Source organism: Electrona antarctica, assembly GCF_951216825.1.
Source record: "Electrona antarctica genome assembly, chromosome: 19".
In the NCBI taxonomy this organism is placed as follows: Eukaryota; Metazoa; Chordata; class Actinopteri; order Myctophiformes; family Myctophidae; genus Electrona; species Electrona antarctica.
In genome coordinates, this window is record NC_136800.1 from 33,910,707 (window position 1) to 33,975,491 (window position 64,785).

General features: G+C 42.3%; 4 protein-coding genes across 6 annotated transcripts; 2 read left to right on the forward strand and 2 right to left on the reverse strand.

The window, feature by feature from the left end:
* Positions 1 to 13,987: 13,987 nt before the first annotated feature.
* Positions 13,988 to 16,223, forward strand: scg2b (secretogranin II b; the record flags this gene model as incomplete). The annotated part of the gene is made up of 2 exons (XM_079488970.1): positions 13,988 to 15,001; positions 15,342 to 16,223. 2 exons carry the CDS (start codon positions 13,988 to 13,990, stop codon positions 16,221 to 16,223), a joined length of 1,896 nt encoding a protein of 631 aa, XP_079345096.1.
* Positions 16,224 to 17,343: 1,120 nt separating this feature from the next.
* On the reverse strand, positions 17,344 to 23,664 carry ap1s3b (adaptor related protein complex 1 subunit sigma 3b). Of its 3 annotated transcripts, none has more exons than XM_079488987.1 (6): positions 23,446 to 23,664; positions 21,898 to 22,076; positions 20,319 to 20,427; positions 19,885 to 20,022; positions 18,127 to 18,194; positions 17,344 to 17,943 (listed from the first exon to the last, which is right to left on the reverse strand). In XM_079488987.1, exons 1-5 carry the CDS (start codon positions 23,446 to 23,448, stop codon positions 18,147 to 18,149), a joined length of 477 nt encoding a protein of 158 aa, XP_079345113.1. In that variant the 5' UTR covers positions 23,449 to 23,664; the 3' UTR covers positions 17,344 to 17,943; positions 18,127 to 18,146. The 3 variants fall into 3 exon arrangements, with proteins under 3 accessions (XP_079345113.1, XP_079345112.1, XP_079345114.1); XM_079488986.1 differs by having other exon boundaries at positions 18,127 to 18,197; XM_079488988.1 differs by lacking the exon at positions 18,127 to 18,194 and having other exon boundaries at positions 23,446 to 23,656.
* A 379-nt stretch (positions 23,665 to 24,043) lies between these two features.
* On the forward strand, positions 24,044 to 29,632 carry dhrs12lb (dehydrogenase/reductase (SDR family) member 12-like b). Its single transcript, XM_079488983.1, has 10 exons — positions 24,044 to 24,588; positions 25,344 to 25,480; positions 25,711 to 25,793; positions 26,086 to 26,181; positions 26,406 to 26,487; positions 26,572 to 26,633; positions 26,738 to 26,842; positions 27,119 to 27,209; positions 27,387 to 27,524; positions 27,929 to 29,632. The coding sequence occupies exons 1-10, from the start codon at positions 24,521 to 24,523 to the stop codon at positions 28,102 to 28,104; spliced, it is 1,038 nt and encodes a 345-aa protein (XP_079345109.1). The 5' UTR covers positions 24,044 to 24,520; the 3' UTR covers positions 28,105 to 29,632.
* Positions 29,633 to 29,775: 143 nt separating this feature from the next.
* On the reverse strand, positions 29,776 to 45,889 carry LOC306912611 (cullin-3). Its single transcript, XM_079488965.1, has 16 exons — positions 45,476 to 45,889; positions 43,796 to 43,993; positions 42,005 to 42,118; positions 40,672 to 40,832; positions 40,450 to 40,564; positions 40,104 to 40,332; positions 39,808 to 39,953; positions 36,639 to 36,815; positions 36,200 to 36,370; positions 35,682 to 35,789; positions 34,684 to 34,808; positions 34,397 to 34,493; positions 34,061 to 34,201; positions 32,772 to 32,958; positions 30,883 to 31,028; positions 29,776 to 30,388 (listed from the first exon to the last, which is right to left on the reverse strand). The coding sequence occupies exons 1-16, from the start codon at positions 45,533 to 45,535 to the stop codon at positions 30,257 to 30,259; spliced, it is 2,307 nt and encodes a 768-aa protein (XP_079345091.1). The 5' UTR covers positions 45,536 to 45,889; the 3' UTR covers positions 29,776 to 30,256.
* Between the last annotated feature and the right edge of the window lie 18,896 nt (positions 45,890 to 64,785).

A 64,785-nucleotide genomic window follows, 5' to 3' on the forward strand; every position in this document is an offset into this window, starting at 1 on the left:
GGACGAGACGCGAAGACCGTACGGGCGACGCCATGTTGCTTATGGTGCTCCATGGAAGGAAAGAAACATGCGCAGTTGAGAACAAGGAAGCTGAACGCGGAAGTGTTGGCTGCATATAGCCCATTGCGCATGTTTCTTTCCTTCCATGGAGCACCATAAGCAACATGGCGTCGCCCGTACGGTCTACGCGTCTCGTCCTCTTTAGACAGTCCTTGCTGTCTCTTGGCTCCTTTCTGGACTTTGCTTGTATATAGTGCAGATATCCTGGTAGGGAAAGGCTCAAGCCGGTGCCGTGCGCCTAAAACGGTTGAACTGCAAGCTTGCGTTTGTGAGCTTGTAGATCAGCCTTTCACGCCGCACGGCCTGGTATGAATTACGTCAGTATGTGGCTGTGATCTCAAAGAGGGATGCCCTCTGGCAGTTTTGGGTCAAAAATTCAGGTTTGATTCTATGCAGGGATCTCTTTTTATTTCATGATTATTTGTTGGTGAGACCTTCTTTTTGTATCTTCTTGTTGTTTTTGTCTTGTTTGAGTCTTGTTTGTCGTTTTTCAAATCCATTTTGTCGCCAGTGTCCTTGAGGAAATCGGTGTCGCAAAAGCCATGAGAGATTGAACCCAAAACACGTGTTCTTGTTTAAATGCTTTTCTTAGGTTTTTGTTTGTTATCGTGTTATTCTGAGGATTTTGATTACTGTCCTGTTTTTAAGAGTGAGTTTGTTTGTTTTTGCCTTTTTAATATTTCTCTGCCTATAGGATGTTTTTTTTTAATACATATACGTTTTTGTTACGAGCTCCTCTCATTTCCCTCATTTACCTGTGTCCCAAAGTTTGTACATCTTGAGTGTATGTTTGTTTACAGAGGTTCAGTTTCTTACTGCCCTGGACCAGCACCTCTGCCCACTGTCTGACAGGCGTCGGGATGCCTTTCATTCCATGTTCCATCTGTTACTTTTTTCCATGTTATTTCCAGAGGGTTATTTGTTTCATCAATGTATAGCTACACCTACCACATCTGCCAACGTATTCCTCCTGTCATGACCAATGTACCATACTGATGTCTCCAAGTGAACCGAGCCTAGGCCAGATATTTAGTAACAAAAGATAGCATTTGTTTTTTTATTAAATACAGTGGAGTTCTTTCAAACCACATTTACAGTATTCATTCAGTGGTTGTTTGCCCAAGTCCTTTTTGGTACATTGTATCCTGTTGTTTTTTGTTTGTTTTTCGTCATAGATCTAGTTACTGTTATTCTTAACCTATGAATATGAACTACAAATTGAATGTGCAATATGTATACAAAAAAAAGAAAACTAATGTAAAGGAAAAAACGCACAGATTTAGCCCCCTTCCACAGTGTATGAATGTGTGGGCCTGTTGCTTTCCACGCCAATGTACAGTACAAAGGAAAACTGTGTGAATACAGAGAGAGGGTAGGGAGGGAGGATTAGAATGTTTAGATGTAGCCCATTTTTAAAAGGTTTTGAACATACTGTAGTCAATTTAAGTTATTTTCAGACCTGTAAAGTGAAAATACATATTTGGCATTGTCAAAGAAAAGAAATAGTAACAAAAAAAACAATGCATGATGGAGATGAGGTGCAACTTTACTGAAGCATTTGGATATATGTCATTTGTATGGAAAGATATTTGTATGACACTCCATTTGAACAATTGTCTATGAAACCTAAGTCCTTCTCATTACACTCATTTTATCTTCAGATAAGTTTACGTACTGTACAGTATGACACGTATATCCTGGAAACCTATACAAGTATAGAGTATTTGAAAACATAAAAATTAACACCATGTTTCTTGTCATCCACAATCGGCGCTGATATTCTCTAAATGTCATCGAGGACAATTATGAAACGATAACTCCTGTTTTCTAACCTAACCCTCAACTGTGTCTCTCTTGTATCTAATTATTATCTCATCACGTAGGCCTGCGAATGGTAGATGAAGTGGCATTTGGTCAGGGGGTCTTTTTGTAAGGGCAGTACAGGCCTCAAGTTCTCAACCTACAGACACCGCTTAGAAAATGACCTTGGTATGCCAGTCCTGCCTTGCTTATACAGAAGACGCATTGCAATGCAAAAGGTACAAGTTGCTTTTTCTTATCGGACGTCCCATTGCGTAACTGAGAATATACTATTTTAGCATGTAAATGAAATTACACTGACTAACTTACGAACCCATTCACTGTTGCGTGTTACTTTCTCCTGACATTTCATTAGAAAGCCTATATACTCTTAACAGTCCTGTTTGTTGCTGCTCCTTTGCCTAACTAAAGGTGGCTAGTTGCCTTTAACACACACTGAGCTGTCCTCGCAGGTCATAGGAAAATTAAGTCTTTTGATAATGAGGAGTCTCACATCTTAGTCGTGAAATCCAACTGAATTACTACCGATTATAAGAGGAGATGAGAGACAGTCCACGGTTGTTTTAACTCATTGTAAATATAGGCTGGAGGGTGTAAATATAGGCTGGAGGGAGTGACGATCAAAGTGAATCGATGCATCCAGTTGTACAGGTGTAAAACCTCTTTTAAACCTATTTAATAATCTTTGTTATTGACCAGTTTTGGGGGTATTTTTTTCCTTTTGTTTTATGTGGGTAACTGCCCCCCACGAAGTGGGCTATCACAAGTGTCTCCTTCCTTATTTATTGATAATTTGGCCTTGATATGTATGTAATAAGAATAAAGGTTTGTGTTCTAATTTGCCAGTTGTTTTGGTATCCGCAAACTGGGAAAGGCATGTGAATAGCAATTATATGAGGCTTTGAAATTAGGGTGTGTGTGTGTGTGTGTGTGTGTGTGTGACACCTGTGTGCACAGAATATTACGATCAGCGACTTGATTAAAATCATATCCTGAAAATGTGAGTTTCTATGGCAACGAAGGCCTGCCTGCCTGTGTTTGGACTGTGATGCGTTGTTAATTGACGCAAATGGAATAAGGCAGTTCTTCAAGTGAACTGCCTATTCAGGCTGAAGTCGGTGTTTTCACTGACCCCATCTGAAAATAATTTGTGCCAGGGACAACATCTTTTCATCTTTCATTTTAATGAAGGTTATGAAAAATACAACATTGAAAATATTCTTTAATCCATTTTTCATCAGTGTAGCAGATCAGAGACACACACACATACTGTAAAATGTATGTATGTATTTATTCCTCTCCAATTCTACTTTGAAAACCTGTGTCAAATCAGCATGAAAGATGAATGACACCCTCACATGCAAGTCTGTCTGTCTAGTACACGTGACTGGAAAGGCAGTAAGGCCTTGTCTAACAGTGAATAAGGAAATTACTCTGGAACATAGAAGGAAAGTGAACGGAGAAAGCAAAAAAAGTGCAATTCCTTGATACCCTCTCCTCTCACAGAGCACAGAAGCGGCAACAAAGATGATTGCAAATATTCAGACTTACATTATACGTATCATTGTGATGGTTAACTAGCTATACAGTATACCACTCAAAGGTCTACCAGAGTTCAACATCACTTAAATCACTTTCAACCAAGTGTTCCTACTTTGGGCATGTCTATAAGCAAAAACAAACACATTGCAAAAATAGCAACTCTATTCGAAGATTTGAGCATTTGATTGAACTAACTATTTTTGGAAGTTGATGCTTTATTTTGGACAGTGAACAGAGAGACAGGAAAGATAGGGGAGAGAAGATGGGATTTGAACCCAGGCCAGCTGTGGGAAGTTTACAGCCTTATTTATGTGGTAACTGCTGAGCAGTAACCGGTGAGCCACAGGGGTGCACTGCCCACCACACTCCAAACTAATACTTTCACTTACGTGTTTGTGATACAAAGAAAGGACCAGTATTGAATTGCAATAGCTTGCAAAAACCTTATTTCCCAACAAACTTTATGGTTAATAGCTGACCCGGGCTTTAACATTTCCAATTTAATAAAACACCCAAACCACATTCTTCATTCATTCTCTACACAGAGAATGACCAAACCATTCAAATATTCTTCCCTCATCCCTCACATTCTAAGTGATTCCCTCTGATCACGTTAATGAAAAGATGATCAGAGGGAATGTGATGATTGCACATCATCTGCAGGCAGAATGAAACATGGAGAATTTTGAGAGTCAAGTGCTTCTCGCTCTGTCCCTCCAATCCCCATGAGCCCTGCGCGTGTGAGTCAGAGGAGTAACGTGCAGTCGTGCACCAGCCTGCTGACGCACATTCACACATTTCAGTGGCTCCGCCCTGCTGACAATAACAGCAGCAACCATGAGCGGGCATAATAATTGTTATAAGAAGGACAGCTTCCACATTGTTATGGGTGTCATTGTGTATGTCTGTTGTTTCCGTAGCCTTTACTCATCTGCCTTTCCACCTTTCCCTCCACCTCCCTCTGCCTCTCGTCCTTCCTGCTCTGTCTTCATGACTCAGTCAGAACTTCTCAGGGTTCTTTTTTGTAGGTGATGGGGTTCTGGGAAGGAGAAACCTGGACTGAATGGTCCAGGGTACTGGGTTGGTGTGGAGCTTCAATGATTAATAGAAAAGATAAAGTTAACTGACATACAGAAACCTAGAGGCACAAAGGAGATTCAGACAGAGCCTCATTCGGCTCCTTGCTCCTGGCATTGTGTCGAAGTGCCCTTGAGCAAGAAAGACACTGAACCCATAGCTGCTCCCAATGATTACCACGTCTGTGTGTGAATGTGCGGCGTACATCGAAAAGCTTTTCCTTTTGTTGGAAGCCTATAAAAGCACTAAAATAAATAAACGCAGTCCATTTAACGTAACCTTAAATACAAGAGGGAAAAAAGTGTTTTATACTTAACGATGGTCATTCTGCCAGATGCTATCTTTGTGGCTATATATAGGCCTGCCTCCCCTTTTTAATGTTGCCTCAGTCCACGTTTATACACCATAATTAATAAGACATGTGCCCGCCTGCCCTCCTGCTGTCTTTATTATTGGTCGAACCAAACTGTTGCCAAGCTGACCATGATGGGCACTTGGCCTGGCTCGCCCGGGTCATCCTTAAGCGTGTGGCTATAGCAGCAGGCCAAAGAAGCGAAGGTGGGCAGCATGTGTGAGATCTGCTAATGAGCCAGAGATGAAGCGAGGCAGGAGAGCAGAGGAGGAGGAGGAGGAGGAGGAAGAAGGAGAGGGGTGGTGGTGGTGGTGGTACAGGGAGGGAGGGGGGGTGGGGGGTAGCCACTGATACGTCTGGGCGATGACTCACCGGCACTGGGTATTTATAGCAGCGGGATGGCGGGGGGCTGGCAGAGGAGCGTGCATGGCGAGAGCAGTGGTGGGAAAAGTACTCGAATGTTTTACTTTGGTAAAAGTATCAATACTGCAATGTAAAACTACTCCATTACGAGTGAAAGTCCGGAATTCAAAATGTACTCGAGTGAGAGTGAAAAGGTATTGGCATCAAAATGTACTTAGGGTGCCAAACTGTAAAAGTAGGCCTACTCATTATGCAGAATGTCTCATTTCTAGTTTACAAAATGTAGCCCTATAATAATCTTTTGAAAATAGCTGATGCGACGCATTGTGAGCTTGTAGAAATGCCGAAATGGCAGAAATGGTTAATGTGTGTGAAGTACAAATAACTCAAAATTGTACTTAAGTACAGTCAGTACTTGAGTTAATGGTATACTTTCAACCACTGGGTACCGGGGAAAAGTGGTTTGGGAAGGATGCCAGGGCAACGTCATTGCACTGCCTGCTGGGGGAGTGGAGAGGACAGACGGCATCAAAGTTAAAGTAACAGTGGGAGAAGGAAATAAAGGAAAGTGAAGAGAAGAGGGAGGAAAATGAAACTGGAGGCGGGAGAGGAGAGGGAGGAGGAGTAGGGGAGTGCAGAAGCAAGCAAGACAGCATTTATGGAAAATGGTAAAGATGAATGGCACTGACTGTAAGGGATGGTTATAGTAGGTATAGACGAATAGAGCAGTGATTCCCAACCTCATCTCCTCGACTCTCTATTCAATAGAGAGTCGAGGAGATGAAGACGCAGTAATTTTAAGCCCTTGTGCCATCATTTTATTTCAAACATATAATGGCAGATCTTCAAGCTTGTAGACCTGCTGATTTATTTTTGTTTGTTTTTCCTATAAACAGCTATATAGTGTAGATGTAGATTCTGTCTTAACACAAACATTAAATGCCATTGACAATGAATGGAGAATTTACGTCATATGTGTCTGAGCAAATCGGCTGTCGGTATGTCGGGGGAAACCCTTGACCAATAAGGGACTACCATTCTTGGTGACGTATATGTTTCAAGGTTGGTACACGGTCAATAACTGATTAGAGCGCCACTCACTTCACACAGGTGTGATTTTTTTTTATTTTCTTTTGAAATACTGACATGCCGAAATACAAAGTGGTTACAAATACAAACAATTCTCCAAAAGATAGTGGGGTGTGCCGTGGCACCCTGCAGAACTGTTTGTGAGTGTGATGAGGCAGTGTGTCACTTTCTTAGCCTACAAGGCATTCCATGAGCGGTTATAGATAATGAGCTATCCCCAGTGTGGTGTCTGCTGTGTTGCTTGACACATAACACTCTTTGAATTTTTGTTTTCCACACACACACACACACACACACACACACACACACACACACACACACACACACACTCGCGCGCAAGCACCATGCATATGTGTCTCATCTTCACTGTGACAGTCTCTGTCACAGTGGAAGGTTTTGGAATATGTGTCTCATCTTCACTGTGACAGAGATGGGGGGGGGGGGGGGAGGAAGGATGGAAGATAAGTGGAAGACAGAGCAATCACCACAGTAGCCCGAACGAATACTATGCAAAAGTGTTAATTAGTATCCCTTGCGAGTACATTTTTACACTTGCAGTGTAAAATTAACATTTGAGACTTCAGTGTACCATTCAGAAGAGCCTTTCTTCTCATGGTCGCACCAAACCAGAGAGAGGAAAGAAATTATAGTGAATTAAGTGTGGCCACACTATATGGCTTATTTTCTAAAATATATACGCATATATTATAGATAACAGCTATTCATATCATGATTATGAAACAAACCATTGCCATTAACACCCATGAACTTAAAGGAAGCGCCGTTATCTGAATCTGAATCATGAATGAATCATGAATCAGAATCAGTTTTTTGTAGCTTCTATGAGAAGAGAGAGGATGCACTCAACGGTCAGGACACCATGGGTGTCGTCAGTTATGGGTGGGAGGGATTGAGGGCGTTCTTTTCCTTTTGTCTGTCTCATTTGTTGTTGTTTTTTCTTTTCTTCTTGTTTGAAATTTGTTTTACATTAAAAAAGAATGTACATTGTAAAAAAGGTATAACATTTTACAATCTGTTCTTAATTAAACACATTTGACAAAATATACAAAAATATGTATACATTTACAGATGTGGTGTGTCTAGTTACAGTACATGATGTTTAGAGCACCGTATATGCAGGTATGTCCTTTTAGGCAGTGGTTCTCAAAGTGGGGTCCAGGGACCCCCAGGGTTCCTTGTGGGGGTTCCAGGGGGTCCCCACTCCCCAGCAAAATGTGCAACACGTCAACTTATTTTGTTGAGAGCTTGTTGTGAGCTTGTAGATAATGCTATTTTCTTTTTTTAATCTTAAAGACATCTTTTTCAAATGTTTTAACAACACATAACTTGTATGGCGGTCCCTGGCATAAAATATTTTCAAATGGGGGTCCTTAGCCAAATACATATTTATTTGGGGGTCCTCGACATGAAAAGGTTTGAGGTGGTTCTCAATCAGAACCACCTCTTTTAGGAACATTAGCATGTATACATAAAAGACACAATTATGGACAACTCAGGGGTGACATGTAATTGCCCCCCTGTTGTGAGTGACAAGGCTGTGGTAGAAGCAGTATCTTAGGCAGGACCTCGTTAGGAGGCACACTTCTTCCCCTGGCGGCATGCATGGATCTGTGACGTGAGCCAGTGCGTCACACTGACTGCCGTATCACAGAACAGCACACCAACATTATACACGCATAAACATTATGCACGCACACGCGCGCGCGCACACACACACGCACACAAACATACAAACACAAAAGAAAGATAGATAGATAGATAGATAGATAGATAGATAGATAGATAGATAGATAGATAGATAGATAGATAGATAGATAGATAGATAGATAGATAGATAGATAGATAGATAGCTAGATAGATAGATAGATAGATAGAACTATCTACACATTTGACTGACCAACTTCCACTTGCAATTGAGTAATATTTTACCCCAGTGTCCACCACACAGATGACTATTACACAGCATATACATCTTAATATAACTCTAACAGTTTCTAATGGACCCAGCAGAGACACTCCAGGTGTGACTGTGTGATGACAGAGTGTGTAACGGCACGACTGTCCATCTCAAGTCTCATTAATGCAGGGATGCTTAGCCCAATGAAGCACGACTTTCTGTCCGATTCTGCTGGCGCTACATGGACATGCCCTTTTGAGAAAGGCTACGAGTGCGTCTAAATGAGTCAGTGTCGATAATGAACACTCCTTCTGTCTTCATCTCCTCTCATCTCTCTCTCTCTCTCTCTCTCTCTATCCCTACAATCTGAACTTTCCTTTCCTACACTTACACCATATATTCTTCCAGCCCCAACTTCATCATCAAACCCACCCTGCTGCTGTATAGGAGAACTCTTTTAACCAGAGATGCTTTTACCACCCTATAACTGGCATTATAGGGGCTAGGGAGGGATGTGTGTGAGGGTGCGTGCGTATGTGTGTGTAAGGGTGCGTGCACAAGTGTTAAGACGCCATGCATTGTTGATAGGTGGCCCCTCTTCCATTTGTGAGGCGGCGTCGCCATGGAGATACCAGTTCAAAAGGAGGTGAGCCTTGAGAGCGGGCGTACATTCATCCCACCATGTGTGCGTGCATGCGTGTGTGCGCACGTGTGTGTCTGCCTGTCGGGGGATCATGAGACAAAGCAATACATGAAAACAAACAGAGAGTGGGTGAGATGGAGAAGACGAAGACAATGCTATACTGCCACATGTCCCTCCACCTCCTAAACCGTTTTCCTTTGTTTTGCAGCCAACGTGATCAGGGACGGATTAACCCCCAAGAGGGCCCCTGGGTCGGTCATTTTTGCAGGGCCCCCATAGCGTGTTTTTATCATCTTTTTGACCTAAATTTAGCACAATCAATGGCCAATGAAGGACCCTTTTCAGGGTGGCAAACCTAGTACCACACGGTCCAATTTCCCCGAAGGGCCCCTGAGAGCCAAGGGCCCCTGGGCCACGGCCCCACTGGCCCAATGGCTAATTTGTCCCTGAACGTGATGATCTTAACGCTCTGCTGTCTCCTGCACGGCTGCTGCGATATCCAGTGGGCCCACGACATTAAAATAAGTTTCCTTCATGAACAAATCCGAAATATTCAGCTGAAGTGCTTCATACTTCCCAACCCCAGCTTTGACGGCTCAGTGAAATTAATGTCAACATTTATGCCTTGCATAACTGACCAAGTATTGAATACTGGTGAAGGAATAAGAAGTTTTGAAATAGAACTTCATGAGTGTGTGAGCCATCCGATGTGAAGTCTTCCTTCCATTTAACTTTGATTGACGTGAACATAAACAGAGACGGTGCTTAGAGATGAGGGGTAGAATGTTATGACAGGACCAAGGAGAACCAATAAAGAGAAGAAGGGTTGTGGGATGCAAGAGAGAGCGAAAGCAAAAGCACTAAACAAATAAACGTCAGCTAGGAAGCAGAGGAATCAACAGTCAATGATTTATTCAACAGGCACCACACACACCACACCACATCTGTAACATCTGCTGTGGAGCCACCATGCACATCCAACACACAGAGTCAAAATTATCAAATGCTCAAACAGATAATTGGACGACAAAAGGGAAAGCACAAGTGATATGAGCAAATAATGCATTAATCCAAACGCAATCAAGGCGATGCTCCGTTTTATGAGGATAAATGGAGCCAACATAGGAACAACAACAATGGCGTAGTGTGCAAACTGTGCATATGTCCACATTGATGCACACATGACAAAGCTAGAGGAGACTGTGTGTATCACCCACACAGTAGGCCTTCTGTCCCTGGTCTTTCATCTAGCGGTCAGTTTGCTTTGAGGGGTAGAAGGCGGGGGGAGGGGGGGGGGGGATTGTGATATCACAAACCAGTGAACAGAAAGACAGATGGCCTAGTTATCAGACAAAGGCGCTGGTGTGTGAAGTTCTGTCACCCAGTGCAATGCAAATATTGAATGTTGTCTCTTTTGAGCCCCTGCTTTTTTCTATGTTGTCTGTTTTAACAGTTTGGCTCAGCACCAAGGATGGAGGAAGTGCGTTACTTACATATCTTATTTTGTTTGTCTCTTTTACATAGATACATCTGCATACTTGGCTGCTGGGTCGCAAGACAAATTTCAGTGTGAACTGACAATAAAGTACTATATCATATCATATCATATCATAGACATAATCGTATTTGCGCACTGTAGCCTACATAATATATTTTGCCAAACATACTTGTATTTCTCAAAGGAAATGGGCATACAGTCACCAGATAATCCGAAGTCTATAACTGTCAAACTGAATCTTAACATTTTGGCTATACCTTGATATTGTGGATGGCCATCAATGCCAACTTCCTATATCTATCCACTGATTTGTTGTGTCAGAGGTAAAGAGGAATACATTATTCACACTAGATTGCATATTCCCTCTGATCCACAATGACATCTTATCGTCACCATCTATTTTAAGCAGCCTCCTCTCTCTGCAACTGAAGCCTAAAAAAGATCCCAGCTGAATTGTTCCTACAGTATTTGCACGCACACATACGTCACAGCATCCACAGCAGGCTATTTTTAGCAAACTGTGAAAGACTACCATTTCAGTCAACAGTTTCCCTGTTCTATATACTCTTAGCCTAAGGTATATACAGACAATAAAGAATGTGGGTGTGTGCAATTGTGAGTGTCAACAATATAGGTTTAATGAGGTTTAATGATTTTCCTCATTCTACTACCCAGTGTAGTAGATGAAAGCCCAGGGATAGAAAGCCTACTGTGTGGGTGATACATACAGTCTCTAGCTTTGTCATGTGTGCATCAATATGTACCCATGCACACAATGCCATTATTAATGTGGGTTTCTTGTTCCTATGTTGGTATTTCTTTCCCCCGGTGGAAACAAAATCCCCTTTTGGCCAAAAAGTACAGTTTATACGTGTGGTGGGGGGCTCAGAGTGCGTCCACTAAGGAAAGTAGGCTTTCTAATGACACAACTCGCCTTTGTTTTGGTGAGTAGCAAAAACGTTATTTTTATTTACGCTAAAGAGTAGAGGCTGGTCTGCATTCATGCGAGCGGTGGAAGTTGACATTAGAGCTATGGACCAGAGCTAGATGTAGCCTACTAGCAAGGAAACACTGGGAACAGGGGGTATAAATCAAATACACAAGGACACTGTGGACACAGGTGAACTCAACTGATAATCAATACAGTGATTGGCTATAAGAGTAACAGGACACAGGTGGAGAAAGCTAATCATCACAGGGACAAGACAGGCAACAGTAACTACAAAGGAAACCAGGACACTAAATACTACAAAATAAAAGGAACGCAACAGAACAGTAAAACACTAACCAAAACTAGGAACAAGGAACACTAGAAAACACAACAGAAATACAGCTTCAGGCTGTTTGTCTCAGGATTTCTCTGCAGAGAAATTGGGTGCTGCTAAGACTAAGCTGTCTGACTCGAAGTGAAGATAATAAGCCAATATACTGTATCTGCACCCCAATGTAAACGAGCCATTGTGCTTTTCGATTTCAATCCTCTTAGGACACCTATATGTGCGTATTCGAACTATATGTGCGTATTCTACAAACTGTTACAATTTTCAATCAATCAATTAATTTTGTAACCCGAAATGGGCTAAACTCATTTTATGTCAATGTAGAATTAGATGTTATGTTAAGTTGATTAATATCCTCCTAGCACAGTGACTTTCAGCATCCAATGTTTCACAGCAAGAGGATGCGTGCTTTTATGAATGGACTGGTGTGACGTGTACACACACACACACACACACACACACACACACAGCGCGGGCGGTCCGTACTCACGTGCGTCAGACTGACTGATTGACTGCAAAAAACAATAGGGCGGCATGCGGTCAGCGGCTGCCCAATAACTTGGAGAACATAGCCCACAAATATGCATGTCATGTGCTGTATATCTTTATACAGCACATCACAACCTATTCTGAATTAGAAACACGGGATGAGGGGGGGGTGGAATCATGTAAATGCATGGGGGGGGGGGGGGACAGGCAGGAACAGAGTCACTTAATATAAAACTTTAAAGAGGACGTAAATAAACGGAACTGTTCAATATCGAGGTGGTTTATTGCCATTTGGTGACAGGATATCATGTATAGACTAGTGCTACGTTTCTGATAAGGTGTTAATCTCGTTATACATTTTTGTTGTCAACTTGTCACGATCCAACGATGACCTTTATGCATGTAACGGGTCTTTGTTGTGGTCCCTGCACCTGCGGACAGCATCAGGTCCAGTCGTCAGGGCGTTTCTCGCTCGCTCGCTCTCTCTCTCTCTCTCTCCGCAGAGAGGAGTCAATTGCGACAGCGGATCTCGTGGAAGGTTTTAGGAGTGTGAGTCATCATCATCGCCGGTGGGTTTAACTCTTCACCTGCTGCATGTGCGCACAGCGCACATATCAGATCAGATCAGAATCACATCACATCTGAGTTATTTAATTTAAGTCCGAGAGAAACATTTCAAATTTGTACACTGTCGTTGTTGAATTATAACAAAGGATTAGTACATCCAGTGTTCAGTGCCCTATGTGTGAATGAATGCTTGAAACCCGAAGCTGCAGCCTTATCTTCTATACATTTACAGTATCATTGTGATTTATGATTTGCACGTTTGTACATGCATTCTGAAATGTCATGAGTTTAGCCTATAATCTATTGATTCCATTATAATAACGAGTCTCATCTGTCCCTCATCATACAAGCCAGTTTTTGTTATTTTATGAAGGCCAGTAGTTCCAATGAATAGCCTATATACCTATAGAAATCAACATAACCTATAGCTATGCATGTATTCCTCGGCATACCGTATCATGAATCAAAATCTTTTAGATATGGATTTCTTAAGACTTGCTATTGCGTGTGTCCAACGATGACGCGAGAGTCAGGTGTTGCCTCATATATCGCAGGGGGAGCTGTCCAAGTGCTGAAACAGAACAGCTCCAGAGGAGATGCTGTACGCCTTCACTGCTGCTTGAGCTTTATTGCCAAAGGTAAGAAACACACTCTGACCATCTTTTGATCATCTATCTCAGCCTAGTATAAAACGATGTTTTTATATTTAGATATTTGTACTGCCTTTATAAAATAATATATTCATATTAATAATAATAATTCGCGTTTTGGTCTGGTGCACATATAGCGGGAAGGAAACATTGCGTTTTAGCAGCCTACATACAGCCCATATATATTGCTTAGGCATTCTGAAACGGAGGACAACGATTTATTTATTGAAGTAATTAGGATAATGTAATAAACTATTCCAGCGGGTTTTATTGTGAACAAAGAAATGGGATGCTCAGGTTGCCCATAACAACACGGGGAGGGAGTGACTCATCCATGGCTGGATCTGTGACATCACTTCAGCATCGCCAAGTAGGCTAGTATCGCCTGATAAACAAAACAATACCAGCAGCCACAGAACAAGGTGAAAACATGCATGCACGCCATGGTGCTGTGTTAGTTCTCACCTTGTTTATGAGCTCAACAGGCTATAATATCCTGCATACAGTACACCGATCTGTCAGACAACAAGCAAAGGCTGCCTATAATAATATGTGCAGATTAAAAGATTAAACGCCCCAAACTTCAACATCATTATGTTTTTTTTTTCCTTTCTTCATCTGCAGGTAATAGCCTTAAAATGCTGCATTTCCACCTCAAGTTGCCGGCGGGAGGAGCCGCTACCCTGCTCGCCTTCCTCCTCGCGTCCTCCGCCGCGCAGGGCGCGTCTCTCCCCCGCTACCACAGCAGGTTGTTCCGCGGCGGGGGGGACACCGAGGGACGCCCCGCTGCCTACCCGCCACCCAGCTCCGACATGATGAAGGCGCTGGAGTACATTGAGAGTCTGAAGCAGAAGAACGGGGCGAAAGAGGCGCCACCACCGGTGGATTACGACGAAGTGGACAAGATCCGCGTGCTGCTCCAGCTGGCCTCGCTGCAGGACGAGGGAGGCGCCGCTGGCCGCCAGTCCCCTCCTCCTCCCCCCCCTCCCCCCGCCGCGCAGAGACAGCAGCAGGACCTCCCAGCCGAGCAGCTGGTCAAAGTCCTGCTCAAGACCCTGCAGGACCAAGCCGGGATGAGGGACACCAGCAAAGCCGCTTCGGCGGCGGCACCACCCGCCGGGAGCAACCGGCACAGGCACCGCGCGGAGGGCACCGGCGGCCCCGCGCAGAGCGCGCCCGCAGGAGGAGACTACAGCAACTTCCCCAGACCGCACAAAAAGTACCCGCTGATGTTCGAGGACGAGGAGAACAGGGACGCGTTCAGGCGGGCCACCGAGGACCTGGACGAGCAGTACACCCCGCAGAGCCTCGCCAACCTGCGCTCCATCTTCGACGAGCTGGGCCGCATGCCCATCACCACCACCACGAATGGACAGAAGAGGGACGGCGACGACGACGAGGACATGTTCAGCCTCCGAAATGTGGCCTACGAGGACTTGGCGGGAGGCGACGAGGACTGGATTCCCGTGGAGGAGAGGATGGAGACGGAGGAGCTGGTCAATGGAAGCCACGACGAGTACGACCGGGGCCTGATCGATGGCGACCTGATGGAGGGAGCGGAGAGAGAGGAGATGCAACGCCGGGCGAGCCAGAACGATGAGGAGGAGGAGGGCGAAGACGACACCAAACTGGTGGACTACTACCTGTTGAAGGTCAGTGGTGTAAAGTACTAAATACATTTACTTAAGTAGGCCTACTGTACACTTAAGTACAATTTTGAGGCTCACAATGCGTCGCGATGCGACGCATTGTGAGCTTATCTGCTATTTTCAAAAGATTTGTATACTGAAATGGGGAATTCTATACATATTAATGAGTACTTTTACTTTTGCTACTTTACATTTTGATGCCAATACTTTTATACTTTACTCAAGTAGGCCTACATTTAGAATTCCAGAATTTTACTTGTAACAAAGCATTTCTATATTGCAGTATTGATACTTTTACTTAAATAAAACATTTGAGTACTTTCCCCCCCACCATCTGCTGCAGGTGCTGGAGATGAGCGACCAGACTGCACAGAAGAGGGATGGGGAGCAGAGGAAGAGGCTCATCCGGCCTTCCCTCGTCGATCCCCGGATCATCAAAGAGCTGCTGGAGCTCTCCTTGAAGCTCCACGTCCCGCCCCAGGACCTCATCGACCTGCTGATCACAGACGAGCTGAGGAAGCTGCACCGCCACCCCCAGACGTCCACCACCACCACCGCTCATTTCAGGACCGGCCAAACGCCCAAGATCAGATACTACAGTCGGAGACTGCCGGTGGTGAAGAGCAAAGTCGCCCCCCCTGCCCCCGAGGACATGGACAGGGAGGACTTTCTGGACATCATCGGCGTGGAGACCATCAGCAACGAGTATCCCGTCAGGCAGAGACCCCTGAGGCCCGCCGCGTCCCCGGCCAAGGCGCCGCCGGTGCCACCCGCCCCGGCGGCCGTGCCAGCTAAAGTCCCCTCTCCCTCTAGTCGCATAAGGGAGAACTTGTTTTTATCCGAACTCAACAAAATGCCCCTGAAGCGACAGGCAGATGACGGCGACGACGACGAAGACGACGTGGAAGACGAGGTGACAACTTACCTGGCGGCGAAGATCCTAACAGAGTATCCTCAGAGCGGCATCTCCAAGCGAGACACCTCCCAGGCCCAGTTCCCCTATGAGCTCTATGAGCAGGCCATGAAGGACTTTTTAGACCAGGCGGACACTGGCAATAAAGGCAAAGTTGCCAAGAGAGAAACTGAGAGCGCTCCTCCAGAGGAGGCGGTCGAACCCACGGAGACGCACGCGAACGAGATGGCTCAGCCTCTCAAGACGGTGGCCCCACAGACCGCAGACGAAGAGGAGAAAGAGAATCGCGGTAAACAGATTGCAGGAATGTAGTAGTAGCGCCCGGCAAACACAATACAGCGAAATGTCCACCGATTGATTATGTTTATACTATCTATAAAAAACAAAAACAAATAATGAACCAGTCAGGTGGATCGTGGACGTGATCTAGTTTACATGACACTTTGTATATTATATGGAATTTAGCCGGTATTCCTAATACCAATGTGCTGGGCTGACAACGAGTGTTTGTTGTGACTCGTGAATATATTCAGGGTTCATGGATTTAATGTTAAGATTATAGCCTATTAAGATTATATTTAGCCTATATACTGATGTAAAAAGCAGACCGTCGCCTGCCTTCCAACCCTTTCATAATGCAAAGCTCTGTATTGTTGGCCTACCAGTTGTTGTGCTGTTCATTTTTAAACCATTTTGTACGTGTTCAATAACGTGTGATGAATCAGAGATAAATAAAGGATCAGCGGTATTATTTTTCTTCTTGTTGCATGTGTTGCGTTATTACATCACTATACACTGCAGACGCAAACAGGGTTTATAGCCAGGCTAAAGTGTTCATTTAACGTTAAGGTCCATTTTGAACTGTCATGGTTAAATGAACAGGATTTTGCTCTACTTTTTTGGCCTATATGCAATTGGTATATGCATATATAGGCCTATATGGCAGATGGATTTCAGCATTTGGACAGCTCATTTGATAAAAAGAAATACATTAGGACCACTTCACCACTTTTCAACCTATCTTCATATAATAGGTCCTCACTAATAATCATGATAAAATGGCACGATTTGTTTCTACTCAGTCTGTGTCTCATAGGAAGGCTGTGGGCAGTTTAGAAACCGTCCTACAGTGACATCATCATTAAACAAGATTCTTTTTACAAAAATGTTTAGATTTTCATTATTGTGAGAACGATGGCTTCCATTTTCGCATTGCAACGTTTCAGGACTAGAAAGCCTGCAGTTTCTATTAGCTTGTATTGCCCATCGATGTCACTGGAGGACACAGCCCTCCTATGAGACACAGACTGAGTAGATTTTCTTTTACATGATTATTAGTGAGGACCTATTATATGAAGATAGGTTGAAAAGTGGTGAAGTGGTCCTTTAAAAGGAAACATCAAAAAGAAAAGGTCAACATAGAACATTATTTATCAAAATATTTTTTTAATCATAAGCTCCAAATTCAAAAATTACATTTTGTATATATATATATATAGGCCTAGTCTACTGCATATAAAACAATATCCTCTCCCAACACTAACCACTCCCTTTAAAGGTCAATGGTCCTTGAAGTTTATGAAACACATCATCTACATCTAAAAAGCAAAACAAACAAATGAGCACATCACATCTTAAATACAATATTTATATTAAAATGTAAAAATCAACAGGACTATAAATCTAAATGCCCTTGATTATGACTGCTATATGTCCCTGATCTGCAGTAACTAAAGGCTACTTCATTGATTCTGATCTACTTCATTCTCTTTCCTTCATTTGACATAACTATGAATACATATTCAAATCAAAGTTGCATTTAAAGTGACAGCAATGCTTCAGACAGCCCATGAGCACACATTTCCTTTTTGTTTTGGTTAAAAGTTCGGCAGGACAAAAGTAGAACCCGTTTTCCATATTCAGAGCGTCTATGACTCATCCCTGCATGCTGCATGCATTCTTTTCCTTCCTGATGTTACGTCCTTTTCTCCGAGTCTCAGAATGCAGGTTTGCTCATATACTCCTCCATGGTCTATAGGGAAAGAGCACAGAAAACAAAAACATTAAGTGTTCCGTTTCCTTATCAAGGGGAGGGAAGAAGAGATTTTAAGCAATACACACACAGTCACACATCTACAGGTGTTATTGAATGCAGAGAGCACTGTCACACGTTTTTAGTTTTTTTCTACGAACACAAGCAAGCACAGCTTCTAACCTTTCTGTCCATATTCAAGGTCATCCAAACAGCTCCACCTCATACCATTCACTGTTGTCATGATCATCCTGCTGATAATGGTGAAAAATGAATGGGAGGCTATACACTACACATGAACGGCACTACATCGCAGGGTCAAGACACCTCGTTAGCTCAAAAGCACAAGGGGAAGGGGGGGTGGGGTACAACAGACCCAATAACAGACCCAGTATTACCACTCTTAAAGGTGCAGTAAAACGGAAATGGTGGGCATTTTATTTTGAAGTTTCAGCTTGAAACGCTGGCTCTGAAGTTTCTGAACCAATCAGAGCGTCGCATCCCTCTCTAGGCTATGGGAGAGGAAGTCTCTCACGTGCAGTGTCGTTTGTAAACAAAGTGACAGATAGACAGGCAAAGTCAGGGGATTATTTCTAACCTATACACAACCTATATACATATTTTAGCGTGATGATTACGTTTAAAACAAGTAATACACTGTTTGGATGTCATCTTGAATGAGATTAAAAACTGAGTAGTTCTAATCAAAATCAGCTGTGTTGGAGGACAACGAAGCATGGGAATCAAACTGGTGAGCTTCATTTTTATTGGCTTTTATTGATGTGGGCCTCGACATGTCATCACGCAGCACATTTTCGTTTCCATTTTTTTTGGCATCCATTGTTAGGTATGCCCATATGATGACTATACGGATATGGTCTAAAAGCGTATTTTTCATTTCACTACACCTTTAAAATAAACACTATATAGTACTATTATACTATATAAGTGTATATTAAGAGAGTAGAAAGTATTAGACCAAGTCTAAAGCAGGGTCCAGACATCTCTTTACCTCAAAAGCACAGGAGGAGGGGGTTCAACAGACCCAGTAACATACCCAGTATTACCACTCTTAAAATAAACACTATATACTTACACAGTATTAGTAAGTGTATATTAAGAGAGTAGAAAGTATCAGACAAACTAAAACCTACTAAAAGTTTAAGGGAGATCTGTCTCTCACTCACTCGCAATAACATTGGCACAGAGAGAGAGAGAGAGAGAGAGAGAGAGAGAGAGAGAGAGAGAGAGAGAGAGAGAGAAGTGAGACAACAATACAGACAAACGCCCAGAGACAGAGAGAGGGGTTCTATTAATAAACAGTAGTCCCTGACTCCCTGCCGATAAGGGTCATCCAAACAAGTCTATTAGCTCGCTCTGATAAGGAAGAAGAGAAACCAGGGGAATCAGCAGCACCACTGTTGTTAATTGGACTCATTATGATACTGACTTGTGTGCAGCATTTGCAGTCATGCTCATACTCAAAAGTTCAAACACAACAAAGACAAACAGATCTTCACGTGGAGGCAAAGTGGAGCAAGCAAATCACGTATTAATTACAAGTATTAATGAAGACAGTATATGAATTATACAGTACAGTATGTATGTATGTTTTATTTATATACACGTATACTACATATAGATACACACACACGCGCACATATTGTCGGGTGGTGGAAACCTCATATGTCCAAATTTCGAAAACTGTTACATTTCAGGATCCAAATTCATAATAACAAAAGTAACAGATATGTTCAAATATGGAGATAAGAGGTTTCTGCCCAACAGTGACAAATCGACGATATAATTGATTTTTTTTCTTCTTCTAGAGAGCTACTTATACCACAAATACTAATGTCTAGTTGAGCATGTGCCCAGACATGCATACAGTATTGTGTATGAATGTGTGCACGGCATGCATGCACGCATTTCATGTCTTACCTCCTGCAGCATGTCTGAGGCCTCAATGGTGCGAGCCACTATCTGTTTGGAGGTTTCCTGTATCTCTCCTCCCAGCAGAAACTCGTCCAGGATAAAGTAGGCCTTCTCAAAGTTAAATATTATGTCCAGCTCACACACCTGAGTGGACATAATATGGCTCCAGTTAATGACAAATGATGACTGGGGACTCGGGAGAAGCAACAAACAACATACTGCACATAATGTATGTACTGTGAATGCTAATGCACATTTTATTGTAGATCTTTACAAAACAATTGCATATGAAAAGTGCACAATTATATGACATGATTAGGCTTCAGAGTATGGAATTTAAAGAAGTAGGTAAACTGTAGAGTCTGACCAATATAATCAGATGATCAAAAGCCTATCAGAGAATGATTTATTGGAACTTTTTTTCTGAGGAGACAACTTACACTGCCAAAGTATTTGTCCAACAGCTCCACATAGCGATGCAGCACCTCCAGACCTAACAGCTCATTCTCCTCGTCGTCCAGCGCCATGCAGAAATACAAGCTAGCATACCTGGAGAGATGGAGCACAAATGATTCGTTGTTGGTTCAAAATGTACTGGTATAGGTCGGATAACGGCAGGAAGGGAGAAGGAAGAAGGGGGGTAGGGGGACTCTGGTTGAGGCACTGAGAAAAGTGATACTGGTGTGAAATTTGGACAACCTTGATATGCTTCCAGGTATAGAGGTGTGTGTGTGTGTGTGTGTGTGTGTGTGTGTGTGTGTGTGTGTGTGTGTGTGTGTGTGTGTGATATTTGGAAGCCTATAGGCCATGTACATAAACTGACCACGAGTGGCCTAACAATAGCTGGCATGATAAAAGAGCAAATAACTTGCCAAATACTGCCGTTTGAGTGGCCTAACAATAGCTTAGCCTGGCTTGGCCAGCCCCTTAGAGGGGATTCACTGAAGATTCCTCCCCGCATAAAAGTCTGGAGTCTGACCAGGGCCAATCAGTGACTGCGTTTCAACAGCTGTCCGTACAACAGTGAAAAGGGTAACAGGTACGGTCGCCCCAATTCCATCTCACCCCCGCTTTTTTCCGCCGACCTCACGCCGACCGCTCAGTGCGGCAGTTCTTGTATTCTTTATTTTGTTTTACTGAGAATAAGGTTAGAAATACGTTTAGGGTTAGGCATAGTTTTACTGGGGTTAAGTTTAGGAATAGGGTTAGGTTAAGGCATAGTTTTACTGAGGTTAAGGTTAGGAATAAGGTTAGGTTTAACCGTTTAAGCATAATTTACTTAGGTTAGGTACTTTAGGAATACCAGGCAGCGCAGTTCCGCCGGCTGTACGCCGAGGCGAGGCGAGTTGGTAAAGGGGCGAGTTGTCTGGTATTCGTGGAAAGCAGCCTCTGATTGGTTCATGTGTATATGGTGACGTAACATTCATGCTGCAGTACTTTCAAAACAACAATGGCTGCCCTCAACGCAACAAGTTTAAAAGTTTACACAGAAACTATAAGAAAAGCAGTTATTTCAGATATAGATATGAGATATATCCGACATATCTCGCTCACATAGAAAGTAGAAACTATAACAGACCTTGTTGTTTTTAGCATGATATGGAGCAGACTAGTACACCGTGTGGTGACATCAGCTTTTTGTTACGCTTCATGCTGCCTATGGAGTCTGGAGTCTCCATAGGCAGCATGGAGTCTGGAGTCGAGCCATAGGCCCGACTCCAGGCCCGACTCCAGACTCATGCGGGGAGGAAACGTCAGTGAATCCACCATATGAGTCTGGCCCGCCAGGCTAACAATAGCTGGCATGACAAAGAGCAAAGCCAAACAACTTGCCAAATACTGCTCTGTTTCGGCTGTTATAGGCAGTTTGCCTGTGTGGAGTAGAAGGTGCCATTTGTATCCTCAGGTGTCCCTGTCAAATTTATTGTAATTTGCATTCAAATAAAGAACTAAAATGTGTGCGTGTGCACACCCATGTGCGTGTGTGTGTGTGTGTGTGTTGGGGGGGGCAGTACTTGCCTCTTGTAAACAACCTTCAGGTCCTTCCAGTGGAGGAAGTTACAGGAGCGTGGTTTCCTCGCCAGCACCAGAGCGGTCATGTCCCTGATGATCTTCTTCTTCTCCCGTTCGGGCGTGGGCGTGAACCACTTCTGAAGCCGCAGCTTCCCCTGGCGACTGAAGAGCAGCAGGAAGCTTATCTGAAATCGGGTTGAAATGAGGTTAGACATAAGGCAAATCTGACGAAAGCAGACGCCACAGGGTCAGCGGAGCAAAAGCGACCGCAGATGAGATGAGGGGACCCAGGGAGTGGGGGATAAATGTATTATTAGTTTGAAACAAGGGTGTAATGTATGTGTCTGCACGAAGGCGCACGCGCACGCGCACACGCACACACACACACACGCACACACCGTCTGAGTCAGTTGTTCTATGGGCCATTATTAACTCTCTCCCCCCTGGGGTGAAAAAGCAGGGGGGGGGGGGGGGTCTTTATCGTTGGTACAGTTCATTAACGAGTAACTTCTCAGAGCAGAGTGACAAGACAAAGAAACAGGGGGGGGGGGGGGGGCAAAGCGTGGGATTCAAGGGTGTTAGAGGGAAAATATGAAACATTGTCAATGGAAGCCAGTGAGCCACAGAGTGTGTTGTTCCCTTTTCAATACTAGGTGAGGAGTCGTGTTTCAGTGTTTAAAGAATGGGTTTCCTAGCTTTGTCATGTCAAAACTACACTACATTACAAACTGCTGCCACACAATTTCCGCAAGGCTTCCCTAGTTCCCTCCGCTCTTCCTCTCATTGTTGACATTTAGAAGAGAGCCTATGAATGACCCAAAATATAATGCAAACGATTCAGTGAAACGTGAGTTCATGTCAGTTGTTTAATTGAGTGTGTTAATTAAATGGGAATTTTGCTCTTGATAAAATAAGGACATGAAAGCCATTTGTTGTCAATGGCTTTTCTTAGACCTATTCAACTGCAGACAAATAGGAGATATGGCCAAAAATACCAAACAACATAATTTAAACGTGATAATGGCATCTTTCTGTGGACAGTTATGGTGATTTTAATATCAGCCTAGCCTAGACCCATTCCCAATAGTTGTATTAACACAACGGGGCAGAACTAGAAAACACCCTTATCACAGATCAGATCACTTTGTCAGCCTGGTAGGCAAATGATCAGGTAAAGGCACTAAACTGCCACTAGGGCATGTTGGCTGGAAAGTGACGGAACCTGTTCTACAAAGGGGACAGGTTCAGGAAATATTCACCTTAACTTCCGACTATCGCTTAAATTAACACACAAAAATGCAATGCATTTAATGTAGATGACACACTCCACCATACAGACAGTATACGAGTAGCATAAATCGTTGACATTATAAAATAATTATGTATAGGCTACTAGTAGTTAGTAGCCCTACTAGCCCACTGTTAAGGCTACAAGGCTAGTAGATAGCCTATACCTGTCAACGACATACAGGTGAGCACAGTCTTGTCATCGACAAAGACAAAGACTAATCATAAAAGTCATGCAGCATCATAGATGAAGATACAACAACTCACCATGTTGACGCTGGGCCGATCTCCACAAGTTATATTATAGCCAGGTAATCATGAAACACTGTCTTCAACCCTTACAACGGGTCAAATAGTAATAGCTGTCCGGTCAACCACATAGTGCGTTGCCCAGTCACTCCAATGTACAAGTTTCTACAAACTCCTCCCTCCTCCTGGCACTCCACTGAACTGAGGCGTCACTACCGCTTAACTGTTGGATTGGTCATTCATTGCTTTGTTTATTGATGAAGCCAATGAAACAACGACTCGTCCCGTCGTCCGTTTATGTTGATTGATGTAAATAATTGTATAAATGGCAGTCAGGCAGCCTAGTCTAAAGTAGGCCTAGCCTAGATTTGTATACTTATTTATTAATTCGTAACATTGCCATTTGAATTGGTCTTACCGTCTTTCACAAAATGATATTATTTATAAGATGTCTAATCAAAATGTCCATATCCTTGAGCTAAATATCCAACAAATCAGAGGCCACATTGTTGTTTGTTTTTCAAACATTTATGCCTTCTTATTACATAGCTTGTATTTAAAGAATTTTATAGGCCTACATGCTACATCCTAAACCATTTACCAACATTATTTGATTATTAGCAATACTGTGTTTAAATGTGTAGGCTATTCCCATTAGGCATATGTTATAATAACCTTAAATAGATTTATAGGCCTAATTTTGTAATATGCTAATTTTCTTTTGTCTTATAATATTTTATAATATGCCAATTTAGTGAAAATGTATTTGTTAATTGGAAAGAAAGAGTTAAATATGATTTACTCTACGCTCCCATACAAGTCTACAGTCGTGAAACAAAGAACTAGCAGCCTAAAAAAACAAGTAATAACGTTAATCCCAGTTGGCGGTGGATTAAAATGAGTTATAGCCTGCCCTACTGTAATCTCACTGTTATTCCAGTGCACGTCGGCAGGGAGCAGTCAGGTCTTCACATGTGATACCAATCTCTGCTTTAGCCTACTGGTGAACTGCAAGCTGATCTGATCAACCCCCACACCACACCACACCGTGTCCTCTCTGTGAAAGACCTCTTTCGGGCTTTCACATGATATCATGGAAAGCAATATGTCTCTGTATCGCAATATCATGTGGTTTTTGAAAGGAATCCACGAATACACCAGGTCAGTTACAATTTGTATGCATTTTATATTTTGTTTGTTTGAGTTTGATAGTATTTTTTTTACAACTGTAATAGAAACAACTTTCAGATGTGTTCTGTGATTTTAAATTCACAGAAGCATCGTTTTTAAATTATGTTATTTTTGAAAATGGGAACTATTTGCCTAAATTATCAATAAGTACTTGTAAAGAAAATAGCAATTGTTCTGAGTAATGCTGTAGCCTACAGAAGCCTACTTGGCATCAACACACGCACACACACACACACACACACACACACACACACACACACACACACACACACACACACACACACACACACACACACACACACACACACACACACACACACACACACACACACACACACACTTTTATACCTCCACATCGTGCTACATAAAAGGCAGGTGCAAAATGTTCTCTCTCTCTCTCTCTCTCTCTCTCTCTCTCTCACACACACACACACACACACACACACACACACACACACACACACACACACACACACAGAGACGCCTTTTCACTAATACAATAGTTCCACTGTCAGATGAAGTGCCTAGTCATCAGTGTTACAGTCACATCAATAGCTGATAGATTTTAAGAGCTCAATTGAGAAAGAAAAGCTATTCTAGGTGCATGGTTTTAAACAATAATCCAGTCTGTGGTCATATGTTCAATTGTTCATATAAGTTACTACATGAAAATAAAAAGTCTTGAGGCACAAACGTGTTGGTTTACATAATTTGTGTGCCTACAGAAATGGATATGAGATAGCGTCTAAAAGCTTTGTGGCGCAGGACCTAGATGTGTCTGTGGTGGCGGGAAGGTCCTTTATGATCACTGGAGCCAACAGCGGAATTGGCAAAGCAACTGCCATGGCCATAGCAAAGAAAGGTACATGGACTTATGATGATGCCTGTCATTGATTCTGTAATGAGTAATAAACTAAGACCATGCAGGACAACATTCATTATTGTACAAACATTGCTGGGAGGGACTGCTCTCTTGGATTTTATTGCGTAATTCAGCACCCAGTTTATGAGTTATTAATATAAGAAGTAGAGCTGAGAGCACTTAATCCTTGTGTAAAGAATAAACATCCATGTCTCCTACTTTGTTTTCAGGTGGCACGGTCCATATGGTATGTAGGAACAAAGACCGAGCTGAGGCAGCCAGGACGGACATTGTCAGAGAGTCTGGGAACACAGTGAGTGAGTGAGTGAGTGAGTGAGTGAGTGAGTGGGTGGGTGAGTGAGTGAGTGAGTGAGTGAGTGAGTGAGTGAGTGAGTGAGTGAGTGAGTGAGTGAGTGGGTGGGTGGGTGAGTGAGTGAGTGAGTGAGTGAGCGAGTGAGTGAGTGAGTGAGTGAGCGAGCGAGCGAGTGAGAGTTAAAGCAGAAGAAAAATACATATTCTCAGACAAGCATGTCAAGTATAAAGACTGGAGTGAATTATTGCTTGGAGAGAAATGAGACTACGATTACTTGATCTTGTTTCTCCAGGAGGTACATGTGCATTTTCTGGATATGTCGGAGACCTGCAAGGTATGGGAGTTTGCAGAGGCCTTCAAGAAGCAATATTCATCCTTGAACGTTTTGGTAGGCTCCAGATGTTCCCTTTGCTCTTCTAAGAAAATCCAATCTTTACAATGCCTCTGTAATTATTTGGTGTGTGTGTGTGTGTGTGTGTGTGTGTGTGTGTGTGTGTGTGTGTGTGTGTGTGTGTGTGTGTGTGTGTGTGTGTGTGTGTGTGTGTGTGTGTGTGTGTGTGTGTGTGTGTGTGTGTGTGTGTGTGTGTGTGTGTGTGTGTGTGTGTGTGTCAGATAAACAATGCAGGGTGTATGGTAAACAAGCGAGAGGTGAATGCTGAAGGATTAGAGAAGAACTTTGCTACCAACACTCTAGGTAAAGTTTCTACTTTAAGTTAGCACCATCTGCTTGTCTTGTACAGAATGTGGAAACATTGACTTCTTTCTCCATTCCCTCCAGGCGTTTATGTCCTCACCCAGAGCCTTATACCACTCATACAGAAGAGCCGTGATCCGAGGGTGGTGGGTGCGCACTCATCAGCAAGACAGCATAATGCTACTTTTGTTTGCTTTGCAGTGAGCATTCTCTAAGTACACTGCTTTTGTTTTCTCCCTGCTTGTGTCAGATCATAGTGTCATCAGGGGGCATGCTGGCCCACAAGCTCAAAACTGATGACCTCCAAACAAACAGGGGATACTTTGATAGCACCATGGTCTATGCCCAGAACAAGGTACGGAGGAAGTGTGATACATGTTTTTATAGAGAAGTGGTAAGGAAATTGGCTCATATTTTTTACATTTACTATCATTCACAGTGCATCGTTTATGTAATCTTATAAATGTCCTAATTAGTTTTATATTGACATCTTTGGGTTTGTGTCAACTTTCCATACTGACAAAGACACTATCATTTAAAGTTATTTAAAGTAGGTTGCAACCAGAATAAGGTATGATATTGATATTAAGTTGGTGGTTGTCTGTGGTGATAAAGTGCACTTTCCTCTCAGAGACAGCAGGTGGTGCTGACAGAGCATTGGGCCAAAGTCAACCCTGCCATCCACTTTTCTGTGATGCACCCTGGCTGGGTTGATACACCAGGTACTTTCTTTGATTCCCACTCGTTAACGATAATAACTTATCGCTATAAGTTATGGTTATAAGTTATCGTTATAAGTTATGGTGCTTAACGATAATAACTTATCGTTAACGCACACACACACACACACACACACACACACCAATAAGTGTCCTGTCTTCTGATTTACTCCCTTGCAGCCGTTTCTACATCCATGCCCCAGTTCCACCAGAAGATGGGGGGCCGTCTGCGCAGTGCAGAGCAGGGAGCTGATACTGTGGTGTGGTTGGCTTTATCAGGTGCTGCAGCCAGAACCCCCAGTGGACAGTTCTATCAAGGTGGGTCATATGAAATCAGACCACTTCTTTAGTACTTGATGCCTGCAAGTTCACCTTTCAATGGCTATTCATTTAGAGTTTTAGACCATGGGGATCTACAACCTTTTCATATTCTGGATCCCTGGATTTAGTGAAAATGTAAATATTGTCTGTGGGACATACAGTAGCTTCCATCCAAAACCTACATGTTTCCATATCATATAGCAGCTGTTTGTAGAGTAGGGGAAACTTGATTAGAAGTCATCTTTCTACATTTTCTTATCACGCTGACTTCTGCTACACAAAATATAGTGAAATGGATCCCTGAACACTGACAAGCCCCAACTTGTAATGTCCATAATAGCAGCTGTACACTGCTGTCAACTTCTTTCATATCAGTTATACACAGTGCACCTGTTTTCCAGATCGACAGGCTGTTCCAACTCACCTGCCGCTGGCTTGGACCGACAGTTCTACTGAAGAGATCCACAACTTTATGGTCCAGGTGGAAAAACTGGCCGATGTAGTCCAGTGTCAAGCAGATACACAACCCAATGATGGCCTGGATTTGAGTTTGGCTTTGGCTACACCTCAAATGTAGCCAAGCACCATTTATATCATGATGTGAACACAACCGTAGTCAGATATATTTTACATTTGACCAGTGGTGCCCAACCTTGGTCCTCAGGGTCCCCTAGTGCTTATGGTCTGACACGGATTATTCATTGGCATCCATGCCAAAGGTATTCTAGAAGAGTGTTTCTCAAACGTTTTCATTTCAAGGACCCCAGTTTACTATGCATTAGGCCATGGACCCCCATTTCAAATATTTGTTTATCTCTGGGACCCCAATGTGCACTGCAAAATCCATCCGATTTAACTCCAACAGTGTATAAAGGACACCTGGGGGTCCCCAGACCCCACTTTGAGAACCAGTGTTCTAGACTAGTTACAATAAACAGTAGGACTGAATCCGATAATAGACGGGTAACAAGCAGCAGCAGTTGTTGACACAAAATTAACCACCATATAATATTATATTAACAGCCAGACTTGGTAGAGATGGTATTAGTAATACTAAATACTACATTTTACACAGCCTAACCTAAGACCAATGCTCTCCAAGCCATTGAATACACCAGATTTACTTATTTGCAAGCTGGCGTCACACACCAAAAGTACATCTACAACCTCACAACACATTTCATTGTGAGACATGAACATGATGTAGTCATTTAGTGACATTCAAGGCCTGCAATTCCCTAACAGTCTATAGCTCAACTGTGTGTGTAGATGTGCATCCTACATATTAGTTACCTTTTGTCACCAGCCTCGTTAACTGGACTGTTGTGTGCTATTCAGTGTGCCTGTCCTACTTCTGCTTCTCAACATACTGATAAATACATTTGCATCATCCCTCCAGAATGTTTTAAAGTTGATTTGAGTCATGGCCCACACACACACAAAGAGGCTATAAGGTGACTGTGAGACACAGCAGAGCTGACGCACCAGCTTACATCAGAGACAGTACCTTGGTAAGAGCCAAAAACACAAAATTGGGTGCATAAGTCACACTTGTGATCCATATACAGCGGTTGCGTGTCACACTACACAATCTGCTCTATTGTGTACCATATGTGCAGAAACAAGTGTCAAATCACTTGTCACTGAAGGGGTATTTCACTATAAAACAAATTTGTATTTTATCCCCCCGCCCCCCTCCTAGATAAGTCCACTGAAATTCAAACTCCATCTTATGTTACTTGGACTAATTGAGAACATCCCTGATATTGTCGTTCTAATATGTGAGAGGGCCACGTTTGTTTTTCATTTAATGTTGTAACTTAAGTGTTTTAAGTCATTGAAAAAATACAGCCTATAGCAGTCACCAGAACCAACGTTTTAAACGATGGTTAAAATTGAGTTTGCAGTTCAATGGGTTTATACAGGAGGAACTCGGGAGGTGTGTCTGATCTCATGACTATAAAATATCTAAATATAATCAAGCAACTTATAAAACTGTGGGTGCACACAAAAGCCCCAGTAGATGTTAAAAATGACCCCAGAAGTCTTTTAAAGTTAAATATCCTAGGATGGACTGCACCACTCCCCCAAAAAGACTAATGTTATTTTTGTTTGTCATACCTCAAAATATAAATTAAGCTTTACAGCATTGTAAGGGACCAAGATCTTATGACTTGATCATGGTGGTAAAGTGCAGAACATCCACATTCAATATAGATTTTTTTTTTATTTCCTTTTTGTAACAATCCACATTTGCCGCGTTTTGTTTTTAATAATTAATTTTATCACTTTTTTACACAGTATTGAAAAACAAAAATAATGCGGTGCATTCACATTTCTTCCCGAGGGATTCTTTGTAAGGTCGCTCTCTACAAGGGTAAAACAGTGAAAAGCTTGAAGCTGGATCCGATCCATGTTTAAACCTCACAGGGAAAAAAAGAAAAAAAAGAAAAAAAAAAGAAGAGTGGGCCTGGTTTTAAAATCATCTAGCAACACTGGATTTTTCGCTTTGTTGACATTGCTTTTCTGCATGTGGTTTTATTGAGGAGAGGTTGTGTTTTCATGATGTGTAAGGGACGAGGAGTTAATTTCCCAGCATTTATCTTTAAAAGAATACTTCCAGTCCATGCGAATAACAGTCCAAAGAGGAGAAAAAAAAAGAAAAACCCAATTGTCCCCCCTTTCCCCAGCCGCGTCCAGTCTCTGTCTCCTCCGGTTCCGATGTTCCTCTACGCTACGTAAGTGTAGATTTTACGATCCTCAGGCGTCCGCGCCAAGTATTCTCTTTCTATTAGTCCTTCTATACGCTTCTTGATGACCACAGGACTGGGGAGGAAACGTGACCGGAGCTGCTGAGTAACCTAAGGAGATAAGAACAATGGAAATAAACATATTTTCCAACTCTGTTTCTTTTTAATTCATGCCTATGCCCAACCAGTCACATCCAGCATGCTTGTAAGACATACGTAAGATGGGGTTAACGCAAGTGCATTATATGTAAAAATGAATAAAAAACGGTGCTACTGCTAGGTAATCCTTCAACATAATGTGATAGATTTTAATGAAAGTATGAAAAATTCAACATTTAAATTATTTTTAGTTGCAGCCATGTAGCTAAAAACGTAAGCGCATACCGAGAGCTTTAATAAGAATGTTGTGCTTGTTAAAGGGAATGTACGTGATATTCTTCTAAAAGAAGACTTGGGTAGTAACCACAAACTCAAGCCACAAAATGATTGCAAACAGTGATCTATCTGAGCAAGGTCATGCAAATACTGTGATACAACGCATCAACCCAACACTAAACGTTTAACGTTTGAGGACCGATATGATTAAGAGAAGTGTCTCTTCCTACCTCTGCCACCAAGACATTGTGCTGCATCTTCTTCCTGGACTTCATAATGCGGACAATGGCCGCCTCGATTTCATGCTTTCTGTCATCATCCACTTTCTGGCGCGTCTCTTTCCTTTCTGGATCCGACTCCCCCTGTTTAGCAGCAACTGGGAGGTGGGGACAGAGACAAGATTAGCGTTGATATAGATAATGATACTGGGGTGGACATGACAGCTCAACATACTGTTCTATGAAGACATTTTGAACAGGGTATGGCATGATAACATTAGTGTAAAACAGATGCAACTCAATGGTTGTACCGATTGTGGGATCACGCATGGATGAACTTTTAACGAGTCACCCTCACGTCTGTGTTACCAGAACATTTTAGGTAAGAAATTAGGCCATTAATATATTGATACATTTCATACTTACTACAGCTAATTTAAAAGCTTTAACAAAATTCTGGAAAAGAAATGTATAGACGTTCTCAACGTTGATGTAGCATAATTTAGCCTATGTTCAATGTCAAGTACTATGTGTCATTTTGAAATAATCGTTTTTTTGCCACTCAGTAGGCGTTCCCGCATAACTTCCGGATATGATGATGATGATGATGTCACACGCATACCCTCTATAGGGTAGTCCTGGAGGCATGGCTATGTGCAAAAGTATGTTAATGTAAGAAGAAAATAATCAGGTCAATAATGTGATTAACAATGCTTGGAGGGCACAGGCCAGTTACGTTTTAAGAAGGGGACAGTTTTGATCTGTGCATGGTGTTTGTGAAACGCAATAAATGGAGAAGTTCTGGCTTTCCAAAGTGTATAAGTTCTTCAGCTTTGGTTTCTATAAAGAGGATATATGAAATCCATACACCTTCTACATATTATCTTGTACATATGTTCTTTTTGGCAAGCTGCTCCTTCGTACTATAAACCTAAATTAGGCTTCAGTCCATACTCGAATACTGTTCGTTTACATTAACCCAGCAAGCCAAATATGACGTCCGCTGGTATGTTCAGGACTAGGCCAGATTACAGCCCATATAGGGATGATCTTTACATCATTTCCAGGATGTCTTCGCCAGATCTGACTAGTTATGATATGACTTAAATTGATCTGGCCGTCCACCTTAGTGAGCAGAATTTATATTGGCTGAAATCAGGTGATATTCTGGGCCAGATCTTACTAGTCTTGGTTTGACTTCATCTGGCCCCAATCGAGACGTCACTAATTCGTCCAGGTCCTGACCGTGCTTGCTGGGAACGTTACTATCCTTAAATATAATGTACAAACAAAAGGTGTGTATCTCAAAATCAGCTTGCATCACCTCCTAAAAGTCCTAAATATGCAAACGTTGACAGTAAAATAATTTACATTAGAACCACAGATGTATTTAATTTGTCCCTAGTTGCACTCAAATGAAATTTGAATGATCAAAGGCAGTTGAACATAGCAGTCATATGGATGTTCTTCCGTTTCCACTCACTGTGGTTATAGGGAATGAATGCAACACTTCTTTTGTGTGATTTTCAAACAGAGAAGTTGAGACATGTATCTTTGAAACATTACTTGTAGCAGCCTGTTAAGTGCTGCACTACGGAGGCAAACAAGGTCACTCAAACCTCCAGTGTGGTTAATTAGTGGTAACCCATGGAAACCTAGACATACTCCACCGGACCACAGATAGAAAGGACACAAAGCATGTAGAGTTCATCTTGGTGCCAATTGGCTGAATGACAGAAAAACGCTGGTGTAGGGGGAATCCCCCTAGGAAGAATCTCACTCAAGAAAGGCAGCAGGCCAATTTAGAAACCCTTTGATGATTCATGTGGATGACATTTTGTATTTAAAATGGGAACTTCTGCCAAACGTTGACAGAAGTTCCCACACACACACACACTTACCTGTTTGTATTTTAACTCGGTGCAGTTTGGAAGTAAACTGATCATTGACTGTAAACACGTGGCCATTCTCAATCTCCTTGGACTTGGGCTCCTTGGTGAGGACTCTCTGAGTGGGCTTCCCACATGCTAGCGACTGCAGTGCCCGCACCAGTTCCCTCTCTGGGATGTCCGTCTCCTGCTGGATCTCCTGTGGACAGGGAAAATAATAATAACTAGAAAGAAGCAATTCTGGGAAATTGCAAAGTGTGGTTGCCTCACTGGCTGATATAGGCCCCTCCCAGTAATTTTGCCAGCCAATTACAATGTCAAGTCACCCTTGTGATCATGCGTAAGTCATTCGTAGGGGATTTCCCCCCCAAAAGCATGTTTTTGCAACAAACGGGTAATTGTTTTTGCAATTGTAGCGCCCCCTATGGATGAAAATGGAATTGCTTTTGGCTCTGTGTTGATTAAGCCACCCTCGACATGTGATTCAGATTTGGGATGGATCGGACATTCCGTGCGTGAATTGTGGCATTTTTTGTAAAATAGGCCCCTCCCACTAACTTTGGAAGACGATTACGGACGAACGATACAGAAGATCAAAATTCTGACTGTGCTGTTTTAATGGAATAGGTCCGGAGATCATGTGTACCGATTTTTGTGAGATTTGGACAAAATCTGTAGGTGGAGGATCCAAAAGTGTGTTTTGAACAAAATTCAAAATGGCGGAAAATCTATCTAGACGCAAATGGGCGTGGCCTATATGGGGAGATGCGTCATGACCCAAGGAATCCAGGAAAAAAATATATTTTCTTTTTACGACCGACGGTTCAAGAGTTATACGCCAAAACGTAAAGTGGGCTGTTATAGCGCCACCATGAGGCCGATCAATATACTTATACGGTTATTAATTTTAGTAATTATTATGAACCTTCCCCCCAAGTGTTGTAACTGTAGCCCGTACGGTCTCAGAGGAAAAAATACTTGAATGTGAGTTTTTGCATTTTCCCATTCATGTCAATGGGGAAATTTAATCCACTAATTAATTATCAATTAAACTATACAACATTTCTCTTAGAAACGAGCAAGCACACCATTCCCGATGAAGCCGGTCGTTTTGACATATGGCTCAAGTGTGTGCGGCAAAAACTGTGGGAGGAGTAGCACATCAAAATAAAGTTTATACAGAAAGAAAAATAAAAGGTAAGGGGAACAATAGTATGGTTGCCCATAGGCAACCACACTAATTATGACAAACAAACATTCTAAGGGGAGAGGTCAACTGACAGAGGAGCGGCATTTCTGACCTCAAAAGTGGACTTTTCTCTGTTGTTGAAGAGCATGAGGATGGTCATCTGGAAGGTGGAGACCTGCAGTATGTGCTTGCGAGTGTTAGAGCCCGTCACCTGGGCCCCTCCTACGGATACGGCTACCTCCGTACCGTCCTCCTGGGAAGACGGTAAAGACAAGACACCAAGACTGAGAAATTAGTCTCACAAACATGATTTCACACTCCCTTTCTATATCAGACCAAGCATTATCGCATGTTGTATTAGCCTGTGTGCAACTGTAACAGTTCGTAGTGAAGCAGTTTTGCTATGCAAGTGTAAATGTAGCCAGTATGAAAATACATGTGGATTCACCTTTTTGAGGAAGCCATAGAAGGTTGCGTTGAGGTCTGCTGAGCCCATGTGGTGCTGGAGTGTGAGTTGTCTACCGCTGTGCTTGGCCAGGTAAAACCTGCAACACAAAACAGAATACATGCAGTATATAGAATCAGAATCAACTTTATTGTCACATCACAGTTTTGCAAGTAAAAAAGTGGATGAAATTCGTTTTTGTGCATATACGCATGTCGAATGTACATGGGCAGCCATGGGACTCTGGATATAGAGCTCAGGTGTTAAGCAACAACAACAACGATGCCTACCTTCTAAAGACCTCAAAGGCATGTCTGGGAGAGGGAGGGATGGTACATTTGGGTGTGGCCGACTGCGTGGGCCAGTAGCCTGTAGTGAGGACTCTGACTGTAAGGTCAACACCACCCAGAGACACCTGAGCCACACAAACATGCAGAGGTTTTAAGAATGAGTGTCAAAACACCAGCACTATTGATTCAATACACAGCCTGACTAACCAGTAATTATACCGCCAGCCTGACTTAAAGGAGAATTCCATGCTAGAAGGCTTTCTTACCTTTATTTGTAGTTGTTACGTCCCCACCAAAGAGGTCCAGGTGTTATTTTGTGCAAAACCTCCTTATTGGCTATTTCCCCTACCATAAGCCCTACATTAATTGAATGGGAATTGAATGGGGCTATGGGGTGTTATGCTAATTCGCTTATTTCCATCGCTTTTTTTTTTGTATATATCCTCTCTTTATAATGTAAATAATATCCCAAGCGGCACACTTTACTACTTATTTCGATGGAAATAAGCGAATTAGCATAACACCCCATAGCCCCATTCAATGCAATGCAATTCATTGAGGGCTTATGGTAGGGGAAATGGCCAATAAGGAGTTTTTGCACAAAAAAACACCTGGACCTCTTTGGTGGGGACGTAACAACTACAAAGAAAGGTAAGAAAGCCTTCTAGTATGGAATTCTCCTTTAAGATAATTACCGACACGTATGGTTTCTTTTGATCGTACTCCAAATTCATTGTATAGCTTTGTATAGGGTTCCAATTTATACACACATGCATTTATGTATGAGAGCACAAAGTCACATAATAGCTACTTCCTGAATGTAACACTGGTTTAGATGAACATTTACAGGAAGTGTATTTTCCATCAGTTTAGCTCATTAACTACTTCCAACCTGGCGTTCCTCTTTTTTCATAAGCTAAAATGTTCAAAAGTTTTCAATTTTCAAGAATATGGAAAATAGCAGCTTATGTGCTTATGGCATCAGCCTGTCTTCTTACCCCTGTGGACTGTAAGTGGTTCCTAAATTCATCCATGGTTGTGTTGGAGATGCTCATGTCCCTGAACATTCCTTCCAGTTTAGAGGTGAACTGACAGCCGCACTCCGTCTATAAAGAGGACAGAGAAGGGAAGACATGATGGGCTGAGCGTCTATATTAACACAATTACACATATTGAGGGAGGGTGATCTTTATCACTGTGCTAGTAGTCTCGCATAGCCAGACAACTATTCCACAATATCTGAATGCTATATAGTCTGCAACTAAATTGTGAGAAAAGGGGGTAAAAAAAAAAACCTCTAATTCAAATAAAATAAGTTTTCATTTAGTTGATTTCACCTTGACCTACATTTTGTAGTGATACAGATTCAGAACTGTACAAAGTACCCACTTTATAATTCAACTAGGATGTTTTTCCTTACAACCCAAACATTTTCTTCTGCTACTGTGAAAGGGTAAACAAAAGGGACACACCGAGTCAACAGGCAGTGTGTGAAGGAACTCACAAAAACACATACCTTAAGCTTGGAGATCATGTTCTTCTCAGAGTCGTCAGAGACACTCTTGTTGGTGAGCAGTCTGCGGGCCAAGTGTTGTTTGTAGTACCGTTCAAACACGTCCTTCTCCTGCATGAACCTGAACAACACCATGGCCTTGTCCAGGATAGACTCCACCTCCTGTTCCGTCAACTGGACATATTGCAGTAGACAGAGACACAAAAACAAACAATGAGAAATGTCCCTGTTTCATATCCATCCCGAGAGGTGTTCTACCCCTCTTCTACCCTAATTCTTCCGCCACTGCCAGTGTTTTTCACTTTATTTTACAGGCCCACGGGTCACGAGAGGTGAACCAGAAGTAAACAAACGCTTTGTTGAGTGACGAATGATCGTATTTTCTTTGACCCAGGAAAAGACATTTTGTACTCAAGACAGTAGCTAATGCATTTGTACATACCCCTTTGACTCCCTTCTTGAGCTTATCATCAATGAAGAGGGAGAGGTATTCTGGTGACCTTGAGTTCAGGTTCAGGAAGTATTCAAAGTCCCCGGCAATGGTTTGCTTGAAGAGTCTGTCGTTGCTGAAGGATTCCAGCAGGAAACGGTCAAATCTCGTCTTCAGGTCCAGCAGTCCCTGTGAAAACAAGTTGATGTCCATAAGTTTATGAATGTTTTGTTATATATTCAAATTCAAGGTAAACATACAGTATGTCAGTCACTCTGAACTCACTGTCTCACAAATGTACCTGCCTATGACATTATCAGCATGGATTAATAAGAGGTTTTTAATTGAACAACCATGGCTACTACTGTGTTCAGGGCTCGACGCTTAGCATTTTTCCAAGTAGCACGTGTGCTACTAAGTTGAAAAATCTAGTAGCACACAAATTATTTTAGGAGCACGATGAAAAGTTATCAAATAATGTGGTTTTTGAGGGGCACTAGCCCCTCATATGTATATACAGCTTTAGGTGACATTCACACCAGAAAGCTATGCTGCGATTAAAACGAATCCTGCTGCGCATTGTCAGAAAGTGAACTTCGTTTGGCAGGTGTGAAGGCTCATTCGAATCCTAATGCGTATCAAAGAACCGCATTCTACTCCGAGCAAAAACGGGGGTTTCGCTTCGCTTCCAATCGCACTTGATTACGATTCGGTGCAGGTGTGAATGCAATCCGCAGTAAATAAAGGAAATTAAGCAAACAATGTGGCGGGTGAGGAGCTGAACACAGTTGGAGACGGAGAAGGCATATTTTACGCAGCGCAAAGATGTCCCGTTACCGTGGATAGACGTGCACGTGGTCGAATGAGGAGACTGAAGCCCTGATCGAAATGAGGACGAGTACATTAATCAATTGCTTAAGGAAACACATAAAACACTGCAGTGTATTATAGCCTACAGAATATTCTGTCTGTGCGTGCCGTAAACATGGAGTGCTGTCACTGTAGGGACTGGGGAGTAGGGAGTCTAGGGACTTTCATCTCGATAAACATTTTGCGCTGCTGTCTGTTATATCAGTGCGCTCAGCGCTGTGCCTCCATTCCCAAAAGAACAGTGCATGGCTGCGTGCGTATAGTGAAAGAGAGAGAGAGAGAGAGGGGGGGGGGGGGTCCGGGGGTCCTGTCCCAGACGGCACGACACATGCACGTTATGAGTATAATTTTATCACCATAGATTTCACTGTGTAGGCTAGTTTATGAATGGAACACATTGATAAAGGTCCCCCCTGCTGCGTTTCCAATTGCTGCGGATGACAGTGTGAAGGCAAACCGCAGCAAATTAAATATGCAAGAATCCCAATTCCTCCGCCCAGTCGCATCGAGTCTACCGAAGTATTAGGTGGGAATGTGACCTTAGTCACCACACATCTCAAGATTTGCCATTGACAATGAAAGGGGAATTCAGGTCAAATGTCCGCTAAATCTTGTCCCCACACGTCTCAATATTTGCCATTGACAATGAACGGAGAAATTTGGTCAAAATTCTGCTAATAACATTAAACGCCATTGACATTGAAAGGAAAATTTACATCATATGCAAACAAGCAAATCAGCTAACCAATCACTGGCATTCTGATTGGCCAGTATGAGATGATTCATGATGTATGATGATAAGAGTGCCCCTCACTTCACACAGGTGTGATTTCTCTTTAATAAAGTGATATGAGGTAGAGGCGGGCAAGGCGGGCAATATGGCAAAAAATTATATCACAATATCTTTTCAGCTAATTTCAAAATATTGATATTCATCAATCATTTGTTTTAATATAATCTATATAACCACTTTGTTTTTATGCTGATAGACTATTTGTTTTTTATGTAGATAGATAGATAGATAGATAGATAGATAGATAGATAATCAATTCATTTTTATGTTGCTCATGGATGTATGGATGGATGGACAGACTATCCGTTTTTATCCTGCTGTTCTATCATGTGATATTCGGTGCAGGGCAAGATGCTCGATTGTGAATTAAATTGTAACATTCTCCTTGGCTTTGACTGCTTCAGACAGAACATCTGACACACAGCTACACTAACTTACTAAGCTGGTGGTGGTGGTGGGGCCAGTCCTTTGGGTGTTGGGTGAAATCACCCCTCGGCTGCCTACCGTGCTCGTTAAGCAGGTCACACAATGGATGGACCACTGATATTTAACCAGCCAGGTCAGTGATTACTAATATCATTCACGCTGTGCAACAGCAACACACGCTTTTGTAAGCGATGTGTTAAGGATTGTTTTTGATCGATAATATATGAATCAGTCATGTGTGTGCACGCGTGCACTTTATTTGTGCGTGCAGCCCTGCACGCTGTTTCTCCCGCGTTTAGTTAAAAGTTGGTGTTCGAACATTACAGACTTTGCGAATAAGTTTAGTATTCAACGTGTCGGGGACAACAAGCAACTCCTTCCGTGATGCCATCATGCTGCCCTTTGCTCTGATGCTCTGTGCAGCACACAGACTGTGCTGCCTGCAAGGGAAGAACACAGCACAGAGTGCTAAAAGTGGGAGGGCGGTGTGGTGGAAGCAAGGGGAACAGATCTTCAAGCTAAGGATGCATCGAGCCTCGACGCATTGTTAGCTTGTAGATTTGCTCTTTTTGGCGAACGACACCGCCGTACTACAAATATAAATGTAGGTATAGAACTGAAACTTGCTGTATCAGAGCTGCTGTATCACGATTGAACGGTCAAATTCTGTAGTCGCACCAGTGCTACAAATTTAATTCTACAACACGCACAGTGCTATTTTTAGTAGCAAATGCGACTACCTAGTTGCACTGTCGAGCCCTGACTGCGTTTACTCTAAGCATGCGAACGTTCCAGGAAGAGAAAGGTTGTAGTATCCATTAGCTTGAAATGGATCCATGGATTATGTCAATCGGCTGGAACAGTTTTAGTTTTCCACAGCCCGTGTAGACAGAAATGATAACATCTTAATGATAAAGAAATTAAGAATAAGTATCAGTAAGAACATATATGGAGTTATGGTAAAAATAAAAGAAAAATGTTACAATCCTAAGCAGGGCTCTTCACATCACAATGCATTATTATTCCTTTGAGACATGAACACACATAATAAATCAAAAGATCCACTTTAGGATAACTGAAGGACTAGTTTACCTGAATGTAGTCGACAGGGTTCTTCCCCTCTCCTTCCTCAGACACCAGAGCTTTGCCCTGCTCCCTCAGGTAGGAGCTCATGCATTCACACATGGTCTTCAGGCCGTTTGGCACGCGACTGAACAGCTTGTACATACAGCCCAGGTCTACAGGAAAAGATAGTGTATTGGTAAAAGGCTGACCAAGAGTACTAGACTGACCTTTTCTTGCTGCCGCATATGCTAACTATCCAAAAGGTATTGTTTCAACATGTGCAAGGTAACATCAACGAGGCAGTGCAAAAACAAGTTCCTCACCTTCTGTCTTGCCGTTTTTGAGCATGTGAACCAGGCCAGAGTTCTCCATTTCCACAATGGTCTTCATGTGTTTGGAAATTAGCTCCCTCTCCACCACCTTGACGATGGGTTCCTCTGTGGTCTTGTCCAAGCAGTGCATGACCCGCTCGATCTCCTCGTTTATCCTGGCCTCCACCTTCTTGATGTAAACGCTGGCACTGTTTTCCGCTAAGAACTTTTGGCTCTCCATCTGTTGGAGATTATGTTGGGAAGTTGTTATATGAGCACTAAGGTCCCACTGGTCGCGAAATGACAGAACCACTATCCACAAACACACACACAATTTGCAAAAATATGGCCACCCCACCTGGAAGAATTCAGCAGACATATCTAGGAAGGGTCCCTCAAAGTCTTCTTCATACACAGATCTACCTTCCAGGCCAAGAATCATAAGCATCTGACAGGCATTCCTGATCGCGCCCCTGCAAGTGTCACATTGTGGTACGGTTTATGCAAGATGAGGAAAAGAAGAAAACAAACAGTAGGACAGAATACATCCAATGAGTTAGCAGTTGTCCCATATCCCTACCTGTCTACAACCTCCCCCTTCCTCTCCCGTGCAATCATGTCCAGCAAGGTCTGTCTGAGGTGGTCCCGTATACAGCCGTAGCGCACCACCTGATCCCTGAAGATAATAAGGCCCAGGTTGTACACATTCTCCACATTATTCTGCTGAACATACACTCGGTCCTGTGATAAAAAATAAAATATAAAAAAAGTTTGTTAGAAATCACACCAGAGAGTACAAAAGAACGGAAAAGCTGTATAGTGGCAAAAGTCAGATCACCTTTTAAATACTCGGTAAGAAAAGTAAAAAATGTGCCAGTGATTTACTACAGTTTTTGAAAACTGTGTGCAGTCCAATCACAGTTGTAAAGCATTTGGCCACAGTGAATACATCAACTGGTTCAAAACATATCTGGCTGATAAATGAGCTCCACCACATACTCCAACTGTGTTGTGCAAGAGTTGCTGACCATATTGCTTCCAAGGTGCTCACACTTTTCAAAGAAAACAAACTAGCATAGCGTTCAAGGGATACTAAATTGTACAAACACATTGGCCACTGGAGCACAGACGCACTCCTGTGATTATCTGAATGACTTTATTCACAGAGTACAATAAATCTGAGGATTTGCCTGGCTCTGACAATGGCGCAGGAGCAGGTGATTATCTATTTGTCCTCCAGAGTTCAGCAGGCGAGAGGAAGCAAGTTGCTATCATTGCACAAGTGAAGCTGACCTGAGCACTGCAGCAGTTCAACAAATACACAGCTGATTGCAGGGGGGGTAAAGGAGGGAAATAAAAAGATGGAGGAAGCAAGGGGGGAGAGTGGAACGAACAATAGAACCCCCTGAGATAGCGCTGCATTTCAGTAGCAGGCTGTGTCATTGTTTGGACCGTGCTTGCACGTATTTTAAAGGCTCTCTTTCACTTTCTCACAAACACTTCAGCCTTTTTGCTTGCTACACTAAATCAACTGTCTTGCCTTATGTGGATAGGTTTCAGTTGCTAAAGAAAAATAACTAAATAAAGCAACAGAGGCTCTTTGTTTAGCTACAAAAAAAATACATGTCTTAAAGTCCAAGTCCAACCTTGGATGTAGATAGTTGGGGAAAGGGGGGCAGTGCAGCACTGGACATTCCTTCACAATATTTCTTGCCAGGGCTAGAGGACAAGAATCATCCTCAAGATGGTCAAAGGCCAGAGGAGAATTTCTTATTTGTAGATAATCTCTTCCCACTGAGAACCAACTTATGTAAGAGCCAGGCACCGCCCCTGTAAAACAGAGGACCTTCTATATAAAACATCCCATAACTAATTGTTAAATGAGTATGACAAGGACACAGTAGCCCACCTACCATGTACATGAGGATGTCTCTGATCATGACCATGGCAGTCTGATGGTCATTCCAGGCTTGATTCAGTGTTTGTAGAAAGTTATTGTTCAGAGAGTTTAACACATCTTCCCGTACCTGTAACGATAAGACAGAGCCTCAGAAATGTGTAGTGTGTTGAGGCGAATACTAGGGCTACACAATTCATCTGTCATATCATGTGCAGGTTGGTGCCTTGCATGGTTTCCCGTTTCCTCCGGCATCGGTGTATGAATGTGTGTGTGAATGGGTGAATGTAATGCACAATCTATGTAAAGCGCCTTGGATAAAGGCACTTTACATATATAAATGCACCATTTACCATATCGGTATCTGCCCAATCTGCCTTGAAAATGCGATATTGGTACTAAAAGAATATCATTTATTGTATAATATTTATGGTTGAAGGTGAAGTTGTAAAAGCCTTTTGTGATGATTAAGGCTGCAAATTCAATCAATGTTTTCTGGAGAAGCTTTCTATATGGTCAACAAGTTGGGCATTTTAAAATAAAGACTAAATCGTCTGATAGATATATAGAGATATATATATATTATTTTGTGTGTGTGTGTGTGTGTGTGTGTGTGTCTGCGTGCGCGCATCATCAGACCTAAAAAAAAAAATCAGGCATTGAGATTGCCCTGTTTATTAAATGATTATGAATCTGCACCCAGAATCACAGTTACTGTATAACAAGTGCACGGTAAACCCTCCTGGAAACTAGGGCTGGGGTGGTATGGGATTTTTGTTACCGCGGTTATTGCCTGATAATATTGCAGTTATTGCACCCATCCCTACTGGAAACCATGCAATCAATCAGTAATCAAACAACAATGCTTGAGGGAAAAACTTTAACCTCCGTAAAATCCCATTTACTTTTTAAGGAATCACTCCATCACTTATTTTGCCAACATTCACTTGTGTCAAGAGTGCTGCAGAGTGGATGCTGTGTGCATTCTGTCAACCATTGTGCTTTGTAATCAAAAGACTCTTAGCCTAGTGCCTCATTGCTCTTTCGATTATAGGACTATGAAGTATCAAGTCAATCGACTCTAGATTGTTTTTTCAAATAATGCGTTGAAGACATTGTCCAAATACATTTGTGTGGCATTCGTTCTGTGCCAATTTATTTTGAATCGTATATGAAGAAATCTCTCTTTTTTAATCTATTAGAGACACTAATCAAAATGCCGGGAGACTACGGGAACCCCTTTTAGCGTTTCACCCCTTCTGGGGTTCTTGTTGCGTACAATATATAGCAATATTTAGAATCGGCCATAGTCCTAAATGGGTTAAAAAAAATAATAAAACCAATGATCACTGACAGAATCTCTTTTCAGCGTGCCAAGACCACTAGACTACTTCCGGTTTTTGAGTGGTGCCTAGCTATGTGCGTCTCTGGCTGGCTGGCTGGCTGGGTCTGTCCCTGTCTGGTGTGTCCGAGCACGAAATAGTGTTTGGTTGGTTGGTTTTCACAACCAACTGTCACTGTTGCGCAGCCTAAAAAACACAGATATTAACTGTATATGATGATTTGGGGTGGTACAGTACAGTAGGTACAGTACAGTAGAGGGACCCCCACACGGTAACTGTCCTTTCTCAACCATTTCGGACGCGGGGTGGCTCACCGGAAACCGGGCCGACCCCCTGGGCACGTTCCTGGGGGTCTGGGTCGGGGACCCCCACACGGAGTTGCACCACTCACTTCACACGGGTGTGATTTTTAAGCACCATTTGTCAACAAAGATGTGTGAGTGTGAGATATTGCGGTTCTTTACTTTATTAATGAGATGCTCCGTGACGACCTCCCGCAGTCCCGTGTAGAGCTTCTCTCCGTGCTTGTGGAGCACCATGGTGTAGGCGTTCCTGTATAGCTCCTCAAAGCTCAAACCACTGTTGTTCTTCCTCTGGATCTCCTGGATGGCATTCTTCAGAAGGTCCCAGATGTTGTTGACGTACTTCTCGTCCATCGTCATCTGACAGACACGGAAAGATGAAACAAAAGGTGATGAGCTAGTAGTAATGCAAGAGAATCATGCATTTGGACGATCATTCATGCAGTCCATTTTTGTTATCATACAACTTCCACAGTTACTAGTATACACTATACACCAATACATTTTCTTCCATGGACCTCTTGAATTAAGTTTTAACTTCAGCTTGACAGGTCCAATAGCAGACAGATTAGTAACACAGTTACTGTATGTGTGTATGTCTATTCAATTCATTGGATCAAGGGGTTTGTTCACAACACAATGGCTGATAAGTGATAACAAGGAAAGGGACATTCTTCTCTGACATGTTAAGATATGAGTGAAAACATTATAGTATCAGGAAAGAGGGCGGCATGACAATCTCACTATTATAATGCTCACTTTCATAATGACAGTGATTGTTGCCTTCACACAACACAGTCAAAAACAACACCCACAAATACATAGTCCTTGTATTCCATAGTGATAGATGTTGTCAACACCTATGTTGTCAACACCTACTGCAGATCCTACAACCTGGCAACTTTTTGTGGACTGGCAGAATGTCTACCATGAGTCCAAGCCAAGTTGTCAATTATCAAATGTCCGAAGCAAGTGTCAATTTGTCATTTAACGTTGCGTAAACATGTCACGTTAAGGGTTTAGCCATGGTTTAGCCTAGTAGAAAAGTTGGGAGATGGTGCAACGTTGGCTCACAACAAGCTGATTTCACACACTCTTCTCAACACAGCAACACAAGCATGGGGGGTGTAACTGGTCAGCTCTCTGTCTGTGGGGTGGGATGTATAGCTCAAAACTGAACCGTTAACCAGCTTGATTTGCAGACCTATGTGTGCAAGTCAGCTAAAGCTAGCGAGGCCCGCTAGTATATTAGCCGCCACTCGCTAGGCTAGCCTCTCATCAGTGAAGAGAAGACATTTCCTGGCAAATTGCTTTTAGCAAACTGACGCTAGATGACGAGGACATTTTCTGTCAAACCAGGGACATTACTGAGCCCGTGTTGTCCTCCTAACCAGGTCGAACAGCGGGTGAAGCCGTTCAGCCCGGTGGAGATGGTTAAAATGTAGTTAAACATTAGTTATGTTGACTTGACACTGAGCAGACAGAGACAGGAGGCCCCGCTGTGTTTTATTTGACCAACTTTGCTCGCGACGTACGGCGGTGTCGCGCGCCGGGGGGGAAGCAGATCTACAAGATCACAACGCGGCGCGTTCACGACGAGTTGTGAGCTTGTAGATCTGCTTTCCCCCCCTCGCGCCGTCGTACGACGAAGTATGTATGAATCAGGCTTCAATTAGCTTAACTTGCTAGCTTAATTTCGTCGCGGCGAGACCCCCCTTTTTCCATTTCCAGTTGCAAATATAACGTCCTATTTCTTGCCGTGCGAGAAGAAGGGGGCGACGCATAATAATAAAGTGCTCCCCTCACTCTCGGCCCTGCCGAGCTTAAGGTGAACACACTCACAGGAAAGGCTCGTATCCTCATCTTGGTGTCCTTCTTGGTGCCGCCTTTGAGATTGGACATGTTTGAGTTTGAGTTTTTTGAACGGACTGTTCGTTTCTCTACGTCAACATGAAAGAACTACATGAAAAAGACACGCGCTCCTGTGTCGGTTTACAATAAACGGACACGACCGGTTGGGGACTGTGGGTAGGGAGAGACCCTACGACAGCTCTGTTCCCCCCTTCGTAAAATGAATGTCCGGTTGTGTGTTGTGTGTTGTGTTTGTTCTTCTCCTTCTTGTTGTTGTCAGACAGTCACACTCCTCCTCCTCCTCTCTGAATGTTTTTGGCTAACGCTAGCTAGTTCACAGTGATGGCGGACAACAACCTTCCCACTGCAGCAAGCAACGCCGAGGAGCAAAAACTCTCGCGAGAACAAGAAACTTGGAAAAGAGACTGACAGGTGCGTTCTACAGGTATATAAATGACATCCCATCCTGTGTCATACACGCAGATAGATTTGTTTTAATCATACAGCACTGAATAATCATTACAGCACTGAATATATATATAAACAACCTAGTAATATTGACTTCTATTAGATGCATTAACAATAATGACAGAAACTCATTATTAATTGAAACATATATTTCAAATGTCCAAGCAGATCTTGTTAATATGTTTCTCTATTTTCAAAAGAGTGGCTGCACACACTGATAGCCAAAGAGCCGATTATTTATTAGGATGCAGAGTTAAACCAACGTTTCGGCAGTACAACTGCCTTCTTCAGGGTATGAAGAAGCTGGCACTACTACTAAGACTGGTGTGTGTTTAGCATCCTCCTGCACAGGCCTATTTTCATAGCCTAATATAATATAACCATAGTAATTTATTAGCCAACCCAACAGCCTACACTATACACTAAATAGGTGGTGTGTTGTTGGCCATCCATCGTGTCAGTGTCAGAAAAGATGATCATCATGCCCCTCCTCATCTTCTCTGTCCTCCAGTCCAGTCGTCTGAGTATCGTAATGGATTCTCTGCGTGTGCCACCTTTCATTCTTACTGTTGGTCATTTGAAGATTCCACTGATGACAGACCAACGGCCGGAAGACCGAATATCTCCTCACCGTCATGACAATGCTCTCTAAATAAACCAAGAGAAAGAGATGAATTAGGCTAGATACCGGTGCTGCTGTAGGCTATTAGTATTACTGTCAACAACGAGCAAATGTAATACCGGTATTCCATAATGGGCCTACTTCTATATTCGGCTGCAAAGATAGGAACTGTTGCGATCCTATGAAGATGAGGTCCAGCTCTCCTCTTCAGCCCCATGTTCTCCAACTCCAGTTTTCTGATTTCCAACTGCATCCATCTGATCACCTGTATGAGCTTCTCGCTGTCCATGGTGCTGAATTGAGATGCGAAACACAGCATTGCGTTGCACCTGCTTCATGTACATGTACCCCACATAAGGCAACTACGTACCACACGCACACACCCCCATTTGACCTGTAAACGGATATCTAGGAGCAAGAGGAACACGTTATATTTAAGGTGCTTTCAAAGTAAATTAGTTGACAGAGGCATGGGATGTCATCTTTCCAACAAAGAGTAACCTATAAGAGTAAACAATCAAATAATAAGCAATCGGTGAATCGGGTCCTCATCACACCATTGATTCCGTCCAGTCACATGATGAGGAGAGGTCTGTTTTCTTCTTTGAGACCGGATGCCTGCCACTCTCACTCCTCCTGTTAAATATTCATCAAGTCTGTCAACATAAAACAACAATAGGCTGTCGGGACAGTGAGATTCTGGCCCACAGCCTATATGGCCTAGCACAGGATACCAGTCTGGTGCAGTGAAAGCGGTTGAATCATTTCTCCTGTGTGTGTGTGTGTGTGTGTGTGTGTGTGTGTGTGTGTGTGTGTGTGTGTGTGTGTGTGTGTGTGTGTGTGTGTGTGTGTGTGTGCGTGTGTGCGTGTGCGCGCGTGCGTGCGTGCGTGCGTGCGCGTGCGTGCATGTTTGTTGATTCCGGAGTAAGGAAGCAACCAAGGTGACCTTGATTGACACTCATGACAGTTTATACTGTGCAGCATTCATATTGCATCCAAGGGGTCACAAGACAAGCATAAAAACCATATAAAACAGGCATTACACATCAAGCGTAAGCACCATATCGGACACAAGAAGGGAACATAGCAAGAAGGAGTTTTAATCTAAGAACTCAACAGTGTCAGTATTTTTGAGTTCAACACCATGATAGCAGCAGGGACAAAGTGGAGTAGTCCCATTGTTTTGGCTGCAGGCACCCTATATCAACAAACTGATGGCAGAAGCTCAAATTCCTTCCTAAGAGGATCATAAAGATAGTCCATGATTCCTGAGGAATTAGTCAGGCTTGCCAGACTGACCAAACTATTCAAACAATATTTGTTGCAAATATTAAGATTTCCATACAAGGTAATGGTAAAGAAGGTATTAGTAAGATTTAAAATTTAGGCAAACTCAGCATAAACAGCTCAGCAACAACCATATAAGGATTAAGGGGGCAGAACCAGGGCAAGACATGATACCTCAAAATGTCTGAATAAAAGATCAAAGTGGTGTCATTGTGTAATTGCCTAGAGTACCTGTCATAACACCTCATTCTTAATAACATTTTAAAATTATTTCATGCAAAGTTCCACGCTGTACATTCCAGTGTTTACCGAGATTAGCTGGTCACAGACACTCAGCGGCCTGGACAGAGACTGACAGACGGATGGGTGTACAAACAGGAGCGAAAACATAATATCCGCCTTCTGTCCGTTCCAAGCCTGGCAGAGATAATAATACTATAGCCTATATAAAACTACAAGCATGGCCATAGAGCGGAGGGTGGCGGCGAGGATGGGAGCACACTGTCGCCACAATGGCAGGGGGTCTGTGTTCTAAGGAAGTGAGAGGAGGAACAGGGGTTTTCCAACATTGAAATGGGGGAGGGGAGTGAGATGTTATAAACGATTTGAAGAGGCAGGTGATCAGCTACAATCCCATTGAAGTATTTGTTGATATAACGGCTAATCATACTTGGACACCACTTGCATAGAATTGTGTATTTGTTACAGTGTTTCAATTAATTGAATACAATACAATACAATACAATCTATTATACATTTGAAAAGGTGTCCCCAAGACAGGAACAAAAGGCACCAGCTACTACGTCACTGACACACTGCAACACACACTGCAACAACCCACTAAACACACTAACACGTCACACACTTACCCTCCGCGTCGTTGGTTCCCTATCTCCTCATGTCGCGCCGCACGGCCACACTCAACACCAGCCGCGTAAAAATTGTCATCGCACTGCCACTAAAGCCGGCTCCCGTCCACACTCGCAAACAATATCAATATCAATAACAAACACAAACACGCCACAAGCACCGACACCCCCGCCTAATTTGTTGCCACGTCTATGAAAACAAGCACAGAAAAAATGCCATTCAACACGCTACTTACACACACTACCACTCGCTTACAATACGCGGACCTGGCAACACTACATTCCCTCTCCCATTTGCTCACAGCCCACCACGTGACCCACACAGGGAGGGAGACGATTGCGTGATGCTTCTATGTACAGGATTCTATAGGTCACCACTTTTGGTGTGACACACACACGGCTCCTGTTGGTAACAAGACAACTCACCCCTTTTCCCTTTTCCTCCCGGAATTTTCCCCAGTGAGGGGTGGGAGAGGCTGGACAGCAGACGGCTGGACTTTGAATTTCTCTAACTATAAACATTCACGACAGCAGACAGCCTAAGTACAAATATATTTATGAAAAGCTACTACAGTGAAGTCTGTTCACAGAAGTTGTTGTAGGCTATGTGGGTATTAAAGTAGATAAGACGCGTCAAATGGAGTCTGTACGGCTGGAGATCAACGGACACATGACGTCGGTGGGAGAGCAGATTTTGTGTGTTTCTAGAGCAGATTTTGTGTGTTTCTCTAACTATAAACATTCACGACAGCAGACAGCCTAAGTACAAATATATTTATGAAAAGCTACTACAGTGAAGTCTGTTCACAGAAGTTGTTGTAGGCTATGTGGGTATTATCTGACGAGGTACCATTTGAGTGGGAAAAACCTTACATATACTAAATAATACTAAATTGTTTATAGGGTCAATATAAGTAAAATAATATAGCCTTTCCACAGGAGTATCTTTTTATATTTTTCCAAAAAGAATACAAACAGCCAATAGCATATTACAAAGTTATCCCCCTCACTGGGGAAAATTCCGGGAGGAAAAACGGGCAGGCACCGGGGTGAGTTGTCCAGTATTCCTTCTGTTTACTATGCGTTGTCAACACGTGCTGAGTTGACAAACATTGACCGATTTCGGAGAAGACTGATAGTTTATCCTTTAGTAATTAGGCTGTGGAAGTATTCACACTAGGCAACTTTTGCATTTATTGGGATTGGCAATTTGGGGAGAAAAGGAGGAGGAGGAGGTGATCAAGCTCCACAACACCACATTGGCAGGTAGGCTCAAGGCTGCATTTATTTTCCTTCTTTTTCCTCTCGAGGGTGCATGGGATGATGGGATGATGTGAACCCCTCCAGCAGGCTAGGGAGCACCGCTCCGGTTAGCGGAAAATGACCGCGGGGTGCGGGTTGCCAGGTTTTTTTATAAGTAAAGTATTTACATTCAATTAAAAACATATATATATATAATACATTTTAATTTACGTCATATTTAGCGGCATTTCGACCTAATTTCTCTGTTCTTTGTCAATGGCAAATATTGAGACGTGTGGGGACTAAAGCTGTATATAGGAGGGCCCTCAAACACATTATTTCATAACTTTTCATCGTGCTCCTAAAAAAAAATGTGTGCTACTAGCCGCGATTACATACACAGTTAAAATAATAAGAAATTTGCGCCAACGACTGCGTCGACACCTGGCGTGGAACAAACGGGACGAACCGAGGCGCATATATGGATAACAACAACAACACTACACGTGCGCTGCAACACAAAACAGCTGCATACAACGCGTGTCACTGTGCACTTCTGTATCTGTGGACTTCTGTATCGCAACGCGGGGCAACGCAACTCTGGGATGAGCGGGCCGAAGGCCCGCGAAATTCTAGTACAATACAATACAATACAATACAATACAATACAATACAATACAATGTTTTCTTTGGTTCAATCCTTTTATCTGTATTAAACTGCTTTTTTTTTTGCAAACTTAATATTTAATCAATCAACCAAGCAAACATTTTAATCTCTAAATACTTCTAATGGAGGAAAAGGAGAGATAGTGCAGGGTTATACCCTGGTCATAATTGAATCATGCCTGTCAGACTCACTACCTGTCAACTCACATGCACAGTTACACACGATCTGTCCTTGAGCAAGACACTGAACATCATTTTAGAGAGCTATGGGTGAGCAGGTTGATGCCATGCCATGTAATGCCCTGTTAATCCCATGGTTAAGGTAGTGAGAGCCTACTGTACCAACTTCATATCCTCAAGTACGTGTAACCCCAAAGTCCTATTTGATACCCTTAATAATATTGTCAGTCCAGCACCAACATCTGCATGATTTCTCTGTCAAGTACTGCAATAATTTTCTCTCCCGTTGTGAACAAGGTTGCCAGTGTTACGATGGGCATCAGTCTATGCACCAGCGCACACAAGATCAACTCAGTGACCTGTACATGTTTCTTCCGCCATTGGAACATTGAAAAGCTCAGGTAAATTGTCTCACACGCTGAGTTAGAGATGATTATTTATGCCTTGTCTCCTTACTCCTGGACTATTGCAATTCACTTTTCAGTTTTAAATGCCAAATTAATCCAAAATACTGTCCCAACCAGAAGGTGCCACATCCCTCAGGTTCTGGCCTTGCACTGGCTTCCAGTTGGGTCCAGTTCAAAGTTCTGGTACTCACATAGATCTCTGCATGGTCAGGCCCGGTAATATTTAATTGACCTATTCCAATGTCATGTTCCCAGCAGGTCTGATGAACAGGGTCTGCTAGTCATTCCCTATTCCAAATTTGAATTAAAAAATGACAGAGCCTTTAAGGCTGTAGCTCACAGGTCTTGATTGTAACAATCATAAAATAGGGGGCACAAGTGGTGTTTATTGCTAATTTTACACTGACTACACTTTTCAGTTCAGTTAAGGAGAGTGGTAGTTTCATAACAGTGTGTTGTTAAATACTAAATAATAATAATAATATCTGGGATTTATATAGCTAATAAGTATTATTAGTAGTATAGTATAGTATAGTATAGTATAGTATAGTATAGTATAGTATAGTATAGTATAGTATAGTATACGGTAGTAAGTATAAGTATTAAGTATAGCACAAGTACTCAAAGACGCTTTACATGTGTGGGGGCCAGGGGAGAGAACATAGAAAAGGAGAACTTTATTATATTAGGAAAATATATTATAAAAGATAAGAATTAAAAGCAATAAAACACTAAAAGTAACAAGTTGAAATCAGGTCAACTCAGAAAGGCTAGTCTACACAGGTGGGTTTTCAGGGCGGTTTTGAAGTTAGGGAGGGAGGGGTGTCTCTCTGATATGTTTGGGGAGTGCATTCCAGAGGGATGGGGCAGCCACAGAGAAGGCCCTGTCACCCCAGGTTTTGAGCTTGATCTTTTTGGGGACCTCAAGGAGGCCGGCGTCACTGGACCTGAGGGATGAAACATGTGGCTTAAAGACCCAAGGACTTTAAATTATCTGAAATATATAGGGATGGGGGTTTCCAACAGATTACCATCAGATTTAGTTTCACCCATTGAGTAAAAGAAAATGAAAACAAATATTTGATTTGACTCTGGGGGCACCTCCTCCTTTTTGTGTAGAAACAGGAACCCGATTTGGCTCCTCCCCTTCATTAGTCCACTTCCTTCCGCTTCTATGTTTATTAGCCACACTACATTAGGGCAGTGGTGCTGACAGATTCAGAGCTTAGTATCTCTGAGAATGCAGCATTATCACTCTCAAACATCTGTATTGACACTTTGGCAACAGTGCCTCCAATTGCCTTCATTTGTTCCTGTTTATTATGTTCAAATAGCACCATTTTGAATAACCCGGTGGCTGTGAGGCTGTTACAGCTGGAAGAAGATAAATTCGACACATCACTGGCACTGCATGATAGTCTTTCCTTCCATTCTACAGACTACAGAGTCATGAGCAGATAAACAGATAAACAGCTTTCGCAGCCACAGTAAGAGGCATTACATTGCCAGAAGGGGAGATATGCCAAACATACATATTGATAATGCACCAAGCGAGGCTCTTGCATCAATTTATGTGTGTGTATTAAAAAGTCTGTCTCATAGATTGTTTACTCAATCACGTGATACCTACTGTGACCGGTAGGTGGCGGTGTAGTGTGGGTTTTGAGAGTACATTGCCAATTATTGCTAAATAACCTCCATCCGAGTGCACTGCACACACACTATGCAAGAGCAAAACTCAGGTAAGGCCAAAAGAAAACTGGAAGCAATGCATTTTAAAGAAAATGGTAATGGATTTTCTAAGGCGAATGATTACAGAGGCAGAATTTAATGCACTGCTTTTGATTCAAGCCTTTTTTTCGTCGTTGCAATTGTCTTTGCAAACATGACACCAGGGGGTCAGGACAAATGCTAGGCTACTTCCTACAGAATCCTGGACTCATCATTTCAGCCAACTTACTTTTTTGTCATGGCGCCAGCACAACAATATAGGAGGAGGACTAATTTAATTGTGCCTCTTCGACCTTGAAGCTCTTGAAGCGGAGAATGTAGGCTAACAGAATCCCAATAGACAGAAAGCAAGCTAGAAGAAGAAGGTGGAGGCAGCTCAGCTGAGAGAGAGAGAACGAGTGAAGGTGTCACCCTGTTCTGCATTTATGTCTACTTTTTTTCTACTTTAAATCTGTTCTATCGTCCAGTGATACATTACTGTTATGCTACCCCCACTATTCATATATAAATTCACATGCATACCTTTTATTATTATTATTATTAATAATAATAATAATTAATAATTAATAATTATTATTATTCAGCCTAGTATTATTATTATTAGTTACAAAATATAATGTCAACAGAGCCATGTAGGCCTACGCCACGTTTCAAAATAGGGACTATAGGCATATACACAAATAGAATTGTTAATATAATTATTTAAAATTAAATTAGAATACACACCCTTTTTACTTATACATTTGGTAAAACTTCCAATGAAGCCCATGTCTATAATGTATTATAAACATAGGCTAAGGCATTATTTATAATCTGCCTTTGGCGTTGTATAATAGTCATAACAAAGAAATACAGATCATTATGCCATAAACGGTTAGGTCCGTCATAGAGTTAACATAATCATCACATCATAGTCTGTGTTGCTGAATAAAAACGTCCATAATACATACAGACGTCTTAAAATAATATGTTGGACATCGAGAAACCATCCACTAGATATTGCACTTGTTCATTAGCCCGTATTGCACTTGTAAACAATAATCATAACACATTATGAAGCATTGCATAATGACATATGGTCAATTACTATAATACAATACATAATTTCTGCCTGGACACTCTTCTTTGGCAAGGATCATAGTGTATGATAATTCTCATAGTTGTAACACATTATAATAATTTGAGATTAATGTATTATAATTTATAATGCATTATATAGTGCGAATCTTATATCACTGTAAAAAAAATAAAAAATACAGCGAGTCCCACAGGGGGAAACACCATTAATCCTACACAGGGACCACCAAGCCTCAGACAAAACACACTTGTCACACCCATCCTAACTTCTAACACTATAGCAATACACATGAAATGACCAGCACAAAACAAAATATCTTATATGACCAAACTGAACCAACAAATACAACCAAAACAGCACCTCCTCCAAACACCATGACTAATTTGCCAATCTACAAGTTCAAACAAAACAGGAAGTTACTTTACCTGTTAACAAAGTCACGACCAATCCGAGTTCAAATCACGAGCCCCCATGTTATGACCTGGCTCTTTGGCCATAACAAAGGAGGAAGACACACGGCTGTTTAAAAGTGCACAAACCAATATTTATTTACCATATAAACAAACATATGAATCAAACAATACTAACATACAAAGTGAGGTGTGTTAATCAGTAGATCAGTAATGTAAGTGAGTGGATGTGTGGTGAGTGTAGTGTGGGGTGTTGAATGGTGCAAACACATGCTGCTGCTCTCATGGCAATTCCTCAGGACCTGTGGGAAGCAAAGACCTAGGCCTACAGGAATACACACAGGCCCTAGTAGGCCAACTACAGAGGCTGTGACAGTGGTCATTAGGTGCTCTAAGTGAAGATAGCCTTCCTCAAAGTGTAGGAAAAAACCTTTTGTGTTCTTTTTTACATTTAACGCTATAATACAGATTACACTATACTTACTTACCTACTATACGTTAGACCTTATAAGTCATTATGATGAAATACTTTATAATGTGTTATCACTATTGGTATTAAGCATGATATGTATGTATGTATGTATGTATGTATGTATGTATGTATGTATGTATGTATGTATGTATGTATGTATGTATGTATGTATGTATGTATGTATGTATGTATGAGTTCTTAGCTATAATTATGCAGTGTTATTAGCAGATTAGAATGTATTAAGTATGTTTATAATGCATTATTTATAAGGCCTTCTATAGATAGTGTTACCATACATAGGTGGAAATTGGTTTGGTATATTTTAAAAGATTCCGTAAGCGTACAAATGACTATCCGAGATAAATGAACACTCTGGCTTTTACAGTGCAGGGACTCAGTGGACGCATCTCACTGAAGTCACCAAAGTGTCACCTACCCGTCTGAGTGGCACCAAATAAAAAGGACATGCAGTAAGGCAATAGCAATGTAGGACACGACACATCTGTTTTTATTAGGCTATCTGATAAGTAAGTACTCCCATCAGTCATGATTAGCTCATCCAGGGAGGACATAACAAGACGGTCCTATTACAGATGGATTACTCTTCATGTGGTGAAGTGAGTGATTTTCAGTATGCCGGTAACCACATTAACCCTGGTGGTGTCACTATTTTGGGCATGTCATTATATGCGAAAACCTTCAAAGGAAATAGCCATTTCTTTTTCAGCATCTCTTAAAATTCCCATATACTTCATTGTAGGACAAATAGTGAAAATAGCACATGCACATTAAGGGCCGGATTTAGCCAGCCCCACTCAGGTGGGCAGACAGAATTGTAAGGGGGGGGCGACTCCGCCGGCGCGGGTGGGGTGTCAAACCCACATTGGGTGGGCAGGACGCACGTTTGGGTGGGCTATGCCCACCCCTGCCCCCCCCTAGAACCGGCCCTATTGCACAAGCTCACAACACGCTGCAACTCTCAATATGACGTGTCGTGAGCTTGTACATAGGCTATGTTCACTATTGTCTTACAATGAAGTATACCAGACTTAAGTGGTTAAGAAGAAGGTCAAAAAGAAAACAGGCTCTGTTTATGGATACATTCATTTTGATTTTGCAGGCCGATCATCATTGTAACTTGTAACATGCCTGGATCGTATGTAAATGAGAGGGTAGATTAGATTAGAACAAATCACTGAAATAAAATACATGAAATAGCTTTTTGTCCCATTATAAGCCATTATTGTGCTGTGTTGAGAGAGACACATCTCAAATTCCCTTCTCTCATCACCCAGGGGCAATCATAAATAATACACTTTATTTGTGGAGCACAAAACCAAGTCACAAAGTGCGTTACATAAAACGGAATAAATAAGCAAATTAAATCAAGCAACAGAATCAAAACAATTGTAAAATAAACAGTGTGAAATATAATAATTACTGGTAGTTTAGTTTCATCAAACAACAAAATCAAAATGATGGAAAGGCCTTTGGATAAAAATAGGTATTAAGAACAGATGAACAAAGTAAACAAACACCCCCTGTCCTGACACCCCCTGTCCTAACGCCCTTACCCCTTCAGGGTGAGGGCGTTACCCCAGATAGCAGCTTATGCGATGTGATCTGAGAGTAGTGATTGTAACCTGGCCGGCCGTACTTATTGCCCCACCGAAAGTGACACTGTAAATCACCCCAGTCGAAATATCTTGGATTGGAATTCAATATTGGTCGTAAAGTCTAAATATAGGGCCTTAGTGACCAAGCTGTTTTGCAGAGCTTTGGGGCGGCTGGCTGGCAAGAACACACAAGGTAATTACTAATTAGGTTCCACGACATGAGCCTCAGACATTAAAGTGTATGACATTTATGGCAAAGCTTCTGCCACTGTAAAGCATTTAGGATTTTCGTGAGACATTTGTGAGAAGTATGGCATTACATTAGTGAGATGTGATCTTTTTTTCCCCCCTCATGACTGAAGTGATTTGTCTTGAATGTGGTTCTGTGTGTTTCTCTGTTATCCAGCGTGCCAGTGTTTGGAACAGAGATATGTAAGGCTCTGGGCACTCCACTATGTCTTTAATGACATACCTCATAGCCACAGTCCATCCAGCAGCTCTCATTATGACCCAGTAATCATAGGCTACAATCTACATCATAGGCTACATTTCTTTCTGTTTTCCTCCCTCAATTTTCAATTCATTCTCTCTCTCTCTCTCTCTCTCTCTCTCTCTCTCTCTCTCTCTCTCTCTCTCTCTCTCTCTCTCTCTCTCTCTGCCTTGCCTCCCCCCCACTGACTATGCTACGTCTTCCTCTGCGCAAGGGGAATCCAATAGTGAGCTAATGCTGCTACCGGAGAAAGTGTTTGTTGACTTTGCAGTGTAGACTGGAGCTCTGTAGGGGAGCAGTCTGTTATTTATGGCTCAAGGCCTTATGTGATTGGTCGAGGAGAGATATAATTATGTCTGCGGCTCGGGCTTAGCTAGTTTTAGCATTACAGTGGATGCAGTGTTGTTGAGTTCACCAGTTGCTAGGTTACTAAGTGGAAGAATAGTCTTCTGCTTCATGGAATTATTTGTATTTATTTATTAATTGTTTTGATCAAGTGACATGTTTGATGGCTTGTTGCTTTTCCTTTATGTTAACCCCTGGCACTACTTATGGCAACAAAAACCATAACCTTGGTACAGTTAATTATAGGGACTAGTAGATACGCATCACTGGTGACATTGCCAAATATGTTCAACTTCTCCTATGTGTGTATAGGGAGTGTAAAGGAAGCAGCGTAAGGCATATGGAATCCAAAATCCTCTATAACATTGGAATTTGGGAATAGCAGGCTCCCCCGACTATATTTTCCCTATTATGGTAAAGTTATGCAGAAGGAAACAACCGCATCTTGTGTGCTTTGCAGCTGTCACTCAGCCTCTGACTGATGTTCACCAGAGCAATTGATGCAGGGCTAAAGTCAACATGGCCCAACATGACCCACCCTGGTTTCCTGGCTTGTAGTTTAGCCGCCTATAACCATTATACCAATGCAGTGTGTTCTGCAGGATCAATACACTTTCATCTTGAATAACAACCCGTCCAATTTCAACATAGTTGGGATCACTGCTGATAGGTCTGTAATTTCATGTTTTATTGATGTTGTTTTAACTCAATAACCCCATACTGTAGCTCGCTGGCCCCAGATGTTTTTATGTAACTGCAGCAGATCAGGTCGATGATGGCTGCTGAGCTGATGATGATGATGGCTTAGGGCTGGGCAATATTCTATATTGATATCGTGATATGAAACTAGATATCATCTAGGATTTTAGATATTGTAATATCAGTATGTAGATATTTGATATTAATTTTAGCTGCCCAGCCCCCTTCCTATATACAAACCCATTGTTAGATTAATCGAAAACACCTGTCCTTTTTTCTGGTGACTCATACTGCCCTCCTAATACGTGAGGTGGCCCTTTTTTGTTTAATTACTTTTTTCATTTATTTATAATAATTGTTTTGGATGAAAAGCACCAGGGAAAGAACAAGGCTCCATAAAAAATGGAGTAAATAAAATAAAATAAATTAAAAAAAAGTAATTAAAAAAACACAGGCACCTCATGTATTAGGAGGGCAGTGTCAGTCACCAGAAAAAAAAGACGGCCGTTTTCTATGAATCTAACATGGTTAAAATGGAGTTTGAAGTTATAATGGGTTTGCATAGGAAGGGGCATGGCAGATAAGATGAATATCGAATATCAAAATACTGAATCAAGCAATTTAAAAACTGTCTGGGTGCCTGAGTGGATGATAAAAATGACCAAAAGTATTTTGAGCGGCGGTGACACAGCAATGCCTTCAGCCCTTCCGCTTGACTTCCTGCCTTCAATGGAGACACGTCGCTCCAATGAACAGCATCGGCCAATTTTTTTTAAAAATATCTATGGAGCCATGAGGCCCAAAGGGCAAGACCCTACAGTTGGGTGCCACCGATATTGTCCCTTATCATTTGACCCATTTAGGCCTGACCTCAACATTTTAAAAAATCCTTCTAAATCCTCCAGTTTTCTGAAATAAATATTTTCACGATTTTTCAAAAATAGCAGACCTACAAGCTCGTAGCACGCCACTCGGTGGCGCGCTATGAGCTTGTAGATCTGCTATTTTTCAATAGCTAAATTATAACAATGTTTAAAACACCAAAAGGGGTTCCCACCCAAAATGGGTTAACTGTCCTTTTGCGCAGATCACGCAAACCTCAGCAAAAAGAAAAGGACAATATCGATGGCCTCCAACTGTATCTCCTGTTTCTGTAGCGTGAGGCAGCTTGATGTACAAGTACACTCCCTGGACATGATGTACAAGTATGTCGCAGGGACTTACCCCAATAGGCCGATCTCACAGCATTTCCCCACCCCCTTTTTACGCCCCCCTTTTGGAGATAGTGGTGTTTTGTTTTTTGCGGTCCATAGGCTTCCATGTTAAAAGAGGTATTTTCACAAGCCACAAACTACCGTTTTGTAAAGGTAAGGTTTATTCTACTTATTTGAGTTGTTATACCAATGTGTTTTCTTCATATTATTATCGGTCTTTGACATTTTAACATTAGGAAATGTACTTAAAAAAAGTGTAAATGCCTAATGTTAAATGACACCACTATCTACCGGAAGTGGGCGTGGAAAGGGGGCTGTGAGATAGGCCTATCCAACCCTTGAGTCTTTGGTATGACCCGGCCGGAGATAAAATCCCGGCCTCCCAGTCTCAGGGAGGACACTCTAACCACAAGGCCACTGAGCTGGTTAGGTGTTGTTGTTGCTATTTTAGGTATTTGGTTCAAAATATGATATTTTATTTTGTCCATATGGTCCAGCCCTGTGATGGCTGAAGATTCTCACTGCTATAGATACATCAGGTTTGTACTGTGCACATGGAGGTGGGAGAGGCTGCATTAACACAGTTTGGCTGTGGAGGTCAGCTACACATTGTCGGAAAGAATAAGCGGAGCTTAAACTGTCATAACTGTTGTTAAAGAGGCTGACTCTGACCTGGAGAATTCATGAATCAGCGGAGTTCACTGAAAATGTAAATTGCGACTCTTGAAGGAAAGTAAATCACGTGCACATTCAGTGGCGTGCATTACACTGGCAAATGAGATTACTGCATGAAATGCGTGTTCCTCGTTCCCGATGCAGGGTGGTCAGAATGGGGATCACTGGGTAGCTAATGGGATTGTGTGTGAGTGTGACTAGGGCTTTGTCGGGGCCATCCCACCGGGTTATGATAACATGGCAGACACATTTCGTAGATTCCACATGGGGGCTGGCGGTGGGGGCAGAAGATGAGACTTAAGCACGCTACCGTAGATAATCCTGTTCTGTGTTCATACTATAGGTTTATGATCAGCCCCTTAAATAAGAAATGTAGGGTCACACCAATAGTTTGAAATGCAGGGGGTGGGAAGTCGACAGAAACAATAGAATGTAATCCTCCTCTAATCCAGTTATTTAAAACATCTGTCCTGGGCTGTGATATGTCTCATATTCATCAGCTTGCTGCTTGGTTACGTATCTGGCTTTACTGCTTTCTGAATGAGGTTTTCAATGTAAGTGTCCATCACTAATGTTGCAGTGGTGTGATTTGTTTTCATGAGGCAAAGAATTGAATCAAGTGGTTTGTGAGTGATAATTAAATTTGTTTAATGAGAACAAACTATCTTTCTAAGAAACAATTAAACATTTATACAATTTAAATAATCTTCTTTCTGTATTTCTCTCTGCCTCTCTCTTTCTCAAATTAACCACTTGAGCCTCTACTTCACCATACCACTGTGTTGCATGACAATAGACGATCTACTACAAGCTCACGTGTTGAGCTTGTAGATGTTTTGAAAAGTAGAGATACATTTAAAAAACAAACAAGACATATTACATGTTTGTCAGGTGAAACAAACGCTGTCTCCGTTGTGCATCTTTCCTGCTCTCCAGTTTGCTCATAACATTAGGCGGTGTTATCAGATGCTCCGCTCCGCTGCGGTGTGCCCTTCCACCGTGCGTGTGTCATACAGTAGCTTAGGAGACAGCCAATCATGACTAGGTCGCTACTGAGCATAGATATGGTAACGCCCTGCCTGCCTCTGATTGGCCTACCGAGACGAGAGGTTACTCCGTGGTGATAAATAATACAAGAGAATGACACGACAGAATGCAGCCTTGTGTAACTAACTTGTACGTTTTATTTTTGTAGAAGAGGCAAACTAATATTGTTTATGCCGTTTGCTTTGATTGAATAATTGATTGAACACACGTGTACGTTGTACTATGATTTGATTTGGGTGTGTTCTAAATAAAGTGTTAGTGTTGATTATCATGTATTAATCTAATTATATTAAACTAATACTATTATACTAAAAAAGATAAAGATCAAGGGAAAATAGACCTTTTTACAGTACAATAATGTTTCAAGTTTACATATACAAATAAATTAGGCTACACAATAATCAACACTTTATTTAGAACACACCCAAATCAAATCATATTACGGTGTACATGTTCAATCAATTATTAGACAAGATGTCTGTCCTGATGAAGGTCTAAGCGACCGTCGACCAAATAAAGAGCAACATTTTTTGGCAAGTGTCTGACAGTGTGCGGGACCTCTTCTTTGTCTTTCAAAGATACCCTTTTCATTATGCTCTATTGCCCTACACACCTGTCACCAGCCTTTATGATCAACAACCCAAAGGTTGTTAGGTTTCACCTAACAACAAAGTTTGCATATAAGAGACCCTTACAGGTTTATAACAACATTGTACACTCTCAGAGTTATGGTCATCCTTGAAATTACAAAGTTTGTTAACCACCGGTAATGGCTGCAATACCATAGTTCTTTTTTATTTTTTCACAGTTTTGTTTATTCAATATTTCAGGGTATAAATCAAATCGAATAACATAACGCAATGTATGTGACACACCCATACGGAACATAACAAAGATGTTAATATGTTTACATATAAATGTCATATAACCACCATTATGCAAAATAGTGTAGTAGCATAAAAAAAAGAAATTGTATAGTCCTACACTAACAGGGAAGTGACACTGACAGTTACAAACCGCATAACCTGAATCAAGTTTTGAAACAAAACAAACAAGACAAACATACGACAAGACAAGACAACACACAACATGGCATGCATGGTCACCCCTCAAAAACATATAATGGACGTAGCAGTGCACCTTTTTAACTTTTTAATTGACGTGAAGTCCACATGCTCTGCTCGGACAGTGTGATAAACCGGTTCCCGAAACGGCTCCAATCCAAATGTGACGGAACCGATTCCGGCTCCGGATCCCAACCCGGAGACATGACGGTGGAGACATGACCCCACTGGTAAAGTTGAGCAGCATCTAGTTTGGGTGCCAGCCAGGCAGCCATGCAGGGTGTTTAACATAACATGGCATTGTGTCAGGCTGGATGAGTGGCTAGTGTAAGAATAGGCTCTCTAATCGGTGTATTCCTCCCAGCTAATTAATGGTGTGATATTGTGAAGCTGTTGTGACAGTGGGCCCTGGACACCAGTGTCTGACTCATTTATAGCACCGCGGTGTGTCTGTTGTATATCCCTCAGGTTGAAATTCATTATCAATGAACTGACACGTCCCATGACAACAAGACTAAACCCTACATACCTCGCTGACCAGAGTCCCCCATGACTCTGAAAAGCAGTGGTTCCCAAAGTAGGGTTCGGGAACCCCCAGGGGTCCTTGAGGGAGTTCCAGGGGGTCCCCAGCTAGATGATAGTTTGGAACTAAATGGACACTTATGGGTCTGTAACTCTGAGAGTGTACAACGGGTCCATTTGGTTCCATTTTGTACGCTCTCAGAGTTAAATTAACATTGATTTTACAATATAAATTGGGGGTCCGAGATAGAATGCCATTACATGGGGGTCCGTAGACTAATGCATGTCAAACTGGGGGTCCTTGAAATTAAACAGGTTGAGAATCACTGCTAGAGCCGTAAATATCTTCTCTTATGGGCGTCTTATGGCATATCTCTTCATATCTCTTCCACGGGCTAGCATATCTCTTCATATCTCTTCCACGGGCTAATTAGTGTCTAACATGAAAAAGTGTGGGAACCACTGCTGTAAATAGCCGATCTTCAAGCTCACAACGCGCAGCGCCATGTTGTGACACACTGGACCCTTTTCCACAAAAAGTTTGGTTGGTTCTAGAACTGGTTCCGTTCTAGATTCTTGGAACCTTGGTGCTTTCACTGAACCGGCAGCCATTTTTTGGTTCCAGTTCCGAACCAACTTTAGGGTTCTGAACCATTTCATTTTCAGTGGAAACACTCTGAACTGGTTCAATATTGGGCGGGGGAAAATAACCGCACTGGTTGAACCCTGGTGGAAAAGGTGCCCGTGAGCTTGTTCATCTGCTATGTTCGCCCCAGATTAGGGACGCTATAGAGCGTCGCAGTCCCGCCCCCTACCATGGACCAGGAAATGAATCTCAATGCATTTTTCCCATAGACATTTCTTAAAGTATTTATTTAAAGACTGTTACGCCGCGGACAAAGCCAACTCGAGTCGTGACAACTCATGACAACACAAACAATATTTTGGACCAAACAAATAATTACAAAGAAGAAAAACAACAAAAAAAGTGTTGTAACCTGCCGTTTTTTTCTTCTTTCTAATTATTTGTTCGGCCCAAAAAATTGTGTTTGTTGTCATGATTTGTCACGACTCGAGTTGGCTTTGTCCGCGGCGTAAACGTCTTTAAATAAATACTTTCTGAAATGTCTATGAGGAAAATGAACGGAGAATCATTTCCTGGTCCAGGACTGCGACGCTCTATAGGGTTCATATGGTTAGATCTTTGAGATGTACCTGATATTGTTTCACATGACGTACCAAAGGAATTGTACATACAGTATGAAGTACAAAGCTATGATTTTTAGATCTACATAGATGGCAGACATAAGGATAACAACGGCTCTGTATTTTCTCATGTAGTAGGTTACACTGGCATTGCCTCCTCACTTTATTCATTACCCCCCATCTCTCTGTGTGTCTCTCTATCTTGCCCCAGTTCCTTTGGGGTTGCAGGCTAAGAAGCGTTGTGGCACGGGCCAGCCGCAGTGTCCGGAGAGCCCTAAAAAAGGAAAGGAGCCTCACTCCGGTTCTTGGCAGACCTCGAAGGAAGCGAGGCTAAATTGGGCCCAGTTTCATTGACTTTCAGTCCCTGGAGGCCTGGCAGCCCTGCAGCCTGGAGGAGCGAAGGCCGGCCATCACTTGGGGGCCTCTGCAGCGGCTTCACAGCTCTTTCCCCACAGCTGTACAGTACAGTACGTTTTAACAGCGGGCGAGCATCGGCCGACACATCGCCCAATCGCCCGTCATCGCCCAAAAAGATGAATTATTTGTATCTTTTCGGGCGACGTTGCCCCGCCCACTTTTCGACCATCACCTGTTCGCCTGCAATCGCCGGTAGTCGCCGGGTCCCATAGACAAATAATGCTGTCGCCCGCTGTTAAAAAGACAACTTTTGTTTTTTTAGTATAGTCCTACTAGACCGCAATAAATTACATCTGGCCACAAAAGATCACAGGATCTACTGAATGTGAAGGTAGCCTACTGGGGGAAGCCACACTGTGTGTCATAGGCTCAATATGTCAGTATGACACATTCAGTAGATCCCGTGATCTTTTATGGCCAGATGTAATTTCTTGGGGTCTAGTTGGACTATAATAAATAATAAAAAAAGAAATCGCTATAAAATCTTGTAAAGAAATACATATTTAGCCCTATGCTTGAATGCCCCCCTGTCCCCCTGCCCCCCTGTCAAAAACAGCTAAAATCCCTAAAACGA

Excerpts from the sequence above, each read along its gene's own strand:
- ap1s3b (XM_079488986.1), bottom strand. Across the intron at positions 20,428-21,897 it reads CTGAAGGTTGTTTACAAGAG|GTATGCTAGCTTGTATTTCT; the intron begins GCAAGTACTGCC and ends CCATCTCTCCAG. Across the intron at positions 18,198-19,884 it reads CCTCAGACATGCTGCAGGAG|CAGGATGATCATGACAACAG; the intron begins GTAAGACATGAA and ends CACCATTATCAG.
- dhrs12lb (XM_079488983.1), top strand. The coding sequence starts at position 24,521 with ATGGAAAGCAATATGTCTCTGTATCGCAATATCATGTGGTTTTTGAAA. Across the intron at positions 26,634-26,737 it reads AGAGCCGTGATCCGAGGGTG|ATCATAGTGTCATCAGGGGG; the intron begins GTGGGTGCGCAC and ends TGCTTGTGTCAG. Across the intron at positions 27,525-27,928 it reads CAGTGGACAGTTCTATCAAG|ATCGACAGGCTGTTCCAACT; the intron begins GTGGGTCATATG and ends CCTGTTTTCCAG.
- LOC306912611 (XM_079488965.1), bottom strand. The coding sequence starts at position 45,535 with ATGTCCAATCTCAAAGGCGGCACCAAGAAGGACACCAAGATGAGGATA. Across the intron at positions 34,494-34,683 it reads GCCTTTGAGGTCTTTAGAAG|GTTTTACCTGGCCAAGCACA; the intron begins GTAGGCATCGTT and ends TTTGTGTTGCAG. Across the intron at positions 30,389-30,882 it reads ACAATGTCTTGGTGGCAGAG|GTTACTCAGCAGCTCCGGTC; the intron begins GTAGGAAGAGAC and ends TTATCTCCTTAG.